The sequence below is a fragment of the Alnus glutinosa genome, chromosome 3, assembly GCF_958979055.1.
Source record: "Alnus glutinosa chromosome 3, dhAlnGlut1.1, whole genome shotgun sequence".
Taxonomy (NCBI): Eukaryota; Viridiplantae; Streptophyta; class Magnoliopsida; order Fagales; family Betulaceae; genus Alnus; species Alnus glutinosa.
This window is the reverse complement of record NC_084888.1, coordinates 34,944,464-35,012,698: the sequence shown is the minus strand read 5'-3', so window position 1 is coordinate 35,012,698 and position 68,235 is coordinate 34,944,464. Positions and strand designations below refer to the sequence as shown.

Here is a 68,235-nt window from a genome sequence, read left to right as displayed (position 1 = left end):
CCAAAGCAATCCTAGCCATCTAAATTGCTATAAAACGAAGGCCTCCCTCTCGGTTCGTTCGTGCCTCGCATGTAAACTTGTCTTTCTCTTTCTTCCTCTCTCTCTCGCCCTGGCCTGTCCCTCAACTGCAGCAGCAAAGCTGCAGAAGACACATTCTCTTCCTCCTTTTTGCGTCTTAATTTATAGCAGAAAAACCAGGAACTCAGTTCCCCAAAACACAAACACTCCCCTCCTCATTTCTTGGCTTGTAACAGAATCAGCAAAGAAAATTCTGTCACTCTCTTTCTGTCTTTCTCATTCGGCCAGTAGCTTAGAAAGGTAGAAATCTCTCTCTAAACTCTCCTTCTCTCTCTCGGTCTATGAACAAAGAAGCACAAAAATCTTTCCCTCCATCACTCGGTCTAAATCCAGAAACAGAACAAAACTTCCATGTCCTTGCACTTCCTGGCCAAGCAATAGAAAAAGAAAAGAACACTCTGTGTTCACAATCGGTAAGCATCTCTTCTTCAAGGTTTCGTTTCTTTTAGTAAGCTTCATCTTCTCTTTTTTAGTTTATATCTAGAAGGATCGGGAATCTCCTTAAGAGAAAAGACAAGCTTTATCTCTTTTTGTTTCTTTTGTTTTCTTTTGGACAGCAGGTCCCTTTTTGTCTCCTTGAATCGGTGGTGGAAAGCTAGAATCTAGAATTTTCCGTAATCATTGTTTTATGTTTTTATATTTTTAAGACATTTAAGTTTATAATATATATATATATATTTATACATCCGGCCGTTCTGGCCAGGTCGGCCGGGATCTAGCCGTTTTGACCAAGGCAAGGATGGTCAGCTTTTCAAATCTTGAGATGCAGTTGCCGACTATCCAAATCCCGTCGTTCCGAGAGAAGAAGAAGAAGAAGAGAGAGAGAGAGAGTTGGTTGAAAACAAAAAAAAAAAAAAAAAAAGAACAAAGAAAAATCTGAGGTAGAAATGCTAGGTTAGGGTGTAAAAAATAAGTGTGAGACTTTGGGTATAGGTATCGAATTTTCCTCTATATATATATTTGTTTGACAACTATAAAATTTTCGAATCGCTGTTATGTTGTTCAAATATTTGTGTTATTAATATTAATGTCATTATTTTACTTGAATTTTATAAAAATAAAGTATGGTTATTATTATATTTATTTATTTTGAAATATAAAGTCCATTATTTATATTTGTTAAGTTATTATGTTTATTTGATATATATATATATATATATTAAAGCTTTTATAATGCTCTTTTAATTAAAATGAATATTTTAATATATAAATGTTGTTATAATTAATACCCACGTAAAATTTTTATGTAGGATTGCAATTAAATCTATTTAGTTAATACTGACATTAAGTACTCACTCCATCCACAAGACATTACCCCCAAAATGGGCTCCCGATCCGGGTTAGGTGCCATAAAAAAATATATAATAGCATATTTCTTGTAAAAACAACTAATGTAACAAAGAGTTACTCGGTCAGTTGAATTCAGCCGCTGATTTACATTATCAAATTTGAAATTTTACTCACTCTCCCTCTGAATAGGATAGCAGTCAGCAAACCAGAAGCCAGCATGGTTGATTGACTTGATTCGAGTTCCCGGCCCTTTCCACGAACGTACAATATAAAACAAGCAAAAATCGATTATCGGTTAATTAATTCGTGAGAAACATCAACATGCATGACAACGACGTACGTGTGGAATTTTCAAACACGCGTCTATAAGTCAATATTCAATAGTACTGTAAGTGCCATGAAAGTACACTCCAACTTGGAGGATTTTTTTTTTTTTTTGGTACAAATTGTGAAGCTTTTTACCGATTCCTATTGTCTAAGAATCTCACGTGGCTTTGGAATCAGCTTAAATATTGGCGATTTAATCTCTGCTTATACATGTCTAATAATTTTACATACTTTTCTTTTTCTTTTTCTTGGATGTATATAGAAATTTTAATTTATTAATTTATACACTCATTTCGCGTTGTTCTAATTAATTCTTATCTTCGATCTTATGCTGAATCCTTTTCTTCTTTCTTTCTTTCTTTCTTTTTTTTTTTTTTTTTTTTTTTAGAATCAAATATTTCCAAAAAGATCATTAACAATTATTCTCATTTATTAGAACAAACTTCAAATTTTATGTATATTTTCGGTTTAATTGTTCGATCAGGAATTCTGAGATTGATCGGCAAACAGTGCGACAAGGAGAGTGATAATTAAGTGAGTCAAGCTTCTCGATAGTAAGATATGTCGACAATTGCTGAGAAACAGCATCCTAGCCACCCACACCAGCTTACATTAATGAGTGTCCAGACACCTTATCGTTGTCATGGCTGTAAAAATGAAGGTTGTGAGCCATGTTACCAGTGTTGGGACTGTGGCTTTTATCTTCATGAGCAATGCGCTTTAGGCTCCCGAACCCACCACCCGTTCTTTAAGGAACGCTTCTTATTTTCTGATAAGCCGTCCATAGATCCGAGGCACGTAGGATTTTGTAATGCATGTGGGGAGAGTGTCCAAGGGTTCAGGTATACGGCTGACTGTAAAAATGAACCAGCTGTCTTCTTACATCCTTGTTGTTTGAAGCTCCCACTTGTGAGGACAGACGTAGACCTCGAAGGGGTGACTGTAAAGCTCAGTAAAAAGATCTCGTGGCCATCAAAGTGCCTAAAATGCCAGAGTAGGAAATTATCGCCAGAGGTTCGGGGCTGGGCTTATGTCTCCACTTGTGGCAATTATCATTACCATGTGGCATGTGTGAAGGGCTTGATTCTGGAGAAATGGAGAAAGGATTATTTCGACAGACAAAGTGACGGCGGAGAAACGACAAGTACTATGAGCTTGGTAGTAGAGCATGGGAACTTGACTGGAAGGAAAGCTAGAAGGCTAAGCTCGCGGAAGATACAAAGGGTTCTTCAGCTCGTTGTTGCTGCAATTTTTGGAGACGGAATTTCGACTTTTATTCAGCTTATTGTATCTGGCATATCCGCATAGAAAAATTTGGTAGAGTGACTCTTGGAAGTGTAAAAGTTCTTCCTTAAAATTAATTATTCTCTTTTCTAAATGTAGAAATAAAAATATAGATTCTTTTGATGTTTCTTAAATTAAAAAAACATGCACAAAGTGAACTAAAAGTTTTATCTTAAATATAGAGAAACAAGAGTAGTTTATTTTTTTTTTAACATTATTTTAATATAAAAAAATTGTGAACTTGTTTGGTAAATAATTGTGTTGTGGAATATTTGTTTGAATAGTAATTAGAAGTGATTGATGTGATATAAAATTTGAAAATGTTTTATAGAAAAGTAAAAAAGTTTTATTTTGTAGTGAGGTTTTTTTATTTGAATAGTAATAAAAAATTATTGATGTGATATAAAAAGTATAAAAAAGTTAAAATGTTTTTTATTTGATATTTTTAGAAGAAGTGAAAAGAAATAGAGGGAGAGGGAAAACGGTTTGCCAAACAACAACTTCGTATCTTTCCTCTATAACTTATTTGAAACAATTAATATTTAAATGATTTATTTTTCCTATTTTTTTGTCATACCATATAAGAAAATGATAAGAAAAGTTATTGTGGAGTTTATTTAAAGAGTAATGCTATTTGTATATCAACTAGCTGGCTGCACACCAAGTGTATGCCCAATGCATTTTTATGTGGGTTCCATGCATGTGATGTGGGACCTATACATGTACACACATACTTTGTGCACACTCACAACAATGGGTTTGAGACTTAACATAACTCTTTTTCAATAACTTACTATTCAAGTTCTTAAAATCATTTTATATTTTATCAGTGATAAAAAAAAAATGGTTAATTACCAAAAACTCAATCAATCAATTACATTAATTTTTTATTCAATTTTACGAAATATTTTTACACTAATTTGCCTTTCTTTGTGAAGGTTAAAAGTGTTGAATAATCCTATCATAAAAACCCGTGGGTGGCCGCACCTCATTTTATCTTCTTATATTGATTTTGTATAATGTTAAAAATTAATTTTGAAATGATAGGCTATTTACCTAATAGTTAATAAGATCGTTTTTTTATGACCTAATCCAACTAATTAAGCTTTACGCATAGATCAGGTGGCCGGAACTCCTTCTCAAAGAGCTAGGTGGTCTCGTCAAAGCTTAGTGCCTAAATTGCCATGGCAAAGAAATTAATTACTCAAGGAGTGATCAGAGGCTGAGGCAAGTTGCCATTACTTCATTAACACGTTTTTCTGGGTTCAAATTATTAGTATCAAGTTGATCGCGAGAGTATAAAACTATAGCTAGTTACGTCGCACATCAGATATCGCGATGTCATATCATAAATGAATTTTAATTTGAACAATCAAATCTTAATTTGTCTTTGTCATTATATTGCCTCACAAGGAATGCTAGGGTTAAAAAATATTTTACAAAAATAATAATAATAATAATAATAATCTTACAAAATGATGTGGCACATCATTTGTACAGTGCCACATCATTTTGTAAGAGTTATTATTTTTTTTTTTTTGTAAAATATTTTGTAAACCTAGCATTTCTCAATTTGAAATTCACCACGACCGAGTCTTTTCTTTTTAGCAAATATATTGGCATGGATGAACGATTGGATGTAAGTGGGTTAACTCCCAATTAAGCCTCTTGTTTAAGAGAAATGCTATTTGACTCACTCTGATCATTAAGAACAGAACAACACACGGTCAGACTGTTTTGTAACTTTTGTAAAAATAAGTAGTTTACAAGCTAGTAAAAAAAACGCCGGCCCGAAAATCTCAAAGAAACTTCCATGATTGACTTGTACTTAAGTAAACACGCAGTCATATGTTGGACTATGTTTTCATTTTGTATGTATATAATTAAAGATATGATTTGTGTAACGAAAAATTACGTTTAAGTTCCTTAAACTACCAGCCGTTTTGAAAGTAATCTTTCAAACTATCAACTTTTGGACTCTGACCCTCTAAATTACAAAAAAGTGTCAAAAAGATCCCATTTGTCGAAATATTCTCATACTCTCCTTGTCATGTGTCATTTTTTCAATTAAAATATAATAAAATTTAAAACAATTTATCCATCACATCACATCACATCATTTATCCACGCCAAATAGGTTAATAACTTAATTGTAACAAAATAATTTTTTTAATAAAAAAAAAAACTCGGTCTTCTGTGAAAGGAGTTTACAAGTAAACAACGCGCGCGGTGCATGAGCTAGTATACACCATTAATTACACCCCAATTTACAAGTAAACACGTACGCAGTCATATGTTGGACTATGTCTTCTTTTTGTATGTATATAACTAAAGACATGAATGATTTGTGTAATAGAATATTGAACTGTGAATTCAACTTTTAATCAATTCTTATTGCCTTCTTCATCGTGCTCGATCTTCACACAAGGGAAGAATCTCGAGTGGCTTAATTTGGAATCACCCTGGTGAGTTAATAAGCTTATATTTCTCGAATAGTTTGTATATACTTCAGTTTTTTTCTTTAAGATTAATAAAGATCATGTTCAACCCCTTGCAAACAGAGCTGTCTCTTTGTAGTACTGATTGCCTTCCTTAACAGAGACGTTACTTCAGGCTATATCCATATAAAAAAAATATCATTATTTACAACACTCTTCTTTATTTTTCGGCCGCCCGGAGAAAGACCAAAGCCCGTTATTTTTAGGACAAACAGTTCGCATGTCTTTGCAAGCATAATAAGATCAAGGAAGAAGAGGAAGAACCTCGTATGGCTTCGGAACCATCCTGGCGATTTTTTTTTTTTGTTTGAGGCAAACCATCCTGGTGAATTAATCTGCTTATATTTGTCCAATATTTTTTACTGATCTTTTCCTTTTTTGTGTGCAGAAATTTTGTTGCTGTAATTACAACCGCTGCATCACCATTTTGCTCTTCACATGGCGATTTCCTGTTTTGGGTATCAAATATTTTCAAGGACTTATTGATCAACTATCATAAGTATGATCAATAAGTCCAAATCTTTTGGATTAAATGGAATACCAACATATTATAGAATGATCAAAGTCTAAAGTGTTAATCTCCTTAAAGAGTTCTTATTCATTAGATCAAACTCCGAATTTATCTTTCTTTTTGCTTACTGTCCAGGATCTGTTGCAAGTCAACCGTCTCAGAAGATACCCACGAACACCCGCTTCAATTGATAAGGAATAGCAAAGCACCTTATAAGTGGGATGGGTGTAAAGAATTAGGGTTTGGGTCATCTTACCGGTGTGTTGAATTTGAAAGGAACTGTCATCCCGGCTATCAACTTCACGAGGAATGCACTTCAGCTTCGGCCAACAGCGCTACCACGCACTCTAGGGCTGGCAAAACGGGTACTCGACACGACCCGTTAAGACCCGCGACCCGTTTAAGCTAGACCCAAACACGACCCGTTTATGTTAACGGGTCGGAGCTCCAGACACGACACGACACGACCCGCAAAACCCGTTTAACATAATGGGTTGTATCGGGTCGGCACGACCCGTTTGAACATTCAAAGCTAAGGCAAGCAATTATCTCAAAACCAAATCAAAAAATCCACAATCAGAACCTCAAATTTCAATTAAATGTTTCACTTTCAGCAACCAAAACAAAATCAAATGATTCAAATCAACAATCAAATATTCAGATCGCAAAATCCATCAAAAATTACAACTTTGCCTACTTGTAAATATTGAAGTAGATATTAGAATCAGTAGATATTGAAGAGGACCTAAAGGTACCCGTACTAGAGCCCAAACAGTGCCCTGAGTTCCAGCCTCCAAGCTCTTCAATTTCATGGCGCAATCGGACTTAGGCGTGGGGAGTCAGGGACTGTAGACCAAGGCCCGAGCTTGAACGAGACCACGAGTCCACGACCGGCGACTCGGCGAAGGGAGTTAGCAAAGGGCACTGGGGCTTCGAGGACGGACACACTGGAGAGACCGTAGGGCACTGGGGCTTCGAGGACGAAGAACCAGACAAGGACGACGGCGCAGCAGAGAGACTGGGAGAAGAAGAAGAAAATGGAAGAAGAAGAAGAAGAAGAAGAAGAAGAAGGGGGGGGGGGGGGGGACGGCGTGAATGAAAAAGAAAAGAAGAAGTTAGGGTTTTTTTTGTTTTTGTTTTCTTATTTTAGCTAATAATAATAAATTAATAAATAATAAAATAATAATTTAAATATATATTAAAAAAAAAAAAAAAAAAAAAACATAATCGTGTCTGGCGGGTCACCCGCGGGTGACCAGCGACACGACCCGTCAAGCCAAGATAAACGGGTCGACCCGTTTAAGGTAAACCCAAACCCACTAATTTCGTGTCGTGTTCGTGTCGGATTATCGGGTCGTGTCAAAATTGCTAGCCCTAACGCACTCATTATTCTTCAAGAATGTCCACTTCAAATTTCATAAGCAACCTCCAGAACACGTTGGATCTTGTGTTGCATGTGGGAAGGATGTACAAGCTAGGGTTCAAGTACCACTATTTTCCGCCTAAGAAGAATGCATTCCTAGGGCTTTTTCTTCCGAGCAAACAACTTGTCCTGCATCCTTGTTGTTTCAGGCTCCCAAGTAACAGAACTAGTCAGGGGTTGAATGCAAGTAATGAAGGGGTGGTAAATCTAGAGCTAAAGGAAAAGGCCGCATCGAAGTGCCTAATTTGCCATAGAAAGAAAATCTCAAAAAAGATTGAGGGCTGGGCCTATGTCTCCACTTGTGGCAAACACTGTTACCATGTGAGATGTGTGAAAGACTTGGCAGACAAGAAGTTGGAGCAACAAAGTGATGGAACAAATACAATTAGTACCTTACGATTGGAAGTAAGGCAAAAGGCCTTACAGGTTGGTACGGAAGTCATAGAAGTGGTTCTAAAGCTCATTATTGAAGCAATTTTCGGGTATCCACTATCTGCGTTTGTTACTTTTGTTCTGAATTTTTTTACAGACGGAATATGCCAGGTTAATTAGGAGAAGAAAAAAATGTGCTAGCTGGAAACCTCAATCTGGCTCTTTTGATCAGACCATCATTATGTTCTCTTATGTAAGAGGATATATTATAATCCATGGAGAATTAAGTATGAATATCTGTTATAATTTGTATGCACCAATCTGATCATCATTGCATAGACAAACTCGATTAAGTACTTTGGCAATATATTGGGTACTCTTCGGTTGTTGACCTTTGTCTTGTCCCCTAGAAGTTGCTGTCAATCTTAACGCGCGTACAAAACCCGCATGTCGAGGATTATACCAATACCTGATGGCATCAAAGACGAAGTTCATGCCGATGACATATATATATATATACTTTTTCCAGTCCATAGCTTAACTACATTAGACAAAAACAAGCATATTAATTGCTCAGTTTGAAAAATGTACACTAATCTTTTTCACTAGATATACTAAGACGACATTACTTTTATAACTAAAGTCAATATGCAACATATTAAAATGTTCTAATTATCAAACAATACTACAATTATGTAAAGAAATCATGCTATGGAAACAATATGCATAGCAGCATATGCCAAAATACATAATGCTATTATGTTAAAATTAAATCATATGATTTTTAACGTGTCTATGAAATGATATAGAATTAGCACAATGGTAAAAGACATAAACAAGTATTGTTTATGAAGTCAAATACAATTAATTAGAGTTATATCTGTAACATTTTCGCAAGCTCTCCCAGGCCTGCTTAATGGAGAAAGCACAATTATGAACCCACAGCCAAGACACATTATCCCGAATAACGCCTTTAAGGAATAAGGTCTAAAATCTTTCTCCAAAACCAAGAGCAATCCACATGAATCTTCACATCTTGTAAACACCTGTTCTTTAGAATGTTATAGTTAACCAACTTAACCGGATGGAGTTGTCATTATTGAAACATAGCCATGCATGTTTCGACATATGCTACATATATAGCCGCTTTATTTTACGTCTCAAAGTTTTTAAGACCTAGCCCACCTTCTTACTTGGGAAGACGAATAGAATTTTAAGCCACTTTAACCCCTGGACTGTTAAGGTTACCACCCTTCCATAAGAAATGCTTGAGAATTTGTTCCAATTGGATGATGACACTTTTAGGAGAAATAAAAAGAGAAGACCATTACATGACTTTGCACGGCAAAAATAATTGCATTAACTATAGCAACTACCATAATTCTCACAACAATGGGGGGAAAATATTTGCCTCTAAATTGTGAGGCCATCTATTGAATAAACTTCTCCTAATTCTCAAGTGGCCGGGACTCAAGTCTCCTCCCACAGGAGTTGCCCATATTACATCTATACCAAAGATTAAACAAAATACTTTATGGGAAATTGCAGCAAACAAAGAGATGGTCGATATTCTCCTCATCCAACCCACAGAAAATGCATTTCATTTCCTGAAGTAAGCCAATTAATTACAACCAATCTGTCTTGGGTATATAATCGATCTCCTAATTAATTGCAAGTAAAATAAAGAAAAAAGAAAAAAGAGTGGTGATATATAATCTTACCATGCCATACTATCTTACGCTTTAACATATTAATTAAGGAAGCAGCTTCGCAAGCTCTCCAAGAACCGCTTAATGGAAAAAGCACATTTAGGAACTATGCCATGCCATTGGCCTTGTTTCACAAGCTTGCCATGCCGGCCTTGTTTGGCAGCCCCTTCCCCTCATATTTGAGGGGATTTTTTTTTTTTTTTTTTGAGTGGCAGTAAGAAATGATTGATATGATATAAAGTGGGAAAAAATTTATATAAAAAAATGAAGAAAAAAAATTGTATTGTAGTGGGTTTTTTTTATTTATTTAAATAGTAATAAAAAACTGTTGATGTGATATAAAAAGTTAACAAAGTTATAATGTTTTGAAGTTAATGGTTTTTTGGGAGAATTGAAAAAAAAAAAAGAAAAAAAAAAAAAAGAAAAGGGAAGGGGAGGGGAATGGAATTCCAAGCCACTTTAACCCTGGACTATTAAGCTTACCACCCTTCCATGAGAAAGACTTGAGAATTTGTTCCACTTGAATGATGACACTTTTAGGAAGAATAAAAAGAGAAGACCATTACATGACTTGCACAGCAAAAATAATTGAGGGTCCGTATGGGTTTGCGATTTTAAAAAGTGCGATTTAAAATCACGATTTTAAAATGTGCGATTTGAAAAAAATGATTTTTAAAAACATAGTTAAGCGTTTGGCAAAATCGCAGTTCAGCATTTAAAATCGTAAATTAGTCTTTAAATTCTGCGTTTTCAAAAAAAGCACCATCTTACCTGCGATTTGAAAAAACAGATTTTCTGCATTTTCAAATCGCAATTTTTAAAAACGCAGTTCTCAAACGATTTATGTTCTGCGATTTGGTTTAAAATCGCATTTATTGTCTATGAAATCGCAATCCTAAACGCACCCTGAATTAATCTATTGAAGCCTCCCTGTATAAGAGAGGGTTCTGCCTGCCCACCTCTTAGCCTTAGAAGCAGACCTCTTAGCTAACACCACACAGTCAACCTTCTTTAATCTAGAAGAAATTAAGGGAAACTCCCAAATACCTTATAAGGAGCTTACCTTCTTGAAACCACAAATTAAAATACCCAACAACTGATTCTTAACAGCCTTTGCAATTGTAACTCCACAAGTAAATAAACAGATCTTATCATGGTTAGCAGAAAATGCTCACATACCCCTACTGATTCAAACACTCCTTGACCACAGAAACAGAGTATAACTCATGACCCTTGTATAAGATAAGAACATCATCATGATATAATATTTTCACCTTATGGCATGCATCTCCAATGGAAACAAAACTGGGTCCTCTTCGTCATACTCTCCATAAGCCCTGAAAAAGCCTCCATCACTAAAACAAACGATAAGGCAACAAAGGCTCACCTTGCCGAAGACCTCTATTCCTATATTAAAAGTCCTTGAGCTCACCATTAATGTGAGAATGTAAGAGTGATGATGCATATCACTATCAGAGAAGTTATGGAATCAGAATCTTGAAGCAAGATGATTGTTGAGTTGCAAAATGACCCAGATATTCAAAGCAACATGATTTGATGATTCAAGATTACTATTGTAAAACTCTTGGCAATTTGGAGGTTTCCCTAATTATTTTTAAACTAATTAGTGATTGGGAATTTGATAACTTCGAAAAATGGGAGAAGCACCATGATTTAATTATACTACACAGGTGACCGAGTCATAAGTCAAAGTCTCGTTTTTTTTCTTTTTTTAAAAAAAGTCTTCTTCCTTTACCTTATAATATGGTTAAGACTCGATCAGTCCTGAAATTAATGGTTAAAAGACATCATAACTAGTTTTTTTTTGGGATAATTGCACCGTTGGTCCCATCCCATGAAATAGTAAATTCATTTATAATTGACATATCATTTAAAAATCTAACTTAAAAAAAATTAATTAATTAATTGATAAGCGTAATACTTCTCATTTACATGTAGTCCACAATATTGTCATTATCGGACACTCACATTACAATGTACAACGGTTCCCCACAGTAACCCATGGCTCAATATTTAATACTAGCTAGTATAAGTTGTATAACTTACATCACATCATTTATCCATGCCAAATAGGTTAATAACTTAATTGTAACAAAATAAAAATAAAATAACTCAAGTCTTAATTGGCGAATTTATAAGAACCTGATTTAGTCTTTCTCCTTCATAAAAGGATTATATATAACACGCGGTCAGACTATTTCAGTATTTTGTGAAAGGAGTTTACAAGTAAACAACGCGGTGCATGAGTATACACCATTAATTACACCCCAGTTTACAAGTAAACACGTACGCGCGCAGTCATATGTTGGACTATGTCTTCATTTTGTATGTATATAAATAAAGATATGCATGATTTGTGTAATAGAATATTGAACTGTGAATTGGCTTTTAATCAATTCTTATTGCCTTCTTCATCCTGCTCGATCTTCACACAAAGGAAGAATCTCGCGTGGCTTAATTTGGAATCACTCTGGTGAGTTAATAAGCTTATATTTCTCGAATAATTTGTATATACTTCAGTTTTTTTCTTTAAGAATAAAGATCATCTTCAACCCCTTGCAAACAGAGCTGTCTTTTTGTACTGATTGCCTTCCTTAACAGACACGTTACTTCAGGCTATATCCATATAAAAAATATCATTATTTACAACACTCTTCTTTTTTCTTCAGCCGCCCGGAGAAAGACCAAAGCCCGTTATTTAAGGACAAACAGTTCGCATGTCTTTGCAAGCATAATAAGATCAAGGAAGAGAAGGAAGAATCTCGTATGGCTTCGGAACCATCCTGGTGAATTAATCTGCTTATATTTGTCCGATACTTTTTTCTGATCTTTTCCTTTTTTTTGTGCAGAAATTTTGTTGCTTTTAATTACCAAGCTAACAACCGCTGCATCGATCCCCATTTTGCTCTTCACATGGCGATTTCCTGTTTTGGGTATTTTCAAGGATACATATATCATTAGCAATTAGTTTTGTTGGAATATAAAAATATCATAAGTGTGAATAAGTCCAAATCTTTTGGATTAACATATTATAGAATGATCAAAGTCTAAAGTGTTATCTCCTTAAAGAGTTCTTATTCATTAGATCAAACTCCGAATTTATATTTCTTTTTGCTTACTGTCCAGGATCGGCTGCAATTCAACCGTCTTAGAAGATACCCACGAACACCCGCTTCAATCCGTAAGGGATAGCAGAACACTTTATAAGTGTGATGGGTGTAAAGAAATAGGGTTTGGGTCATCTTACCAGTGTCGCGAAAGCAACTGTCCCGGCTATCAACTTCACGAGGAATGCTGTACTAATTTAGTTTCGGCAAGAAGCCCCACCACGCACCCATTATTCTCCGTGAATGTCAACTTCATATTTCATAAGCAATCTCCAAAGCACGTTGGATCTTGTGTTGCATGTGGGAAGGATGTCCAAGGGTTCATGTGGAAAGGATCTCCGCCTAATAGAAATGCATTCCTACGGCTAGGGCGCCATCTTCTTCCTAGCAAAGCACTTGTCATGCACCCTCGTTGTTTCAACCTCCCAATTAACAGAACTAATCAGGGGTTGAATGCAAGTGAGGAAGGGTTGAATCTAGAGCTAAAGGAAAAGGCCCCATCGAAATGCTTAATTTGCGACAGAAAGAAAATCTCAAAAAAGATTTCAGGTTGGGCTTATGTCTCCACTAGTGGCGAATACTGTTACCATGTGAAATGTGTGAAAGACTTGGTTGACAAGAAATTCGAGCAACAAAGTAACTTACAATTGAAAGTAATGCAAAAGGCCTTCAAGGTTAGTAAGGAGATGACACGAATGGTTCTAACGCTCATTCTTTCGGCAATTTTCAGGGAGGGAGTATCTGATGTTGTTAATCTTGTTTTCTAAGAAAATGTAATGATGGTCTTCTTTTGGATGCAGCTTCGTTTTTGGTGTTTTCTTGTTTGTTGTTGTTTTAATCTGAGCTTAGCTCAGTGTTGGATTTACACCTTGATGGTGTTGTTTCTGTATTCACCGGTGGCCGGATGGTGATTTGTAATTGTTGTTGAATGTTTTATGAAAGTTGAACTTTCCTTCAAAAAAAAAAAAAAAAAAAGAGCTAGATCTGAGGCTGCAGCCAGCTAGCACCTATTTCTATTCCGAAAAATTGTGGGAGAAAAATGTTATACGAACTCTCATTAGCTTTTACATTCTCAAATGCTTACTCTCTAATTGTAATGCATGCATTCGTACGTAGAGTAGAAAGGAATTGAAGCAAGCAAATGAGATTAATGCTCCGTTTGTTTCGGCGTAAAATGATTTCTGAAAAATGATTTCGACATTTTACGGTGTTTGGTAGGGGCGAAAATAATGGTCAACAAAAATCATTTTCAGTTTGACCGTAAAAGCTTCTTTAATTTTTGAAAAACGATTTACGGTTTTAAAAACCGTAAATCATTTTCCAAAATTATACTCTTCGTCCTTGCACTCACGTTTGATATTCGATTGCCGGAATCCGGCCATGGTCGGTAGTCGGAATCCAAGCGGCTTCGAAATCTGGTAGCATTCGGCCACGGGAATATTGCCGGCACCGAAATTCGGCGACATCTGGCCACCGTAGCCGGATGCCAGCAGACCAAATTCTGGCCGGAATTCGACCATGGTCAGAATCCGGCCTGATCTGGCCAAAATGGACAGGATTCGGCAGGATCTAACAGGATCCGGCCATTGATCCGGCCAAAATGGCCGGGATACGGTCGGATCTGGACGGATCCAGCCACTGATCCGGCCTGATCTGGCCAAAATGGCCTGGATCCGGCCGGATTTGGATGGATCCGGTCATTGATCCGGCCGAATTTGGCCAGGATCCAGTAGGGTCTGACTGGATCCGGAGGAGTCGGCAGGAATCCGGCAACGACGACCGAACATTGCCGGATTTCGGCGACAGTTACATTTTCGCTTTTCGTAATTTTTTTGTGCGAGTCAAACACTAGAAAATATTTTCGAAAAAATCATTTTACGTTGAAACAAACGGAGCATAAGAAATAAGTTGTATTGAAAATTAAGCTAACGTGCATGACAATTGACACATTAGGAAGTAATTAAAAGTACTTGGAAGCGTAAAAGTTTGAGTTCGCTAGCATTTCTCATTATCTTATGTAAAAGGATATATAATACGTGGAGGTAACTGTTATAATTTGTATGTCAAATCTGATCATCTTTTACATACATAAACTTGATTAAGTATATCACAACAAGAAATTTGGTCATTAGCAATGACTCAAAAGTCGTCACTGATAAGTGCCTATAAAAAACGATCTAGTCATTGCTAATTAATGGGTATCAATAATGACATTTTGGTTGTTGCTACTGTTAGAACCAAAAAAAAAAAATCTTATTAGCGACGATTCGGCTGACAATTTTTTACACGATCTGTAAATTTAACATGAACCCAACACGAATTTAGTAGGTTAGAGTTTGGTATAATCGGGTTCGAATCATTTGATCTTTTAACATGTAGATTAATTACTTGGTAAGTGAAATAAATGGCTTTTTTGTTTGTAAAAATTTTTTTAAAAAAAAAATCAAAAAATAATTAAAATTATTTTTATTTTTATCTACCGGCTCGCTCATGTAGACGTTTCCCCTGATAAATTATTTTTATTTTGAAAATAATTGAATTGCATATTTTTAAAAAATAATAAATTTGAGACATAATATTTTATCTACGTTTGACTATCCTAGCTCTATGAATATATACTGTAGTTTAAATCATGTATCCTGCTAATAAAAAGGAAATTAATATATCAAAGCAGTCATGTATCCTGGTAAATAAAAGGGAAATAATATATCAAAGCTGCATATACTATATCTTCGTCCTTAGGACTCCTTACTATCTTGTTATATATTCTTGGGGATCTAGAATGTGTGTCCAACAGAGTGGGACTATGGAATCAAATCTATTAGCTCGTGAACCTCTCTCTTAACCAACAATGTGCGAAAAAACACTCCATAAAAGATAAAGAGATTTCGATCGAATCATGCATGCATGTTGTTTGAAGCCAAATACTACATGCATATTGGATTTTGTGTTGCATGTGGGAAGAGTGTCCAAGGGTTCAAGTATATATACGGCTAGTTGTCTGTAATAATGGACGTGTCTTCTTACATCCTTGTTGTTTGAAGCTCAAACGTGATATGATCACAGATGATCGAGGGGTGAGTCTAAAGCTCTTCAAAAAGATCTCAGGCTCATCAAAGTGCCTAATATGCCAGATCGAGTACGTAGGAGATTATCACAAGAGGTTGAGGGCTGGGCTTATGTCTCCACTTGTGGCAATTATTGTTACCATGTGGGATGTGTGACGCACTTGATTCTGGAGAAATGGAGAGAGGCCAGGCTTATTTCCTACAACAAAGTGGTGGAGCAACGACAAGTACCTTGAGTTTGGAAGTAGAGCATGGGGGACTCACTGGAAGGAAGGCTAGAAAGCTAAGCTCATCCAAGATAATATGGGCTCTTCAGCTCATTATTACTGCAATTTTTGGAGACGCAATTTCCTTTATTATTAAGCTTGCATCAGGCTAAAGAGTTTCATATTAGGATTGTTGAATATTTGTACTTCCCACAATCAATGATAGCAGTTAAAGGGTGGAAATGCGGGTGGCTAATAATGCATGTCCGCGAAAAATAAAAAATGTATATTTATATTTAATTTATGTTTTGAATTTCGGAATATTTTTTTTAATATTTATTGGATTTGTAATGTTGTTGGATTTTACTGCTAGGAAACTCTTTTGATTTTTTCTGATTTAATTGCCTTACATGTTCTTTCTTTTTTATTACGTGACAATATATATATATATATATATATATACACACACACACAGGATGAAATAGATGATATTTATTTCACCCCACTTTTGTTGACCAATTACTTGGTGGACATTAAATGTACAATATTTTAAACGTCTCCAAGGAATTTCGAGGCAATTAAAGGAATTTTTTAGCAAACAATCTTGAAGATTTCAATTTGAAATTTCACTACTATGTAACTGATGCAATGCATAGGTCATTTTCTGTTGCCCTTATTTTCAAATTTTGGTCGGTTATTTATATAAGATGTGATTGCTCATGCCAATACTCAATAGCTAAAAGATACAAAAATGGAAGGAACATTAAGAAGATTATTAAGCATGAATGTAGCATGAGCATAGTTTAAAGAAGAAGTGCCCAAGATGTTGAATGTCCAAACCTTGTCTATTACCCATACTTAGTTGATCAGCCCAAATGCTAAAATTTCGAGCTCAAATGTGACATGATTGGTTGAATTAGTGGTAGACTGAGGGGCAGCAGTGAATGCCCGCATTAGTGGTGTTGAATCTTTATGAAAAGAGTAGTCAAATCTATGGTAACAACTTAATGCAGAATGGCTAACCTTATTAAAAACTTGACAAACGTGCTTATTGTCGTGGTTGTGAGGAGCGGAGTGGCCATCTCATCCACGAACACACTCCCGATAACACACTTACTTCTTACAATTTTTGATTTTGTAGTAAATGCAAAATCGACCGCAACCCTAATTTCATCTTTTATATATATATATATATATATATATATAGCCAATTTTTACATGCCAACTTTAAGCTATAAATTTGTATATTTTGCATGACATTTCGGAGCAAGAGAGAGCTCATGAGAGCTTATTAGATATATATACACACTTTCTATATACGGGTAAGAAGAATGTCAAAGCAATAGCTTGCATGTGCCAAATGGATTCATTCTAGTCTTTTCATGAGTAGATAATGAATCACATCAACCCAATAAAATAGGAATATAATATATAGCAATTATTCTTTACGGGCTAAGACAAAAATATGAGTCTCAAACGCAAAGTCACTGAAAGCAAGTCTCTTTGTGCCTATACGTCCCAATCTTATTTGTACAAATAATAGCTCAAATGACACTTATTATGTCTCGTTAAAATATGAACGGTTACGTTGCATTCTACTTGACATTCCTCTTACGGTATGTGATTGTTACGTGAATTTATAAGGAATTAAAATATCCTAAACATTTTTCATTTTCTATTGGTCTTATAGTAGACGAACAAATATAGGAGTCCTCACCCCAGACCAGCCCAGCCCAGCCCAGTTCAACCTGGGCCTAATATTTTGATTCATCCACATGTCGGGCTGGCCTTGGTCCGGCTATATCCACCAATCCAGCAATAGAATATATGATAAGAGTCTGCAACAAGAGTCTGCTAGGCCCGCAGCCAAACAGACTCAATTTGCACGCCACATCCAGCAGTTCCAGCTACGCAGTTAGAAGAGAGAAAAGAAAACGAAATCTCACAAAGCTCGGAATCGGAAGCAAAATGTTCCCGCAATTCGGCGCCACGGCGGAGACTCTGAGCAAGGCGTCAACGATGGTGTTCCGGATCGGAACCGACGCCCACCTCTACGACGATCCGGAGGACGTCAACATCGCCCCGCTCCTCGACAGCAAGTTCGACTCCGAGAAATGCGAGGCCCTCAAGCGGTTGCTCGCTCTCATCGCCCAGGGCTTCGACGTCTCCAATTTCTTTCCCCAGGTCGCTCTCTTGGTTTTCGCTTTTTTCTCTGTTTGGCTCTTGAGAAATAAAAAGAAAAGAAGTTATGACTCTGAAAATTATAACTATTCTCTAGTGCTTAGTTAGTAATGTAATTGTCCGTGAATTGTAATGGAATTACAGGTTGTTAAAAACGTAGCGTCTCATTCATTGGACGTGAAGAAGCTTGTGTACTTGTACCTGCTGCATTACGCTGAAAAGTACGTTAACTGGTTAATTTCACGCTACAATTTCTTCAAGTTTGAAAGGTTTTATGCAATTGATTTTTTATTTATAGTAGTTTCTGGAGGTTTGCGAGGTTGACTGAATGCTGTCTATGCGCGCGCACGCGCGCACACACACACACTGTTAGGTGGTTAAAATTGATTATTAAATATAAGTTTTCATTATCTCGGGCTTAAAATCAATTTGATTTGGGGTTTGCACCAGTGAAGCTAGGGATTATATCTTTGTGGATTGACTCTGAACTTATGCTCTATTTGATTCTATCTAAGCGTGTATATGGTGTTTAGAGTTAACGCGCAGCGTGTTTGGGTACTTGCCATTACTTACTTCTACTTATTATTTGATCATTTAGGCGGCCAAATGAAGCGTTGCTATCTATTAACTATTTCCAGAAGGACTTGGGGGATCCAAATCCATTGGTGAGGGGGTGGGCGCTTCGTACCATGGCAGGAATCCGGCTACATGTAATTGCAGCTCTTGTTTTGGTGGCTGTGGGAAAGTGTGCTAGAGATCCTTCTGTTTATGTTAGAAAATCTGCAGCAAATGCACTTCCGAAACTGTATGATTTGCGCCTAGAGGAACATACCTCTGCAATTGAGGAGGTCCGGTAACTTATATTTTAAATGATAGTATATTTTCCCCATTTCTTATCTTTGAGAAGTAGATATTTTGGGGGGAAAAATAAATTGAAAGAGGTTTTGTCGCTGGCTTTATGCCCTATGCAGATTGTTGGGATATTGTTAAATGACCATTCCCCTGGAGTACTCGGAGCTGCAGCTGCTTCATTTGCTTCTATTTGTCCAAATAATTTTTCTCTGATCGGACGAAATTATCAAAGGTTATGTGAGATTCTTCCTGACGTGGAGGAGTGGGGGCAAATAGTCTTAATTGGGATCCTTTTGCGCTTTGTAATAGCAAGGCATGGGCTTGTTAAAGAGTCCCTAATGTTTTCTTTGCACTGTACGGAGAGTTCCAATTCTCAAAATGATGGTTCAGCTACCAAAGTTTCAGTAAATGAAGACACTGGATATGTGAGTGGTAATGACTTTGGATTAGATGATCACATGAGTGGGAATAATGACTCAGAATTTGCTAAAATGGTATCCAGGTGTTATATTGAAGGACCGGATGAATACTTATCTCGGTTAAGTTATGCAAATAGGGGTCCTTCTGAACTGAATGTTTCACAATTTACTTCCGGAAAAAGTAACAATGATGTGAAGATCCTGCTGCAGTGTACGTCCCCATTGTTATGGAGCAATAATAGTGCAGTGGTACTTGCAGCTGCTGGTGTACATTGGATAATGGCACCAAGGGAGGATGTCAAAAGAATTGTCAAACCACTCTTGTTTGTCCTGAGATCATCCAGTTCCTCGAAATATGTGGTACTTTACATTTCCTTGAACTAATTGATCTATGTATATTTCACATGTTCCTTCTATTTGTTTTGCTCGTTGATGTGCATGTGCATGTGATGTCTATGTATATGTTTAGCTTTTGGCTTTCTTGCAAGGAGTTTGTGTAATATTCTATTTTAATGAACAATAAATGTATTGATTTTCAAATATCTTATAGCCTTGTCTTTTTGGGTACATTATTTGAGAAGCTACTATGTTAAAATAAGCTGTCATATAAGGTAATGAAAGGTGGCCAGTTTGCTGAAGCCTCAAGTGCGAAGGTGTATCATTTTATATCTCCTAACTCCATGTTGGAAAAGGGAGGGAAATAAGATTGTGAAGGGATGGAAATGCAGTGTGAGAAAAAGAAATTCATTTGTAAATTTGGACTTTAACTTATTTTTTTTGATAAGTAAATTTGGACTTTAACTTATTCGGGAAATAATTCTTTTTTGGTTGTTTGATTTAAGATTAAAATGCATGAAATCCTTTCACATCTCTATTTGTTACATAGAATATACTGAAAACTGTGGGTTAAGTTCCTTCATCTATTTACCTATATCAACCTTGGCATGTTATGACATACCTTCATTTAAGGACATATGTGAGTACATGGAAATATGTCTCAAAGCTTGGTTGTATTACTTCATTGCTTTAAAATCTCTATGAGCTTATGGTGTTTTGAATGGTTTTGACTTTTGAGTGCTTACTGTTGGCTGGTGCAATTCCATGGCGTGTATTAGATGATGTGGATGATACCTATGCATAACTTTTCAAGGTTCTTTAGAATTTTGTAAGCCTTAGTATTGGAGTTTCTTCGAAGCTTATGCATCATGGCAGTAGATAGTGCTTTTATCCAATTCAGATATTGGATTTTGTTTATTCTACATTTTCAGCATGGTATCTAAGATGGTAAGGATGGTTATATCAATTGACTTTTGCAGGTACTCTGCAACATTCAAGTCTTTGCCAAAGCAATGCCTTCTCTCTTTGCTCCGTACTTTGAAGACTTCTTCATATGTTCTTCAGATTCATATCAAATAAAAGCTCTGAAGCTTGAGATACTGTCCTCCATTGCTACAGATTCGTCCATTTCATTTATTTTTAAAGAGTTTCAGGTATAGTCCCCTTTTTTTATGGTTTCTTTGCAAATCAACCTCTAATAGATAGGTGGCTGCCTTTTGGAGGAAGTTTTGTCAATGTTGGGGCTTTTGTCCCTTTATATCAGATGGACTGATGATCATATTTGAAAGTTTTTGTTGGCTTTGCTGTAATTTGGGGCTTTACTGTGAGTAAATTACTTACCACATTAAAATGTTGTCCTGAGTAATTTTACGGTTAGTTTTGGGAGAAAGAAGGCTTATTAAAGTAGGGTAATCCACAAATCACTGAAGTCAGTGACATGTTAGACAAAGATATGCTCGTTTTTAATGGGAATTTTAATCAAGCAATACAGTTTTTGAATAAAATTAAGGTTGATTGTAGCTTTTGAATAAAATTAAGGTTGTGACAATCAAGGGGTGCAGGGTTCATGAGTTAGATGTCATTTGCAAACGGCTACCTTTTCGTGCATGTTGATGCTAACTGCTACTTAACCTTGATACTGTCAATCTGCATTGAACTTTGTTGACTACTTTGCTTTTAATTTTCTCCTTTTTAAAACACAATAATCTAACCATACCATTGATTGGACAGACACTGGAACACTTTCCTCTGTTAAAGTCAAAAAGTTTTCAGATCTGCTTCCTAGGGACTGTAAACAAAAATAAAATTTTGGCTAAATTTGGTAAAAGATAGAGTAGGTGGGAGCAGTATCTGAAGTAACTGTTTCAATGCTTTCCTTTTTGTGACACTAAGGCACGTCTAAGACAACCCGTGAACAATCTTGAAGTTGGTTGATTAACTGTTAAAGTCATCATATATGTACAACTTATAACTTACCACTCTCAGCACACTCTTCATATGCAATTGTTTTGCTGTTGTTTGGATTGCCTGAAAAAGTATTTTGTAATTTGTATTTTTGTTCGATCCAATCGTTACATCTCTTTGATCTTCATGGGTTTTAGTGCATGAATTGATGCTTATCTTTTAGTGTGTTGCTAGGATTATATTAGAGATCCAGACAGGAGATTTGCTGCTGATACTGTTGCTGCAATTGGTTTATGTGCACAACGACTTCCAAAAAGGGCAAACACATGCTTGGAAGGGCTGTTGGCTCTGACTAGACAGGGTCTGTTTGCCTGCCCCTTGTTTTCTAGTGTCCTTTGAAAAAGTGTTTTTTCTTGTTTGTTAAAAGCAACACACAACAATGCAGAATTTGTGTCTGGTGACTCTGGATCTGTGGAGGGAGAAGCAGATATTTTGATTCAAGTAATAATGTCCATTAAGTCAATCATAAAGCAAGATCCATGCAGTCATGAGAAGGTACACTTTACTTTCTGTTGTCAAGATGCTTCCATGTGTTTATGCCGTTCGCTTTCTATTTATTCCATCTGAATCTTTAGATGTTTTATAAGAATCTGTAGAGGCAAGGAACACATTAAATATGAATAAGGACAGCATTGTGACACCATTAATTTCATTTTGGAGGTGACTTTCTACATCACGTGTGTGGGTTCAGGAAAGTTGCATGTATATATATATTTTTTTTGCCCTGTTTGTGTCTATGTTTGCCTTTTGTTGTTCTTTTGGATCCAATGTTGCTTGGAGATGCTCCATGATAATCTTTTCTGTTATTCATTATAGTTTTCTAGCATTTTGAAATTCCCCTCATGTTGCAAGTTACCAATTTATCTCATCATTCCATAACTCTTTATAACATTAATTGCATCTTTAAATTGAAATGTTGAAGAATTAGCCTCGGTATGTCATTGCATTAGTATTGGCATATTGATGGCTGGCTTTTAATGTCTTCTTGGAATGTTACTGGCTAATAGTTTCTGCATCTATCTTATAGTTGGGTTCATACACTGAGGTACAGCCCTGGCCCGAACATCAACTTGTCTGTTGACACTATATATGCACCTCTTTGGCACTTCTACTTTCTATGCTATATGTTATTATTTTTGTCAATTAGTTGAGATTAAGGTTTATTTGAGATGAGTTAAACTATGTCCTCCAACAACTAATTCAAAAGATTCTTCTCATTTCAACTTGGTTTGGTTGCTACAGCACATATGCTAGTTACGTGTATATAGATAGCATTGACATATATGTTCTTCAAAATAATCTTACATGTGATCATTTAGTACTTTGTTGTTCAATTATAAGTAAACTCCTCCTATTTTCTACAGGTTATAATCCAGTTGATTCGTCATTTGGATTCATTCAAGGTACCTGCAGCCCGTGCAATGATTATTTGGATGGTAGGGGAGTATTGCTCTTTAGGGGATACAATACCAAGGATGTTAACCACAGTACTTAAGTATCTTGCTTCGCACTTTACTGCAGAAGCATTGGAAACAAAGCTTCAGATACTAAATTCTATTGTGAAGGTATTAGAACTCTTCTACACTTTAAATCTCATTGATTACCTCTATATCTATATGATAGCGGAGAAGATTTTTTGGACTTCTGTGTCCCCTGCCTCCACCTGACTTCATTGATTTAATCTACTAAGGCTATAATCCCTTATTTGGATCACGGATTTTGAAGTAAGGTTTTACTTCAAGTTGTAATTTGAAAATTCCATTATTTCCCTTGGTTGGATTAACAAGAGAGTTGTCTCAAAATTTCTGTGGAATTTAAATTTGGGATATTCAAGCATTTAAATCACCATTGTTGCTACCATTACTTTTGCCATCGGTATACCACCATTGCCTTTATGTTGCCACTGCCACCTTCACCACCACCACCACAACCACCATTATTATCACCATCTCTATACCACAGTATTACTTCATGCCACCACCATTTTAACCATCACAACATACTGCTGCTTTTTTTGCCATCATTATCATTTGCCGCGGCTGTCACCTCTGTCACTATTTCTAACATCATCACCATTGCTAATTCATTGCCACTATCATTACTATCATCGATATAGCTACTATAGTACCGCATTTTTTTTATTTTTTAAATTTGCTTCATCCAAATAATGAAATTTAGAATTGATTGAATTGAAATCCATCCATTTAAATTTCTTCATTTTGAAAAATCTAAGAAATTTTCAACTTTTTAATCCAAACACAACTGATAATCTTTGTTCCTATAAATGTGTTAAGATTGTGAATTTAGGTAAGTACTCTTCCAAGACTATCCTTGAATCCTTTCATTGTTGCTCTTTATAGAGAGATAAATTACATGAATTTTATTTTCGTATTTTGTATGGGTAAATGAGTGTTTTTTTTTTTTTATATAGAAATTAAACAATTAAAAGGAATGCTTCTTCTCTTTTTCCCTCTCTCTCTCTCTCTCTCTCTCTCTCTCTCTCTCTCTCTCTCTCTCTCTCTCTCTCTCTCTAAATGTGTGAATCGTGAATGCTTCCCTAGTGCTTCTTCTAGGGTTCTTGAAATTAAATCGATTTTGACTTGCTTGATTTTGTTGCTTTGGAGAGAACCATGCTTTATGTTTCAACTGGCCTTTTTCTACAGGTCTTATTATGTGCAGAAGGGGAAGATATGTGGAGCTTCAAAAGAGTTCTAAGTTATGTGCTTGAACTGGCTGAGTGTGACTTGAACTACGATGTTCGTGACCGTGCACGTTTTATAAAGAAAATTTTGTCATGCAATTTAGGTTCTCAAGGACCGGAGAAAGAAATAAATAGTCTACCTCAAAATAAGGAGCCATCACATGTACTTGCAGAACACATATTTGTAGGACAGATGAAACCAGTGTCACCTGAACCCATGAACTATCGATTTTATCTTCCTGGTTCTCTTTCACAGATAGTTCTCCATGCAGCTCCAGGGTATGAACCCCTTCCAAAGCCGCGTAGTTTGTTACTTGATGACTTTGACCTCTCAAATGTGGATAAAGGATCAAATACCTTAGAGAGAGCCATAAATAGTGAATCCTATGACACAGATGATCCTGACGCAGTATCTGGGTCTTTGGATCAGGAAAGTGCTTCTGATTATAATTCTGAACATTCTATTACTGGCTCGAGTGTTAGTGGTGGCAGTGATGAGACTGGTTCTGTAAATGAAGGTGATGGCAATGATGATCCACTTATTCAGATTTCAGATGTTGGCAATGCTTGTGAAAATCAGGATGGAGTTTCTCAGTCCGGGTCTGCTGATTTTGGGGAATTGATATCAAAGAGAGGTCTTGAATCCTGGTTGAATGACCAGCCTGGTTTATCCAATATGAGTACATCTGGACAAAGTCAAGTTTGCAGATCTACAGCAAGAATCTCCATCAGGGATATTGGGCAGCGAGTTAAAACGAAGAGCTACACACTCTTAGATCCTGCAAATGGAAACGGCTTGAAGGTGGATTTTTCGTTTTCATCTGAAGTTTCAACCGTATCCCTTCATCTTGTATGTGTAGAAGTTTTCTTCAAAAATTGTTCTTCGGATCTCATGTCAGATATATTTTTAGAAGATGAGGATTCTTGCAAAGGCTCCAATTCTGCAGATCAAACATTGGTTGCTACTGACAGGTGATTGCTATCCATACTTGTGATGAATGTTGCCAGTTCTTTTTTGTGCTTTCAAGGTTAAATATCTAAGTATTTAGATGTAAGGAAAGTCTTGTAATATGATTATCCTAGAGATGTTTCTCATGTCATTGGTTGAATGCCTTTGAAATCAACATGGGAACCTCTGCTTGGTCCATGCCTGAAGTTTGGATTAATTGGTGATCATGAAGGGGTATGGTTACAACCTGTATCACAAAATATGGTTATGGTTTTTAGTCTGGAAAAGTTTGCTCCACTACCCGTATCCAATAACTTAGTGTTTGATACAAGTTTAGATGGTTTTACTATTATTATTTTATAACTTGACCGGATTCTTTATTTTAGATGTTAAAAGAGGTTAGATGTGATTTCTATAAGTGCTAACATATCTGTCTCTAATTTGGTTATCATCCCAGGTAGAAATTATAATTTCTATTAATATTTGATTATTTATATAAGGTCAAAGAGTACATTTTTATCACTTTGGGTAAAAGTTTGAGGTTGGTAGATTTTCAAAGATTTTAAACTGTTGTCTTAACCATTAAGTGTCACCAGATCCATCTGAGTTCAGCCACCAGGAATGTAGTTTCACATAAACCGTTTATGATTGGCATATACTCAAAAGTATCTCTGTGACCTTAATTTTTTCCTCCCCTGCGCCCAACCTCTAATTGTATCTTACACATGCAGACCTTTAAAGCACTAAATCATGTTGAACCTTCTTATCTTGATGCTGCAGCTTTTTGACATCCCACAATGATGGACCAATTATGGTTTCTATGGAAGAGATCGCTTCTCTGGAACCTGGTCAGACAGCAAAGAGGATTATCCAGGTTCGCTTCCATCATCATCTACTGCCTCTGAAGCTGGCCTTATTTTGTAATGGCAAGAAGCTTCCTGTTAAGTTGCGGCCAGACATTGGATACTTTGTAAGACCACTTACAATGGATATTCAAGCCTTCACTAATAAGGAATCTCGTCTCCGAGGAATGTTTGAATACATGAGGAGGTCAGTCACCCTATTGAATCCTCTTATAATTTTTATTTTCTTCTTCGCTATTGCCTTCTCTTCCTTGTACTGTCTCGGAGTTGAGTGATAGGATTCAGAAATCCTGATGCTCATGTTAATGCAGTATTCATAGTGCTATACAAGGCCCATTGTACCATTGGACATAGTTGTTTGGAAATGCTACTCCAGCCCTAGCTTTCCTGTTATCAAACTGGGCAATTATGCCTATGGATAGATAAACAAAACCAGAAAAAGGAAAGAAAGAAAAAAAGGTAATGAGATGAGTAATGAAAGTGATATATAAAATTGCAATATATGACTGCCGTGGCAGGTGGATGAATGGTAAATGCACTTTTTCTCCTTAATTCTTGGGTTATAATCCCGTTAATTTCATGTTAGGGTGGGTGTCTAGCTCTATGGGGCCAGTGAAGTCTACCCTTCTCAGGGTTGCCTTGGCCATGTATAGGAAGTTCTGCGACCCCCCATTCCTATCCTTTTCTTTCTGCAGTGCAAAATAATAAAAAAAAAAATTAAAAAAAAAAAAGAAAATGAATTGTAATATACGATTTGCCACTCTGTCACACATCAAGATGACATATATACAGATATCTGGTGATATATGGAGTTATGGAGACGATTCTCTTTCTCCTGACTGCTTTGTTAATTGTATAATAATTGGGTCGTCTTTCATATTCTAAATTGGATTCTCTTGCATTATGCACAACAGTTGCATGTTCACTGACCACATTGAGGAGCTAAACAAGGGCAAGGGTGAGAACCTAGCAACAAAAGACAACTTTCTTGTAATCTGTGAGTGCCTAGCATTGAAGATGCTTGGCAATGCAAATCTTTTCCTTGTATCAGTGGATTTACCGGTTGCTGCCAACCTTGACGATGCATCAGGTATACACCTACGGTTCAGCAGTGAGATCTTGAGAAACTCAATTCCCTGCTTGATTACCATTACTGTTGAAGGCAAATGCTATGATCCATTGGAAGTGTCCGTAAAAGTCAACTGTGAGGAAACGGTATTTGGCTTAAATCTGTTGAACAGAGTTGTGAATTTCTTGGCTGAGTCCTCTAGTGTCCTCTCGTAACTGGTCGTAGTGGAAAAGAAAATGTGGAACTGTTAACCATCCAGTTTGGGAAGAAAATAGGTGAAAACTGAAAGAAATGGACTCATTGCCTTAAAATATGTGGTAGAATTCGTTAATTTATTGCAGTTTTCCAAACATTCTTGATCTTTTCTCCTTCTTCTTTTCTTCGTAGTTTCTGTATATAGGCATAAGCAACTTTGAATTTGTGTTGTCATATGAAAAGGCCTCTTGTTTTGTTCTTGTTAAGAGGCGTTTCTACTTGATGCTCTTATGGTATTATCCTATTTTGAACTTTCTAATTTTCTTAATTTTCTGACATGTGGCATAAAGGGTGCCTCATGTCCCAATTTAATGCCAATTGTAGTAATAGCTAACTGCCATGTTAATTAATCTATTGAGCAAAATTTAATTTGTATATCCAAATTTGTTTTAGCAATATTGGCTTTTGCCCATACAGCATATACCGTTCTGTAGCTTGCTCGACGTGTGCATTCATAACTAGAAGAGAATGCTACGTATATTCTCAAGTGCTCACTTTTTGACGTGTCAATAAAAATTACTATTAGATAAAATTACATGTAGCATCAAATGGTGATCTATACTGCCACGTCAAAGAGTAAGCACTTGAAAGTGAACAACGAGAGTGTGTGTATATTTTTCTTCGTAACTCCTACTTTTCAGTTAAAGTCCTCATCTATATCCGAACGAGTTTCAACAACGTTGAGTTTTTCCCTTTCCACCTATTTCCAACTGTTGCTCTCTCAGTTATTTCCGTTTGGTATCTCTTTGCCCATAATCATGGATTTCCAACGCCGGAGTGCTTCTTGGGTCACGTGGCGCCGTCTCTAGAGTGGTGGTTTGTTTTCCACCCAATTGTCACAGTCGCAGAAAAACAAGAGTTGATTGAAGTTAATAAAATCCCCTATAACGGTTGTATTCCATTCTAGTGGAATATAATCTTTTCCATTTCTTTTAAATGGAAAGAAATGAAATGGAGAAGAGCCAACTTATAATTAAGATTTTATTTTATTACGTCTAATAATTTATATAATATCATGCGCGGAATATGTTGCAACATCATTTAAATGACGTCTCTCTTATTTTCCTTTTTATTTGTGGGGTTTTTCTTTCCCTTAATATGCACTACTGTAATATTCAATTCATTCATGATTCCTACTACAATTAGAATGATTGGACACTTGAAACATGAGTTTTCATACATTATGAAACAGTAGCAGAGAATAATAAGATGGTTTGTGTATTGAGACAAGAGTTACAAGCACTCAAGAGACAAGAGTTACAAGATTAATTGTGTAAATTAAATTTATTATTATTAATGTAAAAGTATAGAAGACATGACATATAACGTTCAAACTTTTTCTCTATAAATAGAGTTTTATATACAATCAAATAATCAAGGAAAGATGTAACCTTTAACATGTGAATGTAGATTATATGGTCGAACCATGTTAATTCTGTCTCTCTTTCTTATTCTCAACTCTTTCGAGAATAATTTGGAATTTAGCATTTAACGTTATGGACTAAAAATCTCTGTAGAGTTGTACTAAAAACAATTACAATCGTAATATACTGAGCTGCTTCTTCTTCTTCTTTTTAGAAAGGCAGTAGGTAGCGGAACTCAGATTCATAAGGTTGGATTTCTACCATTTTTGTTATACGAGATCTTGTTTCCCCATTTAGACATTCCATCATCAATCTTTTCAATGACCCAGAGCGCGGCAATTGGCTGTAAATCCATTCTAGTAGAGATTCCATGCCATCTGCGAAATCTCTCATGTGCCATTGCAGAAGCTTGGGCACTACAATCTTTCTCTTGCTGGTGACTCCCACTGAAGCTTCCAGATACTCCACTTTTGCCCTGCCCAGTTCATTCACTACTTCATTTGGAGTGTACACCCTTAACTGCATTCACATTGGATCTTTCTTTCATCAACCTTATTGAACCTTATAATAATATTTAATCAGAAATAGATGAGAAAAATTGTTTCCTTACTGCTGGGGAGGACCAACTGCCCCGGCAAAGAGCAAATGTGACATTGGGTTCTGGATACCCCAGACCATAGGCATGCCTTAGCAGTGTTTCCTTCTCATCCAATGGGCCCTTGCAATATAATTGAGTAGACATGAATTCGTTAGCTAAGAAAAGAAAACGACCCAGAAGATCGAGCTCCATCTTTAGTTTGGTCAGTGCATAGATTGGATCAAGTACTGGGTAGATGTTAATCTCACATACTTGCTGTGGTTCATATGGATGTCGGAGAATAAAATGCTCGATAGCCAAAGCATTCAGTACTATTCCTCCCACATTCACTGCTGCCTGATTCAAAAATGGATCCATCTTTATGTCAGCACAAGACTTGGAACAACGCTATTTATGCTCTGATCCTAGCTAGTTACTTCCCCAAATGCTCCAATGCTTGCCAAAGTTTAGGATATAGTCTCGTAAGTGCTGCTAGAAGTACTACAGCTTTAACTACAATTCTCTTACAACTTAACGTATCAGTCCATAACTCTTAGTAAAACGATTAAGCCAAAAACGCCAGTTTATAAGAAAATTTGTAGTAAAAGCTGTAGTACTCCGACAACACTCTTAAATTTGCCAACCAAGTTTTGTTTCTATCTATATTGTGCCTTGTGACACTCAAATGGCCCCAAAGAGACGTACCTTGTTCATAAGCACAAGTAGTTTCGCCTGTGTAGAGGGTAGCCCATGTTCTAGAAAAGCCTGAAATTTGATAAAATCATAAGTAGTACTGAACTTAAAATTCCCATACACAAAACGCATTTACTTTAATTTATCTCGTTGTAGGTTTAAGACTCTTAAGTGTCTTACGGTACATGCATTATACAGGCATTGTAGACGTTGATCCAGAATGCTAGCTTCTGCTTGTAGGTCAAAAATGTCAAGTTGACATTGCATAGCTTGTGCATCAAAACCCTGCCAAACAGTCGGTTAGGACTACTGCTTTGTAAGTAATTAATTGTCAGTGTGTTTAAAATAGCCAGAAGCAAATTAACCTCAGTTTCCTCATCGCCGGTAAGCACTCCGAGAACCGGCCGATGTCTATTGAGCTTCTTGTGATTTGGATGAAGTTCTTGTATGGACCAACATCCCTGACAGCGCCATCTAAATCTGCCAACATGCCATTATAAGGATCGAGATTGGAGGTGCTGTCATTGAATAGGAATGTGGGTACTGTTCTGCACGAGTTGAATGTGGTCTTTGCTATGAAGCCTTTTGATTTCATGCAGGGGAGAGTAAGCTTGGGAACTACAGCGGATCCTTCTCTGTCCAGGGATGCCCTGTTTAGCTCAAGAAATATGCCGATTAGGCACTTTATTAGTTTCTCTGAGAGTTCATTTGGTTTCTCGAAGGCAGCTTCTTTATTAATATGGTGTTGATATCGGTTCATTCTCCTGGCATGCCTCCTCAACATTTGATATTCTTCTGTTCATCACATCCAAAATCGAATACAGGAAAGACAAATAGTGAAAAGAAAGAAGGTAGCAAACTAGAAATATATGTATTTGCAAATAAATAAACATGACTTTTTTTGGGAGTTTTTATTTTGTGGTGGGGGTACTTCAATACATATACATGTTTCAGCATGTTGACATGTAACAGGAACATCCGATCTATGGGCTCACTGTAGTCAAATCTTGCAGATGGTCTTTTTTTTTTTTTTTTTTGGATTCTCAAACCTTAGTGTAAGCAGGAGGCTTATGAACACTCTTCTTGGTAAAAATCTTTAGTTTACCATTGGCTCTTGTAGAAGGCATGCTTAGAATTTCTGAAACAGAACCCAACGAAAGTCTTCTTTGCCTTGTGATCCTCTCTTTCCTAAAATCATCATAATTTTGTGATCTGGAACGCTGGTCATCAAGCAATGACCAGTTATCAGGGACACATAGCAAGTCATGACTATTTTCTGGCAGCCTTCTTAACTGCTGGATTTCCCTTTCTTTGTTCTCTTCCCTTTCTTGGTGCAACCTTAATTTCAGTTCCTCAACTTTTCTCTCCAGCCATGTTATCTCTTCCTGTACCATTGCTAGCTCTTCCAGAAGCACCTGAACCTGCATTATTATACATTCCTCTCTGAGCACAGGGCCTACTGGCTACTTCCATTGAACTATATATATAATTATCGCCATGAATTTTCTCCTATATACCTGAGGTGGAACCAATGAGGAAAGACTTAAATGGGAGGAAACTGGGCCTTGTAGTGCAAAGCGCAAAACCCTGTTGAGTGCCTCTTCCCCGTCTAGTTCTGCTTGTAACTCCTTGACCTGTGCAAATTATACTCTGTGAGAAAGTTATACACCATTTCTTGTATTTGCATTGGAATTGCAAACGTCTCCAAATTCAAATAACCAGATAGGAAATCAAATGCGCACAATTAGTACGTTCTCACCTCTTCCTCGAGGTCGAGTCTTCTCTGCCGCTCGTCGCTTCGTTGCATTAGTAGGTCTTCAAATTTCATGGCGAACTCAAAGAGAAAGAAACTCTCATAATATATAACAATCAGACGGCAAAAGTCATGAAAGATATAGGGCTCAGAGATTAGAATAGGTGTGGTTGTCGTGGGTGCCACTAGCTATAGCTGTATAGGTAGGTGAAGTGCAAGCGGGGCGGGGCTGAGAAGAAAAGGAAGCAGAAAAGCATGAGAATGTGCGGTGGAAGAATACATTAGGCTGTGAATGTGATTGGACGGTTGGTATATTTGTGCAGTGCATGGTCATCCCATGAACTCAGATGACACATTTATTTCAACGGTGGGTTGGAGACGTGAAGCCCATGAACAGGAGCTCCTTTCTTTTTGTTCATTTGGGTGGCAGTTGTCAACGAAGTTACGAAGGGGAGAAGTCAACGAGCTGTTCATCCAAAATTAGTAAAAATTAAGATTGTTTTTGTTTTCATTTTCCTACCCATCCTTTATCCCACACATTCTCAATGGTATATTTAAAAACAAATAACAAGAAATATGTAATATGTAATAGAATAACATCAAACACGTATGTTTTTTTTAAAAAAAAAAAAAATCATTTTCCTATACATTATCTTTTTTTTTAAAAAAAGTTTAAAAGGGGTAAAAAAAGACTCAGAATATACCATCACGCCGTCTGTGGGAATCGAACCCACGACCACGTGGTTAAAAGCCACGCGCTCTACCAGCTGAGCTAAGACGGCTAAGTTAACTGTTCCCTTCATAAAATTGATTAAATAGTTTTTATTATTATTTTTTAAAAGCCAAAAAAACCCAAAAAGGATTCAAGGGTCAGAAACAATTCATTTCCCGCCGTCTGTGGGAATCGAACCCACGACCACGTGGTTAAAAGCCACGCGCTCTACCAGCTGAGCTAAGACGGCTCAGTTACTATCTCTTTAGCTAATCAACTATTTTGTTAAACCAATGATATTCGTTGAGAATAATGCATAGGAATGATAGGATGAATTGATGGAAAGCAGGTTACAAAAGCGCCGTCTGTGGGAATCGAACCCACGACCACGTGGTTAAAAGCCACGCGCTCTACCAGCTGAGCTAAGACGGCTTCAAGTAAACGTGTTTAAACATATTAATTATTCACTAAAGCTGTTTATTTCATTCCGTAAGATGAAATTTTGTTGCACTTGTGGTACAACCTTAAATATACGTACTAGGATTACATTTATTTTTTAATATCCTCTTATCAACAAAATTGAGCATAAAAGAATTTTGTCGCAATATTAATTAGCTGCAGAGCCATGTCACGATTGGAATTTGGAAGCAAAAGGTAACAAATTAATAGACATTTTTGACTTATAGGTAGCTGTTTGAGGTGATTGGGCCATAAAATTGCTTCGTTTTCTTTGAGGTGGTTTCTTTTTATATTTCTTGTAACTTTTTGAGATTTGTTTGTAAAATAAAATGATTTAGTGGCTTGCTTATTCTTTCAAAAAAGTTGAGGGTGTTTTCTTTATTTTATTCAAACTATATTATCTTGTCTTTTGCCACGTATCAAACAAGAGCTTAATTATGGTTCAATATAAGAATGTTTTCACTCCACATTAATGAGAAAATTACAACATTCATATTTTTTTCAAACCTATTATATTTTGATAAACATAATTACAACTTGCTTTTGTTTATATTCTAATGTAACGTTATTTCATGTTCAACTTATCATGTCTAACAAGTTTTATTTTTGTTAAAAGAACAGGGAAAAAAATCAGCAATAATCTCCTATATAATTTTGTATATATTGGGACATAGTGTCTCCCCCCAGAAAGAAGAAACAAAATCTAGCTCCATCACTTCTCCCTCCTATCTATCCTCTCTACGTCTCTTTATCGTCTCTCAACTGATCACCACGTCCATGGAGATGCTAGTGAAGAGGTCGTTGAGTGATTCGGCGAGCTCAGTTTGGATTGTTTGGCCAATATACCCATAATATTAGGGTGGTGAGGAAGTCAGAATGATGAGTGGTGAGGGTTTAATGATGCAGGTAGAACCAAGATGATCGAAGAAAAAGATAAGAGAGAGGTTTCCTCCAAACAAAATTATAAATCCATAAGCCAAAAAGGCTCTCTCATCTTACAAGTCTCCCAGTCCCACATCGAAAACACACTCAAATATCCCAGGAGAGAAGTTTATAAAAGTGGAAGCCATTCAATTTTTGCAAGAGGGAGAAGCGTGACCGATTAATTTTTGTTACGGTGCGTTTGACATTGAGATTTCGTAAACAAAAAATACTACTTTAAACCAAATCGTAGAAAATGAATCGTTTGAGATTAAGACTAGCTCCTTTGTGAGCTGAGTTTGAACATATATGTTTTAAGCTGAACCGAGTTTGAAAATTCAATACCGAGCTATTGGCGGCTCGATTACAACCTGTTATAATGTTGACTTGCTTTTAGTAAGTATTGTAGTGGGCCTCTCTTGTTTGATTAGTAGAGATGATTCAACTCTACTTTTGTTAGTTCGTTGGCTCTCTTCTTAGCTAGGTTTTTTTGCTGGAACTTTACTTCATTGAGAAGTACTTTTTTTTTTTTTTTTTTTCTTATAAAAGAGTAGCACTCCAACGTGAATAATGATTAGAGAAAGGAGAAGAAAGTGAATCTCATCTCACTTAGCATAGAGTGAATTTATGGGTGTATACCGTGTATTAGGGCTTTTGAGCTTTGAGTGATTTTCTCCCTGTAATCATTTTGATAGTAAATTTTCTCATGCATCTCCTACAGTGGATGTACTTCACATTAATGGAACTACTTAAATCTTGGTATCATGTGTGATTGATTTAATTTTTTGTTTTCTTATTTTTTACATCTCACGGGTCTTAGAAAATATGACATATTTCTTAACACAACCCTAAATGGATGAGGTCCTCCATTAGAAACAAATCAAATATGGAAATTAAAATAGAAAAATCAATAATTTAGATATAAAAATAGAAATAGTCCAAAACGCGAGATGTTGGATGCAATTTCTCTTACTTCAAAGAATGGTAGTTTTCTAATTTCATGTTTGCATCTTCACGACTTTGTAATTACATACAAAAACAATAATTGATTTTAAAAGCCACCTATTTTTTGATGAGCATTTAATGTACATGTAAAATTACTCTTGAAGAACTGAAATCCTTTGACAATGACAATATCTCTGCTGTAAATATATTCCATATATGCAGACCAAACGGACATTAATGGAACTAGTAGTTGTGGCTTTGCTTCCATCCCCCAAACTCTTCTCCATCATACTTCTCTTCTACCTGCAAAATCCAACAAACGAGAAGGTTGCCGTGTTATAAACAAATTAAAGCAACCAGCTGCTATATATATATATATATGTCACAGCTCAGAAGATTTAGAAGTACCTTTCTGGTGAAAGTGACGCCAACTTGAATCTCTCCGCAATAAGTTTGGTCACTTTTCACCACGCTATACTTGCGAGGATGTAGTTCAGAAGTTCCATTCTCCACTCCCTCTGCCAGTAAATCCTCCACGTAGATGCTTCACATGGAAAATTCATGTACACGAAAATCAGATAACAATCTACTACTGTTTTGGTTGCGAGTCACAAGTATTAGTGTGCGGCTGGGTGGGTGAAATTCAGGCAACTTAAAAGAAGGAGGTTTAGGGTGCAAGGTCCACCCGTTAGGAGCAGGTGGAACCTGCAACCTCCTATTTAAAATTCGAACAACCAAATTTCAAAAAATTCCCGTTCATATAAGTTATACCCATCCACGCACTATTTCTTAAGGACACTAATACATGATATTATTTCTTAAATTCAAGCAATAATATTATTGCTAGATCAAAATTATACGTTCTCCCACAACAAATTAAAGTACCAAATTGGAAGGAAGAAGTACTTGTGGAAGTCTTGAAAACATAAACTGTCATAATATAATGTCATGGTGTCTTACGTGGCTTGTCCAATGTAGTCATCGGCAGAGAATGTGTCCTTATCGAAGATTTTGAGAATGAATTTGTACTGGTTACCTTCCCCTGGATACTCTACCCTAAATGTAAATTTCTCGTTCCACGCCGGACTCCCACCTTCACCTGCACCAATTCATACACTTCTGTAAATAATGTTTCTTTAGGGGTAATTTAGTTTTTATTATAAGTCCTTAAAATAAAGCGGTCCACGAAGTACTTACCACGTTATCCACCAAAATATACATCATGTGGCAATACACGTGACGCTCATTTTTATAAAATATAAACAGCTAAGTAAGTTTGTGTAATAAAAACGGTAGTTTTTCAAGTATTTTTGTTCTGTAAAAAGGGCTGAAACTAGAAAATTAAGCAGTATATCTGAAAGTTTTGCCTTAGTTCTTGGGGAGTACTCTTTATTATGACTAAACTAATAGATGGGAGCAGTTCAAATTCAATTAGGTTAACAAAATCCTGTTTGGTTAAGTGACTTTAGTCTATTTTCTAAGTGCAATACAGCAACCAAACAGGGCGTATACTTTTTTATTTGAAAGATAATGTATTAAATCATATTCTGAATCTTTTAATGATTAATTGATTATCTAAGATCAGTTGGTTGCATCAATACCAGAATTTAGCCAGACTTTTGTTGTTCACGCATAATAGTAAGAATCGAGTGCTCTAAGCACACTTGCTTTATATTAATCCTATTTAAAATACATATGAAAATTGCATACTCTAAGGATAGATATAAATTTAATAGAATAAATTATAAAAATTTCCTATAACGAAATTTGAAAGAAAATTAACTTTGTCCTATTTTGTTTTCAATGCGAGTGGGAAGCTAGAAAGAACTAACCTCGGGCCACGCTGCTCTTGCGCTCTTGGCTTTTGTATTGTATTAGAACATAAGGATCCATACGACCTACCATATATATTACACAAAAAATTATGGAAAAAAAAAAAAAAAAAAAAAAAAAAAAAAAAAAGGGAAGAAAAAGAAGATAAGAAGGTTAATCATATATACCCAAATCGAAAATTACAGTGCAAAAGATAAGAATAACTAGTAGAAAATGAGTCAAAAAATTATTCGGTCATCTCTAAAAAACCTGCATAAAACGGTTGATGAAGCAAATGAGACAGAACGGTACAATTCTTTTACTTTTTATCTCTGATAAGTTTATAAATGTTCACGATGATAATATTTGACATATAAAGAATGGATGGCTCGTTTGGATGTGCGATTTTTTTGTATTATATTATACTATTTTTTACTATATTCGAAATTGCGAATACTGAGAAAATTTGTTTTTTGAAATTATGTTTTGATTATTTAGAAAACTTGAGACAAAATTAAAAAAAAAAAAAAAAAAATTTAAATAAAACTTGAGTAGAATTTTTGAATTTGAAAAACCTACCCAAACATGTTTTTAAAACATATTAGAAAATAATCAAAAACAAAATGCAACCCAAACATGCCTGAAATGATGGCTTATTGACTTATTGTCATTGATGGCCTGGTAGGGGACCCGGCCAGCTCATATGATAAAATTTTTGTTGGCTTGAAGGAAGTTGAAACATACTTTGCATTTTAATCAATAAAACAGCAAACGAGAAGAAGAACGAAAGAAATTCAGAAAATTTACCCCCTAAAAAAAACAAAAAGAAAACCAAGATGATGAATCAAGAGTCAAAGAGACAACAATTCGAGGAAACCCATGAATCTGCCTGGTGAATCATGAATGCTATCATGCTAAAAACTATGTATAATTTTCCATTCCAGAGTGCTGCATGGTCTTTTGTATCAAGCTTCGAAATACCAGCAAAAAGGGGGAAAAAGGAAAAAAAGAAAGAAAATATATATGTGAAAATTATACCTAGGAAATCATTGTCTCCAAGGCCTTTTGCATTCACCAGCAGCAGCTCCAATGTCCCGATTGCCATCTCTCTCTCTCTCTCTCTCTCTCTCTCTCTCTCTCTGAAATTTCAGTTTTTACAAGATTCTAAGAGACAAGACTTAATTTGTATATCATGGTTCATATATAAGACTTGTGATTGGTTGTTGAGTGACGGGCGGTCAAGATCTAAGAATGAACAAATTAAGACCGGCGATTTGGCTGACTTATGGGTTTCCTCCAATTGATGATCGACTAAAATACTATGAAATACCAAGTCGCCGGCACGTTTGATTGGGATAAATGGGGCGCAGCCATTGTGTGAATGTCACTTGTGGACCGTGGACGCAACGTTTGATTTACTTTTCTTTTCTTTTTTTTTAACCGTAAATATGATAGTAAGCTCTACTTTCTTACGAGCCCGAAAGGTTTAGAGTGCGTTTGGGATTGCGATTTCGTAGAAAATAAACCGTTTACAAATTGCGTTTTTTAAAAATTGAGATTTGAAAACGCAGAAAAGTGCTTATTTAAGTCGCAGGCAATTGGGTGTTTTTTTAAAAACGCAGTATTTTATAAAGCTAACCTGGGATTCTAAAGGCCAAACTGCGATTTTTCCAAACGCTTAACTGCGTTTTTAAAAATCACTTTTTTAAATCACACTTTTTGAAATTACAAACTCAAACGAGACCTTAGAATTTCAAGCACCCATTTATAAAAGAGTGCAAAGCTAAACACACAAAAGAAAACCCATTTAAATAACCCTAACCTAGTCTTTTTTACTAATATTTATAGCTTGTATGACTTTTAAGCTAAAGAACAAGGCTGAGGCTTTATAGCCTATTAACTTCTAGTTTTAGTCTTTTTAACCAAACGGTACTTCTTTGTTAGCTGATAGGTTCTTTTGCTTTTTAACAAATGGCACTGATCTTGAACCTAATTGAATTTGTGACTCGGACTAATTTAGTAATGTGTTCATCTTACATCTTTTATCACTAAAATTTGGTAATACAAATTAGTTATTATGAGACTGAGTTTTAACATATGTTAATGTTTATTCAACTACGTGCTTCACACGACAATGGTTTTTGAATTTAAACTTCTGATAACATTTTTGAAATTATAATAACACTTTTCACATTTTCTTTTAAATTGGGTTGGAAGAATTTTCCTGACTCACTTTATTAAATTGACTTATGTTCTTAGAACACGTGATTTTTACATACATTAATGATTCTCGCATGCTTTTTCAATCATATTAAAAGTATATATATATGAAAATCACATGTTCTTTGACGTCAATTTAATAGATTAAGTTGGAAAAAAAAATTCCTCAATCCAATTTGAACTAAAAATTTATTCCTTTTCAATTAAGTGATATTAGGTGTACCACACATTTTAAAACCATTTCATTATAATCTGACATTAGTTTTAGCAAGTGTAAAACGTAACACATGCTACACACTTTTTCTAATATTTTGTGCTCAGGACATGTAATTCATAAACAAATTCACATTATACGCATGATTTGACCATTTAACAATTAAATCAAGCAATACTCTTTTCGTAAAAACATTTATAAATACCTACAAATATTTTCGTATTTTAATTTGCCACCACTAAACATAGTCATTCGATATCCTAAATCTCCATGGGGAATAACTTCAATCAAGTAGTGGCAAAAACCTCTTAATTTTTGCCCTCCAATGAGAGATTGACATGTCATCATTAAACAACAAAAATAAATATTAACAAAAAATTAAATCTAAACACTCATTTTCACTTTTTTAGTTTTTTTTTTTAAAAAAAAAGAACCAAAACAAAAAACCATCCCAGCCAACCGCCGCCACTGCCCCACACCAAAATTGGGAATGACTGCCACCGAGCTGCGCAGCCGCCCCTGAGGTCTAGGGGTGACCTTCAGGCCAACCCAAGATCCATCTAGGGGTGGCCCGATGACCACCCCAGGCCTTGGGGTGGCCGCGTGGCCACCCCTGACCACTAAGAAATGGCCTTGCAACGGTGTCTGTCGTAGAGCAATGACGGCAACAGCGCCTAATGATTGAGAGTTTTTTTTTTTTTTTTTTTTTTTATACTTAAAATGTTCGAAACAAAATATAGATTCAGTGTTTTGCAAACAATTATTTTTCTTGTTATAGACTGATGTGTCGATCTCTTATTGGTGAACATAAAACCAATGTGTTCTGCCTGACTGAACAGAAGGGGCTCTCTCATCACCTTATTACCCGAATGTCAAACATGGGACCAAACAAGCTTCTCTAGCTCAAGAGAGCTTCTCTAGCTTCTTTTCTTCTTTTTTTCTCTTCTATATTTTGGAAGACAATTGCTTTCCTTGGAACCTCGAAAGGAAACCTAATAGTGAAGCTGATCGTCTTCAACCCCGTCCCAACTCCGACAATTCCAACTGCCTTCAACTCCGACTTTTTGGAGGCAAAGGCAGCTTGAAATTCACCTCCCTAAAAGGTTTTTTATTGTTCGGACTCTGACAAAGGCAAAAGCTGAAATGGGCATTTCCTAGGCCCTACATGAGAATAAAAACTTGGAAAGCCGATATCCCTAATATCGAATTCTTAAAGTTGAAGTTTAACATAGATGAAGCCAAACCATAAAAGTAATATGCATCCTAACACGCAACACAAATTCTTCAAATTAGTTCCTCCGGTATCACACGAGCCTACAACTGTTTGCAATATGCATACCACTGGAACCAATGTTACAACAAGAAAGCTCATCCTGCCTTTCCCTCATCTGCTGCGCCTAGGTGACATGTCAGCAGACCTGGACCTAGATCCAGAGGGTGATCTTGATACTCTTCCAGGCGATGACCTCCAGTGACCACGCGCTTCCTCAGTCTCGTATGTAGGTTTCCTGCAATGACATGTTTGACATAAGCACAAGCAATCAACAGAGAAAAAGAATTAAACAAGGAGTGCAAACAACCACATTTTAAATAATAACAAATTTAAACTCTATACTCTTAAGCACAAATGGTTCCTCTTGGGCAGAGGACTCCAGAAAATGCATGCCTTGGATGCACTAAAAGCCACTGGTACAAACTGATGCCTGCCCTAGTGCCCTGTACTCCATGCTGCATGTCCTCTGTTCTTTTCTCCGTTCTTTCTTTTTCTTTCCTTTTCTTTTTTTTGTTTGGGGGGGGAAGGGACAAGGGCCGTAACAGAGTGGCAACAATCACTAAAAATCATAGTTTTTGTTTTTTTAACAAGTCACTAAAAATCATAATTCCCGAAATCGATTCTGAGAATTCTGTCTTTCGCTTGTGCTAAAGAAGCAATCACGTCATCATCACAAAGCAATTCAAGGAACAAGACTCCTATGTAATGTACAACATGGTATAGCTAACAAGTTCAATTAGTTAGAAATTACAAAAACTTACTCGCGATATCCATTGCCATTTTCATTTTGATCAGCAGCATTGTCATAACCTGGAGAATAAGACTTGCCATTATCAGCATCTCGCTCCCTTCGAGGACCTCTTGGTGATCGAGGGTGCTCTGCGTGCCTTCTACTCGGGGAAACAGAATAGTCAGCCCTTCGTCTTGGCACAGGTGAGGAGGACCTGACAGTTGAAATAAAATTCACCACCGTTTGAACCTGCCCAAGTGACCACTAGAAAAGATATTATGGCAGTTTGTAAACTTGCAAGTTTACCTTGAGCGGTATCGATTCCTAGAACCTGAAGGATAGCGGGGGGAGCGTGAACGAGATACTGAACGAGATCGAGAACGTCCTGAGAGATATCAGATTCAAAAAAAGAGTATTTTAAACAGGAGTCACATAATGGATATGAAAAAAAAGAATGCAAAGCCATGCTAATTTATAGAGACCAAAACAGGACTCTAAATTATATAACTTTCAGCTTCCAAACTTCAATCTAATCGAATGATTAGAATGCCACCAAACAATTCATTTGGTATCCTTTCCAAAGGTAACTGTTGAGTTAGAAGTACAAGTGGCTTGCAGACCAGGTGCGTTTAGGTCTATGAAAATGCTACCCTCAGCAAATTATAGCAGCTGAGCTAGCAGGCATCTTGAAGAAATGACACCCCAATTTCAGGCCCACATCCCTACCATCTCTCTAAACGCAACAAAAAGATTCACATCATAACAACCATTTGAAAAGACTGACTTATCAACAAGAAAATGGTTCTCAGCGTCAAAGATTTCAATTGCTACGTTAAAAACTAACTTCAAAACATACAAAACAAATGAAAGATAGCTATCAGACTTAAAAAAGTAGCCTTATGACATAAAGGTTTTAAAGAGAGATCGTGTCAATGTTGCTTCAGTTCATTACAGGGCGTTCAAACTTCAAGACCACAAAGATGTAATAGGCAAACAGGTGTTTGGTTGGAGCAATATACATCAAGTCCTTTCCCTGAACTGTTTAGATACAGGATTTGAGGGCCCAGCCTCAAACTTTCGAACATGAGCTTGAACTTGAGAGAGGACCTAAATTTATCAATCTTCCTGAAGTTCAGGAATGATTACACTCGTACCTGATCAAACAGATAAATAGCCCTATAATGTGATTCCACAAACAGTCAGACTAGTATCAAAAGACAAAAGCTCCCAATTGATAGCAGGTAGTTCACATGTAAAAAGATAGGAGAGGCACTATTTTTTTAAGGTAGAACTAATTAATAGATTCACACCACGCTTCTTAACTTGCAATCTAAATAACCCAAGTTACCCAAGTTCTTCCAAATGTTAATAAAATACATGCAATAGATGCCACTATCCTTAACAACAATAATCTCATAAAAGCCTTTCAACAGTAGAATAATAGGTTAAGGGACAAAAAATCAGTAAGGCAATACCTCCAATGATATTTTGAGAAATTTCTCATACAGCAATAGCAACCATTGGGATTACAGAACTATTGAGAAGTAAGAACTAAAATTGTCAGAAACAGCATACCATAATGAGATGACCGCCGTCCCCCATAGCCCGAGCCCGAAGGTCCTCTGCATAAGTACAATAACCGACAGGAATCACCATGCATATAAGGCGTGGAACATAACTAGTGTAGGTGGCAAGAGGAAGGAGGGAGTGGAAGAATTTACCTCACCCTAGTCCTTTGACGCATTTCCTCTGGCCTTTTCCTTGTTTCAGCAGCAAGAACCACAGATATCTCTCTCCCAGCAAAAATCTGGCCATTCATATGATATTGAGCCTCTGAGGCATCATAACCATCCACAAACTGCACAAATGCAAATCCCCGAGGTTCCCTAGAAAGAAGACATGGGAAAGCTTCATTGAATGCAAGATTTAATCTGAGCAAACACAGAGTGTATGAGGGCACTGACTTGACAAAAATAGCACCGTAAGATACCACCACAATGTGGTTATTTGGTATACCTTTCTTTACACATCTAAAAATCAGCTCTGAAGCACTTCCAGATAAGTGCATGCTGAATTTACTTAAAGCAGATAAAATCCAAGCTTAGTGGCTGCCCTTTACTTTACAGTCAAGCATGAAAGCCAACTTCAAAAGAGGCAAGTGACTTGAAAATTCTTCACATTCTTGTAGTTACACGATGCACTTGAAATCAACGTTCCCACAAACTTAAAAATCCCTTCAGGTAGTCTTCAATTGGTCAAGACTATAAATCTTCTTCCTCATCAAACTTCTATTGATTGTGTAATTATATAATTTCTCTTCATAAAGGAATATCCTTCATTTGAGGATTACTCTAACACTCTTGGGGGACCAACAAGTTAGGCAATGATAAACAGTAGGTCTTCATCAAAAGTGGGGCTTGGGCTTGTTTTAACTTCAAAGTTCAAACCAACATACCCCCTGACAAACCAGTTCAAATTTTAATTCACTATGAAAAGGAACAATAAATACCTTCATAAATAGTTTAGAATGCAACTCAATAGACAACTTTTGCATCCCCTATTTGTATACCTTAACTAAAGATGCCAAAAAATAAGTGGAGAGTCTCAAATAATCAGCAATTCAAATCCATACTTATCCATCCTATGAATTTTGCTTGCAAAGACTAGCAACACAAAATACAAACACCTAATTTCTATCGATCTCAAAAGAACCCAACTTCAGCAAATTGATGCTTCTTTTCAAGCAAATTATACAACATCAACCTTGAGCCACATGCCTTGGCTTGGTTCAATTCGGCAATTCAACAGTTAATGTTTTGCAGTTTCAATAGCCCCTTTAGAATTATAAAATTTTAAGTTGATCGGTGATGTAACGCTGGAGTAGGGAAAAGCAAAGAAGAACTTCAGCAACATGTTATAGTTATAAATGACTTGCATTGTAAAGTTAGGGTGTTGGATCGTCATACAGAATCTAATATCACACTAGTTTGAAACAACAAGCTCAATCAAGCAAGCAAACTTGGCTGCATATAGATGAACTATGCTTCGAAATCACTAATTATGCTCTATTGAAGCTAAAGCTTGTTACAAGTCCAAGTGGGCAGTGCGCAGAACCCAGCTTACTTCCACCATTACATCTCTGTCATATCTAACAAGCTAGTTGGCAGGAATGTTACACATAATACATCTGCAAATCTCTACTGGTAAAAACTCACCCTGTGTAATAGTCCTTGGGAATATACACATCCCTTACTACTCCGAATCTCTCGAATGGAACTCGAAGTTCTTCTGGTCTGCAAACAGACAAAGAGATCTAAATAACCAACTTGTTTTGACAAATCAACAACATCAAAGGAAAGGGGATCTTCTACCTCCAAAACAACGATAAACAAGAACCCACCTATGGCTACACTGAAACACAAACCAATTGACAACAATGGTACAAGAAAACACTACCTGCAATCCAGCGGAATGTTCCGAACCAAAAGGCTTCCGTGATTCTGGTCCTTGCGTCTACCATACCCCCCACCACCACCACCACCACCGCCGCCACCACCACCACCGTATCCCCTTCTAGGAGGGCTTCTCCCTCGACCGCCATATCCTCTCCTAGGAGGACTATAGTATGGTGGACTATACCTCCTCATGATGCTGCCTAACATCACAATCACAACCCATGTGAGACTATACATAAAATACGCATTTTTCACTTGCTAAATGAAACTTCTAAACCCATTACGAATAAGGTAACTTAAAAAAAGGTAATTAATAGAAAAAATTAAAATTTATGCTATAATGTAATAGTAGTCAATACGAATTCTTCAAATCGCAGAACCTGATCTCAAATCACAAGCCAAGAAAAAAGACACCTAGATTACCTGCTTGGTTGCTAAGAAAAAAGTTCAATTCTTCGAATTTTCATTATTTTTTGGGGGCAAAGAAAACAAAACCTCTAGTCAACCCAGCATGATAAAACTATTATACTAAGCTTGACTAAAACATTTTCATATTTTGAAAATAAAAACCTAAAGATCGAAACTTTCGTTTTCTTTTCCTGCGATTTCTACCCACCCAAACGAAACCTTAAGGTTTCAAACAAGAGAGAGAGAGTCACAGAGGAATCTTAAAGCAGTTTTCACCGAGAAGAAACCCTTAAGATTCCCTAGATTTCTCGGAAACCAAACCAAGCCTTAGGGTTTCTCTTTTCATTCTTTTCCTGATCAATCGTAACGAACAAAGTAGACAGATTTACCTGTAACAACAAGAGTTTAGGAGAACAGACTACAGAGAGAACCCAAAACCTTTTACTTAGATCTGAAGTATGCGTGTCGAACAATGTCGCCTATTTTGCTTTTAAAAAGCCTCACTTCGACTTAAAAAAAAAAAAAAAAAAAAAAAAAAAAAAACTCGCTCTGGAATTTTCCACGATATTTTCAGACTTTAAACCCTAGGCAGATAATAAGGGCCAGTTTGGGTAGCATTTGGAAATAATAACTTTTATAGTTAAAAAAATAGCTTTTGAAAAAATATTTAAATTTTTAAACTTTTTTCTAAAAGTGCATTTAACCTATTTTAGAAAAAAAAAATATCAAAAAAATATTTTTTAAAATTTATACAAAACAACTAATTTTTATTTGAGATGTGATTTTTACACAACAACCATACACAATAATGACACAACTCTACTCATATGGAGTGGGATCCACGTGGTAGGTCCCACCACATATGAAGAGAGTTGTGTAATTGTTGTACATAGTTGTTGTGCAATAAGCATTTTCCTTATCCTCAAGAGGTAGCTCAATCGGTTAGGGGACCACTCCTTATAAAGCGAAGGTTACTAGTTCGAATTCCCCCTCCCCCTCTTGTGTTGACGTGTCAAAAAAAAAAAAGCATTTTCCTTTTTATTTTGCCCAGCTTTCTATGTATTAAAATTACTTTTTAAGATTGTTAATGCAATCCTAAACAAGCCCTAATGATAAAGAGTAGAGACCTTTTTTTTATCGTCTTTTATCTTCTCAAAGTTGATGTGACTTTTAAAGTTATCATTTGATCAAAATTTAATAGTGATCAATTACAAATTAAATGTTAATTTTAAAAGACACATCAATCTTGAGAGGACCTTACATAACCTTTCAGAGAAGTGCTACACATACCAATTTTTTTTTTTTTTCAAAATTTGATTCACCAATGATGTGTCACAATCTCATGTGATTTATCATTTTGAGAATTGTGTCATCATCTCATGGGATGATGACACATCATTTGAAAGAGTAATGATTCACTACCACCTAAATATACAACTTTTCACCACATTATCTATGTGGCAAGGTGGTCTCTCACCTTAATTTATTTTTAAAAAATAATAAAAAAAAAAACTCAAAAAGTAATGGGGGACCACCTTGCCACATAGGCAAAGTGGTGAAAAATTGTATATTTAGGTGGTAGTGAATCATTACTCCATTTGAAAACCATTTTTAGAGATAAAAATTTAGAAAGTTTTTTCCAACCTTCCAATAGCATATAGACAAGTCAGATTTGAACACTAAAATAGTAAAATGCATTAAGATGAAAACAACGTATCAATATCTAGGGTGCGTTTGGGATTGCGATTTCGTAGACAATAAGTGCGAGTTTAAACCAAATCACAGAACATAGATCGTTTGGGAATTGCGTTTTTAAAAATTACGATTTGAAAACGCAAAAAATCTGCTTTTTCAAATTGCAGATAAGATTGTGCTTTTTTGAAAACGCTGAATTTTAAAGGTAAATTCGCGATTTTAAAAGCTAAACTGCGATTTTGCCAAATGCTTAACTGCGTTTTTATAAATCACTTTTTCCAAAATCGCACATTTTAAAATCGTTATTTTAAATCGCACTTTTTAAAATCGCAAACCCAAACGGACCCCTATTCTCTTGAAACAAAATAAAGTGATTGACATGCCCCGTTCCTCCGCTGAACACCAAGTTTCCAAATCTCAACCATTAATAAGAATAAAATCATACATTTATTTGGACAATTTGGACAAATGTTTTCCATATTAGGTTGATAGAATTTCCTTACTCAATCTTACCATTTATATTTGATTGCAATCAAATCCTACCTTATTTGTATTATCTTCACCTAAGCTATTTCCTCTATAAATATGGTTTATTTTAATTATGAGGGTACGTTTGGTATGTAGTATATATTCATAAAATAGAATGGCTATTCCTATAGACTTGCCACAATCATTCATTTGTTTGGTTACACACCATTCCTTTGAATAGCTATTCTTTGAGGATCAAAATGTGTTTTTCAAAAAACCCACATTATATTTTTTTTTTTTTCAAACCCAACTTTTTTTTTTTAAAAAAAAAAAAAAATCTGAATATTCTATGAGTTACTAACCATCCCAAGGGCGCACAACTCCTGATGTTCTATTAAGGTGGCTGGCAACCCCCACCTAAAGGATTTTCAGATTTTTTTTTTTTTGGTACCAAAAATGTATTTTATAAATTTTGGTTTAATTACGGTTAGAACATGTATAGTGTTGCCAAACAAAAACAAAAGAATAGAAATGGTCATTCCATTCAAAATTCTTATATTTTCAATAATACACATTCCTATTCATAAAGGAAAATGATAATTACGTGTATTAAAAATGCTCCGAATAAACAAAGTGAATAAGAACATAATATAACCATTTGAACCCTTTCCTAGTGGTGGGCGTAGGCGTCTACGCCAAACCATCCCAAAATTTATTGTCTCTTTTCTCTCTCTTTGCTTCCACTCTTTTTTCCTACTTTGATACGTTACATAAATTTCTACAACTATATGTATTTATATAAAACGCATTGCAGCAAGAGTTGTTGCAAAGAATTCTTCACTTTTAGGCTGATACTGTGTAGGAACAAGCTCTGATCTGAAGATAAAAATTAGCTACAAGCCAATTTAATAAAATAACGTGTCCCTTAGAATGTGAAAAACACATGTTTTTTAATAGCACGTGCTTATCACAGAATTTTTTTAATAGAATTAATAAGAAAACATGTGATTCTCATATGCTTTAAGAACATATATCACTTTATTAGATCGGTTTGTAAGAATTAACTACAAACCCGTTTGAAGCTAATTTATGTCGATGTGAGACCAAGTTTGTTTTTGTGAGCGGAGAGTTTGAGAGTGAAGCACGGAGCTATAAAATGGGAATTTGGTTTGGTTGGTTCGGGGAGTTTGAGTTTGGTTTGGTTGGTTCACTTTCATCCAAGTTATACAAATTTCACATTGCTCACAAGGGAAGTTCATTGAACCGAGAAAAATGCTGTATAATGGAAAAGAAGCCAGCACCTATAAAATAAAATGCCTGTTTTGCAGTGTCTTTTTGAAATGTCATATGGCCCTGCCTCCAGTGCGGAATAAAGTCGAGCATCACTGCCAACTATGAATGCAAGTTACACCTTATTAAGGAACCAACCGAACGGTTAAAAATACATAAATAGTGATTCTATGAGGAAAGTAGTCAGTTCACTTGTGACTTTGCAGGCCATCCACAATCCAGCGGGTCTAGCAGTTCTTCATAGGGCACCGTCCACATACAGTTCTTTGCCAACATCTCATCAATATGCAAAAGAAAAACTTCACTTCTGCAGTCGACTCAGCGTTATCCAAAGTTTATATTCGTCCCGCTCACAATCAAGCACGATGCGCCTCTTTCATGAAGCTTCATACAGATCGAGGAATAAAAATGCATCAACATGCAACTGCAACATCTAATTCAGATTGCACGTTGTCAGAGTCCGTGAGCAAAGGACTCTTCTGGAACTTGTTTCTTAGCTGACCACAAGCCGCACTAGCATCCAGGCCCCTTGTTTGCCGTGTGCTAACTGTTATTTTACGCGATTCCAGAGCAGCCGCAAATGCCATCACCTGCCAAATGGAATAAAAACCATATGTCTATAGATAAATCATAAAATGAATCAAGTGATGAGGTATTGAGGCATGTTCTTGTTGAAAATGATGGCGTAATAGCACGTATTCAACATACAGCTTTTTTGTGTGGCCGCTTATACTCTGAGCCTTCTATTGGATTGAAAGGTATCAGGTTTACATGATAACCGCGTCCCCACTCATGGAGAAGATCTGCAAGTTCCACTGCATGCCCTGTTGTATCATTGACTCCAGCTGCCCATAAGCAATAATAACATTGAGAAGACTGTCATTTACATCAATATACATGTTAACCTTCTAGAAAGTGCGGAGGGAAAGGAGTGGGGTACAAAAGTGCTAAAAAGTGAAACGTCAGTACCTAAGAGTGCATACTCAAAGGAAACCCGCCGACTGGTTTCAAGGAAGTAGTCCTTGCAATCTTTCATGATTGCATCCAGAGGATAGGATTTTGCACTTGGCACAATTGCTTCCCTAAGTTTCTGGTTTGGAGCATGTAGGCTGATGCACAAGACAATGAGAAAATTGACAAGAAAATAAAGTTACATCTGCATAATCTGAGAAAGAGATACTGACATTAGACAAGTATTACCAAAAAGAAGTTAGAATACCTACGGGACAGACCAAAAGTAGACCCTAGAAATTGCAAAAATGGGGGGAGCAGTGAATTGAGAAGGGATGATACCACACAACCCAGAATATCTGATTTTGCAGTCAATACCCCGAACATTATTTTATTGGAGAAAAAAGAAGAAGAAGAAGGTAAAAAAAAGACGTGAATTCATTTAGAAATTTGGATCAATGACTTATATTACATTATACAGCTTAATGGCAGGAAGAATTCACTACTCTTCAGTATCTGGTGGGTTTATCTATTCTACTGCCAAATATTTCTGGTTGAAGGACAAAAGGCTTAAAAGATAAACCACAAATTTGACATATTGATTTATATTAATTTGAATCATAGGCTTAATGCTGTTTAAATTCCTGATTTTAGAAAATTTGCAGGCAGAATTGCTTTTAGCCTACTGCGAAAAAAGTTAAGGGGTTGGATTTTTTTCCGAGACAGGATAAAAGGCAGTCCAGAATGGCTCTTTCACTCTCAATTAGCATGACTAATAATCTGAACCCTTGAACAAAACATGTGAGGTGCATAGTGGAACGCAATTTTTATTTATTTATTTATTTTTTAAGTGGTGCAGAGTGGAACACATATACTGTCAAACAGTAAACACGGACCCCAAGCTATTGCATAATGCGACTGTAAGATGCAAATCCTAGGTAAATTTTATCGGTTTAACATGTTTACTTCAACAAAAATGGACAATTACTCACAAGCAAACAACATCATCAAATGGTTGACAGAATTATCAACCAAAAAAAATCAATTTCCGATTGTAAATGACACACCTGACAGCCAATGTTGACTGAAGTTTGAGAGAAGCCAGCTTTCTAATTGTGTTTGGAACCCCCACAGTAGATATCGTGATCATTCTTTGCCCAATTTGCACATCCTTAAATAGAAGAAAGGCCCATCAAAATTGAGCTTCTACTCAAAACCAATTAAAAAAAAAAATGGATTTCTAATAAGTTACAAAGAATTTATAACATGTAAATGGAAAATTCTAGAAGTAAATTACAATCAAGTTCAATTGAAAAGTAATAAAACTTACTAAAAAGTTATCATGGACATAAACAATGTAGTGAAGCAACTAGACTATGTGCATGCAATAGTTCTAAAACGCACCTTATTCAAGCACTGGTGTGCTTCAAGTACTGACTTCAGATTCAACATTGGCTCACCCATTCCCATGAACACCACATTTGTTACCCTCTGCTTGAAGACGTCCTCAATAGCTAATACCTATGTAGAAAAATGTATTTACAATCACTTCATGATGCTAAACAAACTCTAGCCTGCTTCAATACATTTATGTTTTCAGTATATGATTTTTTATTTTATTTTTATAAGTAAGAAGCCAATCTCAATAAAAAAGCGTAAGATGCCCTTTAGTACATTGGGAGTATACAAGGAAACACCTAATTATAAAGAGAAAAGCGAGCGAAAAAATTAGCACAAGTAAAAGACAAAGGGTAGATATAAGCCGTAATCCAAAAGTACAAAGGTAGAACGAGGATAGAATTTCTTCCAAAGTACTTTCCAAATCCTCAAAGCTCCTATTGTTTCTTTTCCTCCAAAAGCACCAAAAGAAGCAAATAGGCGTCATTTTCCAAACCGCAGCGCTCCTTGGCCTTCCAGAGAACCACCAACGAGCAAGCAAGTCGATAACTCGTCTGGGCATAACCCAAGACATCCTGAAACGACTAAAGAGAGAACTCCACAAAGCAGAAGCCATATCGCAGTAAAGAAGGAGATGATCCACGGACTCCCCAGTCTTCTTACACATATAGCATATGTTTATCACGATAACATGCCGTTTCCTAAGATTGTCCAGGGTAAGAATCTTGTCAAGACCCGCGGAACATACAAAGAAGGCAGCCCTTGAGGGAGCCTGAGTGCGTCAAATGCTTTTTCAGGGAAAGCGACTACTTCCAGAGCAAGCTAAAGAGTAAAAGAAGGACTTGACCTTGAACATACCTTTTTTAGAGAAGACACACCACAACTTGTCTTCATTGCCTCTACTCACTTTGACTGAGTGCAACACCTGGAAGAAAAAAAAAAAAAAAAACATCTACCTCCCAATCGTGAGCCTCCCTAGTGAAACTCACGTTCCACTAGTTGGAGTTGCCCAAAAACTCCAAATTATTAGCAACAACAGTGTCCTTTACACGGGCAATACCAAATAAAGCTAGAATAGCTACTTTAAGAGCCATGTCCCCACACCATAAATCATGCCAAAAACTGATATTGGAACCATCTCCCACAACAAATCTAGTGAATCTAGAGAAAGAATCCCAACCTTTTCTGATGTTCTTTCACACCCCCACCCCAAAGGCACCTGTCGACTAGAGAGAGCACCACCCGCCCCATAGGCTGTTGTATTTAGAATCCACGACAACTCTCCACCACGCATTTCTCTCAGACCCAAAACGCCATAACCATTTGCCTAGTAGGGCGCGATTGAACGTCCTCAAATTTCTGAGCCCCAGCCCCCCCTCAGAGATCAGAGAGTAGACCTTATCCTAGCTAACCAAGTAATATTTAATTTCATCGACTATCCCACCCCATAGAAAGTCTCTTTGGAGCTTCTCAATGTGATTGGTCACACAAGCAGGAATGGGAAGAGAGACAAGAATTATGTAGAAAGGTTAGAGAGAGTACTCTTAATAATGGTAACCCTGCCACCCTTGGACAAATACAACATTTTTCCAACTATCCAAGCGACACTCCATCTTAATCAGGATACCATCCCAGATAGACTTAGCCTTGTAGCACGCCTCAAGCAGCATACCAAGGTACTTTAAGAATCCACCATAACAATTACGGGTTTTATTATTATTATTATTTTCCTTTTCCAAAGTAATTGAAGTACTCAATTCCATCTTAGCATCTTCGTTTCCAGAATTGTGTATACCATAAAATATTCAAAGACAACTACCACAGAGTGGGACTATGAAGAGTAAATATAAGAAGACATTAATTAAGAGTACCTGTTCAATAATTTCATGCCTCTTAAGATTCCTTGAGAATCCCCCTTTTCCAGTGGCACAAAATGAGCAACGCAGAGGGCAGCCTACCTGAATATCCAAAACAACAAGGAGCATAAAAAACAAACCAAGTATAAAAATCAAATAACAAGAAACATATTGCTGATGTACAAAAAAAAAAAAAAAAAAAAAAATTCAAAATAATAATAATAATAAATAAATAAATAAAACACAGGAATCAATGAAAGAATAATCCCAAAAAAGGGGCAAAAAATGGCATTGGCTGGTACTGTAACGACTCAGGGAAACATTAGCCACATCTGCATTATCACTAAAGAAAGACTAATTAAGTTGCAATTAAAGTTCCATAGAATCTTATAAAGCTCGGTCTCACCTACTAAGGAACTCATGTGATACTTAACACTCATAAGCATCTTTATAATCCACCCACTCAATGTAGGTAATACATCTTCCTAATGTGGGACAAACTTTAAGGGGTGTCATAGGTCCACTCATAAAATCACCTGTGATGATACGCATGCTGTAAGGCGCACTGAACCTTTGCCATCTTCAACTGGTATGCCAACGGTTTCAATCAGTCTGTTGTCTTCCAACTTAATTAACAACTGCACGGTCAATGGAAAGTATAATAAAAAAAGATAATCAATTTAAATATAAACTAGAGAGAGATAACTTCCAAGAATCACAAAATTATCGAATCAAAATGCGAAGCAAAGACATTTGCTGATAAGATATCCATACACACACTTGACACCCAAAACTTATGATCATGTCCTAAATATGAACAGTAGAACTCTAGCATCATATTACCAATGAGCTTTAGCTCAAATGGTACTTATTTCCCTATGTAGGGAGGCAAAGGGTGAGGTTGTGGGTTCAAGTCCACCGGATGCTTGTGTAACTTACTAATAATAAAAAATAAAAAAGACTCCAGAATCATATGAATTGGCCCAACCAATACATTTCATCAAAACTGCACACTTACACAACTGCCCAAGAAATAAATGTATTATTAAAACCAAATTACAGCAAGAAACGATTCAATTAAGTTGCTTTTCACCTTAATAGTCCCATCAGCAGCAGTGACAGTGCCATAAATGGGCGACCGCCCAACCCTCCATCCAGCTTCTTGAAGACCATTCCTGAATGCCTGAGGCACTGTAACAAACCATGACAATAACACCAATAAAGAAGAAGAAGAAGAAAAAAAGGCCTCATATTTCACACAATCATTTATTGGGAAAAGGTAAATGTCAAAAAAAAAAATGTGACCCATGAGAGGGGGAAGGAGAGGATTTTCTCACTTTGACTGAAATCTTGAATTTCCTTCACCTTTCTCTTGTAAATAAGATGATGGAGTTGCTTCCCTCTATACCTTTCCTAAAACATAATATTCCCCATAATCAAAAGTATCAGTACAAAATACGAAATTGCGTGAACCCTTTCGTTTTAAGTCCTTCAGATATTTCGGGGAAAAAAAATCTGAACTTGAAAAAGTATTACCACCACATATGTTAGTCAATTTCTTCCATTTTCTCGGGAAACAAACAGGGGGTTAAGTTTTTTTGTGTCTTTACCTGTTCGAAGTCGACGGCGAGCTGTTGGAGCTCCTGCTCGGACATGCCGAGGAGGACGTGCTGCGAATCAGCGAGGGAGGCACGCGTGGGGGAGGCAGTAGAGAAGTTGCAGGAGCGAAAAACCGCAAGGGTACGAGGGCGCACTGCACGTGCGAGAGGCGCGAAGCACACGTGCTGGACAAGCGCCATTGAAGTGCCAATCCTCATATCATCACAAACGCTAAGGAAGCAGAGCACTCGGCAGGCTAAACATCGCTTAAACCTCCGATTTCGGCCGAAAAGACGATAATAGCATTAGATATTTGCTACGTTCTCTTCAACGACATGCGTTTACGGGTATGCAAAACGACCTTAATACATGTCCATTCATAATCAATGGAAAACACAATTACCATATCCCAAACTTTAGGACATTATAATTATCCAAAGAATTTAGCATTTTGTCACAACTTATTTTTAGTGGCAGTAGTATTTATGTGCTCCCAGGGAAAATATACTGATGGATTTGGCTTGGTTTTAATTCTAGTTCAAATTAGACCTTTTAAAATTGGGACACATCAATTGTGTCATGTTATGGGACATGGTCAAAATCTCACTGGTTTTAGTTTCAACTTAAATTGGACCCAAGCCAGGACCAAAATTGACCCTCTCAAGAAAATTAGATGGTCATTCCAAACTGGATTTCTATTTGGTAGGCCTAGGAATTTGTGGAGGTGGGAAAATAAAATGTGTTACTATTATGATGATCAATATAATAATAAGTAATGTTAGAAGTTTTTCTTGTGTTTTTTTTGTGTCTTTCTAAAAATAAAATGGCTTTTAAATTACCATTGGACTTGTGAATGATCAGTATTAAATTTTGATCAAATTGTGATTTTAAAAATCGCCTCATTTTTGGAAAGACACATGAAAAACATCTAAAATTACTCTTATATTGTCACCATCTGGATTCATAGACAAGCAAGCTAAACGCATTAATCAATTGTTGTACTAAGCCATGTGATAATTCGAAAGGTGATGTAGACTACAAAGTTGAAACCCCAATATACCAAGACCAAAAACTTAACAGTATGGGGCTTGTATGCCAAAATCACATCAGCTGCTATAAATGCATGAAAGTGTACAAAACTGCTCTAAAGGATCAAGAGCCTGGATTTGTCTGTAACAATGAAAAGGGCAGAACATCATATTTGTCAATTTTACTAAAAAGTTCCGACGAACAATGACAGGAGTCAGAAATCATAGTTGTCATGGTCATTGCTCATAACCAGAACCCTAAACCACTACAAGAGATTTGAGCTGTGATTTCAACTTTGTTCACTAGTATGTATTGGAAGGGGAGATGTCCGCAAGCACAGAGACCGAAAGTCTGGCTTTTGCAAAATGCAGTTGATGTACTTTACTTCATCACAAATGTGAGACTAAAGCCCAGGTGGCCTGAAAAGAAGGTAAAATGAAGGATAAATTAGGAAGATATGAGAGAGAGAGAGAGAGAATAGTATAGATAATCTATATATCAAGATGTAAATGAATTCAATTGACAAAATGTAAAAACGAAAACAAGTACCCAGATGAGATGAAAGACATAAAGAGAAACATATTCCATAAGTTTTCTCTTAGGAATAACTATTCCTTTAAAATGAAAAATAAAGCCTCGTTTGATTCGTGGAATAGGTTTCTAGAATGGAATGATCATTCCATAGGATTAACTATTCTTTAGTTTGGTAGGAGTATTTTTTTTTTTTTTTTTTTTTGATGAATAGTTTGGTAGGAGTATATTCCATGGAATAGGTATTCCCTTACCTCTAAAAAATGAGAGGAATAGCTATTCCATAAGGTAAAGACGACATTTTCTAAGAAAAAAAACTCATTTTTTTATTTTATTTCAAATCTTTTTTTATAAAAAAAAGAAAAAAAAAAAGAAAAAGAAAAAGAAAAAAAGAAATAGTAAATCTAAACTCCAAAGTGGTTGGCCAGGGGTGGTGCACTCGGGGGGAACCACTGAGGCGTTACGGGGGTGGTGTGACCACCCCCGGAGTAAGTGGGGATGGCATAGGCCACCCTCGATGGGCTTCGGGGATGGCCGTGGCCACCCCTGGAGGCCACCTCAGGTTCAATGGTGGGTGGCCGGCACCCACCAGTTTATTTCAATTTTTTTTGTTTCTTTTTTTAATGTGATTTTTTTTTTAAAAAAAATAATAATAATACAATGTAGGGTTTTTTTAGTAATTTTCTTTTGAACTCTGATTAAAATGTGTGAGTTATTACCAAACAAAAGAATAGGAATAGCCATTCCATTCCACCACCTTTTATTTTCAGGAATAGCTATTCCTTTTCCTAATGGAATGACCATTCCGCGAACCAAACGAGGCCTAATTATTCATCTAAAAAAGGGGAATAGTAGGCAATAGCTACGAATGCCTTTTTTTGTGTACCCCCCAAAAAAATATATTATTTTTAGGGATAGGTTATTTTAGAAAATTTAGTTAAAAGCTGATTCCCTTCCCGTTAGGAAATTTGGTCATTATTGTGTTGTCACCAAACAAATGAATAAGAATAATCATTTCATTCCGGCTTCTTGTATTTCTCGTAATACTCATTCTCATTTCTAGGCAATCATCATTCTAGGGGGCCAAATATATCCTAAATGAATTTAATTGACAATATGTAAAAATGAAAACAAGTATCCAAATGAGATGACATGCACAAAACCACCCAAAACATAAAGAGAAACATATTCCATAAGTTTTCTTTTTGGGGTGAATAAATCAATAATTTCATCAGTTATAGAAACTCCAGTACTTCTCAATAGGGCTAGGCGTAGTGGCAGAAAAAATCAATTTCTAACAATGTTAGGTCGATAGGCGGAACAAATATAAAAAAATTGGGGTTCCGACCCGAATTGACCCGACATTTTCGTAGCTATTTTTTTGGTACTTAATTAAAACATCATTTTTATAAGCAAAAAACGACGCCGTTTTAGATGCATATATATATGCATCGCTTTCTCAAACCCTATCATTTTCACACCCCCTTCGACCTTCGTTTCTCACTCTCTTTGTCTCTCTCATTCTCAGCTTTGGCCCTGGCCCTTCACACCGTCGTCCCCCTCTCAGCGCCGCTGCCACCCTACCTCGCTCTCAACCTCTCACTCTCTCTTGAAATCTCAATCCGACGTCATCAAGTATAAGTCTAGGGCTAGGCATAGTGGTTGACTGCCGCCTACCAGCCGAGGTGACAGGTTTTTCATTAGGTTGACTACTTTTTTCATTTCTCGCTTACCATCTGCCACTGTCACTGTCACCGAATTGGCAGTGAAGGTTAATTATGGAAATGCCCTCCGTCAGGAAAAGTCGGTGAATTTACCGACTTTCCAACGTCGGGCGGGGTGGTAGGCAAAAGTGGTATTCCCAACCCCGAGTTATCCGACACCCACCCCTACTTCTCAAAGCATTTAGTTCACACTGTTTTCCTATCTTTATTTGTAGAGAAATGTTATATGTACTTAAAATTTTACAAAGTGAGCCTTACTAACTGATGTGGAGCTTATTCATTGAAGATGATCAAAACAATTAATAAAAAAAAATGTTACAAGTATCAATGAATAAGCTCCACATCATCTTAGTAAGGTTCCTGTTGTAAAAATTTAAGTACATGTAGCATTTCTCTTATTTGTATCCTATGCTTCAGCTGTCATTTCACTTTTCCTACTGAACAGTCATGCATTTGCTTTCTGTCTTTTACCATAACCAGCATGATGGAGAAACCTCAGCTGCAATTTCCACCTTCCATATTCATCATTACAGTCCAACCTCGGCTGTCATTTGTCTTGATGTACACAAATAAATGCATTTACCCAAACCTTCAACCTACATATGCCTTCCCAAAAACATCTGCCAGTTTAACACTGGCAATTTAGCCCAGCAATCCATCTAACACTGGCCGGCACAGAAGTATCAGCTGCCTCTCCATTCAGAAAAATTAAGAGATTGAGCCCTCTAATCCCCGTTAGCAGATATTTGTGGCAAGGTAAAAGACCACTTTATTGGATAGGTATGTTTTTAAATTGTACTGCCTAACCTACAGACGATGAGAGTAAGAATAATACTGCAAAATGAAATAACAGTCAGTCTATAAATTGAAAACTTGAGGAATCAGGCCATAAGGACTACATACTGGCTTCGTCTACTAGAAGAGCCTCGGCACTGATCTCCTTGGTACTTTGCCTTCGAGCTTTAGTCTTCTATATGCTTCTCTGATGTGACAAGGTCGAATAGGACCTGAATCCTTCCTCTCGGTCATAACTATTCTAGCTGCAAACTGAAATGTATCAATTGAAGATACCTAGAACACCAAGCTAATTTCCAAGTATCTGAAAATACAGCTATGGAAGACTAAGATATGCACTATATTTACATGTGGTTCTGCATAATGTGATAGATAATGCATCAAACTGCTACAATCACATTTATGTCTGACAGTTTGGTCATTCTGTTTCATATTCACCTAGTAACAAAGGTATCCCTTTGCTTCCCCTTCTGTTCTAAAATTGGCAGAGCTACCTAAGTATCTTGTAAAATGTCACCCCGCAGGGGGAATAAGGTGTACAATATTATTCTCATGGGGCTTATGTGGAAGACATCTAAACTAGAGAGAAAAATATTGAAAATAGCATCCTTGTAAATAGGTAGACTTTAAATGAAAATTTGCAAAACTTTTGGGAAGCAGTGCCCCTCAAAGTCCGTTGCTAGGTCCACCCCCACCACTGCACTGCCAAAGGGGATCACCTGTTATTTGGAAGTTACATGTCAACATCATTTTTGAGTTGGATAAAATATGCGTACCGGTCTCAACAATATCACCAACAAACATTTTTGCTGTCGCTGAAACTGCAACTATCATTGGCTCAGAAATTGTCCTCATCCCTGTGATGCTCAGTAACAACTGCACTCTCACCGTGTAAGAGAAACAAAAATTAGGGCAGACTCCAATTGCATAAATGAATCACCAACAGGTTCTATTGCCGCACTTTAAGAAATACATGCCTACTAAGAGGTCAACAAGCCTAGAAAGATCTTTTGCCAACTTATTCTCCTGATGAGGAGAGATTAAACCCAAAACACCTCCATGTAACTGAAATGTAAGCCTATCTTGTTCTAGATTTTCTCTCTCTACACAGGCATCAAACATGTCCTTTGGTAATTTTCAGTACAATGATCATGTTTCATTTTCGGCAGCTGGATCCTCAATATAACCACCGCTTAGATCACAAAAATGGGGGGAACCAACAAATTATGAAGCAAAAGAAAAAGGGTTTCTAAGGTGGTCAATAACTCAACTTGATAAAGCCTTAAAAAAGACACCCAACTAAACAAGGGAAAAGAGTGGGAAAATGCACAGAAAAGATATAGAACAAACATACCTTTCTCATGTCAGATTTTTTAAATCGAGATCTCCGAAAGGACTCATACCTTTCCGTTTGTTCCTCTGTGAACTGTGATAGGACAGCCCTGCATAGAAAAGAGGGTAATAGTGTGAAGCAACATGTAGTTGCAATTATCCATAATATATATGCAAAGCAATATCATGTCTCTCAGTTTTTCCATAAAGCTAAATTATTTATTGTGTTTTAATTGGCATTGAATTGGTTCTACATCAGTTATCAAAATATTTGAAGAATAATAAAGATAAAAAATAAAAAACCATTTCATACAATGTTTTAACTAGCAATTACGATAGGGTGATTTTGATTTCTTCTATTTCTGTGATTCATTCACAGAACTATCTACAAGGCATTAGAAACAGTTATGAAGCCACATGTAGACCAGAGGGCCATAGCCCCCTTCAGTAAGTGTCATCATCTTATGGGGATTCTAACATCCATATCTTGCGGCTCTCCTGAATCAAAATTAAAAAATTTCATATATGAAAAACTATTAAAAAGGCAAAATTTTCTTCTGAAATTTTTTGAGAAGTTCTTAGGATACTTGACTTTCAATTAAGTATAAGAAAACTCTCGTAACAAATCTCTGTAAGTTTATTTACCAATATACTCATCAAATAATGGTTTCTCATTCATATAATATCCAGAACAAACATGTCGTGTTAACCCATTACAAAGAAGAAGTGGAAAAGAACAAAAGGCTTCTTCTTTCCCTCTCGTTTCTCAGATTCTCTTCCTTTTCCATGAGAAATAAGCATACCCCACCATACCAATGATAAAGCAAGAAAGACTAGTTCTCTTTCATTGGTAATTTACTTCAATATTTAAAGATTAGCTTATGGTCTTTTAATATATGTGGTGTATGCTTTATAGTTTTTCCATTGCTTTAAGTTTTGTGTACTAATAACGATAGAAATTGATGATCCTGTTGTCTATTTATTGACCTTAAATCTTGAGTGTTTTGATTTTATTTTATTTTTTTGAAAAAGATCTCTTTCTAACGTTCCTATTTCTTCATTAACCAAATTGCTAGTATGACAATTAGTAGCCAAATTAGAAAATTCAACTTGGAACTTATTCATTTAGAATTTCTCTTTGATTGTCCACCAAATCAAATACTAATCTACTTACCGTGTCTTGGCTAATTTATTGGGGTCCCCCCTGAATGCAATGTTTCTACTGTTGATGTCCACATTATCCTCCTCCTCCTCTTCCTCTTCATCCTCATCTTCATCATTGCCCATGGATGCATTAGTCCGAGTTGACGCTGCCAATGCTGGGGATGTTAATGGGTTAGTGGGTGTAACAAATTGATTCTCAACGTGAATAGGATCAGCAGTGGGTGAATCAGGTGACAAATCTTCTACATCCTCAAATGCAACTTCAAACGGGTCCATCGATTTCTTGAGTCCTGTCCTCTGCTTTTACAATGATAATAACTTTATCAATGAATGAGATAACAAAATCTAACTATCAACAAATTAACAAGCTTTTCGTTTTTCCTTAAATTCATTTGAGCATTTCAACAAACATGTAAAATACAAAAACCCAGTTCTTGATTACGATCAGACTCTATGTACATTTTAGTGAACCAACGAGATAACAAGCTAACCATTTTTAGTTTTCTTTTTTTGACAAAGACCAATCTACGAATTCCAAATTTCTAGCCAGCATATAAAGATACAGACTATAACCAACCCAACAGTTTCCTTACACAGATACATCGTGTTTGGCAGCATGGAGTTGAGGTTTGGATTTGGAATAAGAATTGAGTGGTATTACAGACTTCTGTTCATCATGTATTGAGCTGTGTAACTCCAGAGATCAAACTCCTTGCTATCAATTAAATGATATGATCAAACCTCTAGTCCCTTTGAAAGTGTAAGCTTAAAGGCACAAGCTAAACATTTTATCGAACGCATAAAGTGCAAAGCATCTGGTCTTTAAGATTCAAAAAACATTACCAGCAAACAATCAGAATGAGAGAGAGATTGCTTTCGGTTGGGCCTCGGACGTTAACGCAGCTACAGTGAACAACTTGTGCGATCATATCTCAAAATAGGACTTAAGAATCGAATTTCTAGATGTAACGGAGTAGTCTCAACCATTAGTTTCGATTTCAACGTATAAAAGTAGTTATCACTTCCACGGATAAATAGTAACTGTTGAGGTGATAATTATATTGAGTTGTTATAATTGATAATTAGTAAGAATTTAATTTTTGGGGTACACGTGGTTTAAAAAATTACTGCCTGTATATATTCTACCCAATAAACATTAACAGCGTGTCACGGTAAACCAATCATCAACGGCTTCATTGATAACATATGGTACATATTAGTTTTTTATTTTTATTTTTTATTTTTTATTTTAAATAATATTAATAAGGCATATGAAATCATTAACTTTTCTCATGTTTATCATAATTCAGAGGCAACAAGAAAACGATTCAAAGTAGGATTTTCTGAAACCATTAACAAGACAATAACTGTACAATAATCTACAATGGTAATGCATACTCTCAGCACAAGATACGACGTTCATCCAATCAAGCATCCCTTTATTCTTCTTTTTTTCTTTTTTCTTTTTTCTTTTTTTTTTTTACTTTTTTTCTTTTCGTAGAGTGCATAAATATGAATATAGCATGCGTGTAATTTTTTTTATTTTTTTTCCCCTTCATGTGTTGAAGTGAGAAGCAGATGGGCTGGGACAAGAAGCAGCTTTTTCAATGCGAGTTCCATTGCCTGAATTTAGAGAGCCCCCAATGTCGTCGGAGTCCTGAAGCTGCTCCAACATTCCGACCACCTCATTCATGTTTGGTCTCAACTTGGGTTCTACTGCTAAGCATCGGTTTGCAAGGTAGGCTGCTTTCAGAGCTGCACTCAGTGAGTACTGGCCTTCGATACGAGAATCAAAAACTTGGAGAACTTTTCGTTTGCTGGCAAGGGAAGGCTTAAGCCATTTAACTAAATTTTGCTCTCTAGCTGGCCTGTTCTCGTCCATGGCTCGTTTGCCAGATAACATCTCTAGGAGAACTACTCCAAAACTGTAGACGTCACTTCTGGCAGTTAAATGACCTTCACAAGAAGACAGATGAACTGAGTATCAGATCCCAATATAGAAAATTGTACAGCAAACTGCAGCATTCGCCAACGGCTCACTCTATAGTTCATATGAGTACCAGATAAAAATGTGGTGATTTAACATGATATTACATAAGCAAAGGTTTTGAGTTTGAACTTTGTTTCTAACGTTCACCTCTCATTTTAATTAAATATTCAATGTGAGGCTCTATGATTCTGACATTCCTCCTCACGTGTGGACTTAAACTCGTCCTCAACAAACGAGGCATAACATGTGAAATATTTATCTGAAATAAATAGTAAATTCTGGAGTCAAGACATCTGCTTTGATATCGTGTTAAATACGACTTATCTGATAGGAACGAGTAAATTTTATCATTTAATTAATACTTTAACATTCTCCTTCAAGAGTGGGACCATACAACACATAAACTATTTTAATTGAAATTAGGGGTAAATTATAGAGTCAAGATTCAAACTTCTCGGCTCTGATACCATGTTAAATCACCATTTATCTCAAAGCTTAAGCTAGCTTCAAATAGATTTATAGTGAGAAAGTTGGGACTTGATATGCCCAAATTGAACTTGAGATCCCCATACATAATGGAGAATAGTTGTCACTACAACTTCCTCAAATGCCATAGGCATACTAACCAAGCCTGGTTAAGTTCCTTGAAAAGCAAGAAAATTGATGAAAAAGTAATTGTTATTCACACTCTTGTTTCGAGAAACAAGTGATGAAATATTTGTGTCTGGCAAGACATTGCAGCAGTGAACCTCATGGCAAAAGTTCAGATTTTTAAATATGAGAAATGAGCAAAGCTTAAAAATTTTAAGGTACCTGTAGCCATATACTCAGGAGCTGCATACCCATAGGTACCCATGACCCTTGTAGAGACATGGCTTTTGTCACCTGTAGGCCCATCCTTGGCCAACCCAAAATCTGAGAGCTTTACATTATAGTTCTGCAATTTATTATGAGAAGTGGGTGAGAGCATGTTCAACTAAAAACAGTCTTAAACTCCTCCAGAATCCCCAAAATTAGAACAATTGAAAAACGTACGCTATCGAGCAGGATATTAGACGTTTTGATGTCTCGATATATCACTTTTGCTTTGTCACTGTGAAGAAATGCTATACCCTTAGCAGCACCAAGTGCAATCTTCATTCGGCGGTTCCAAGAAAGCGGTTGAACATAGGAAGCCCCTGTTCCAAGATGATTAAGATTCTTGATTAGAATGTCCACAGAGATGTTTAAGTAAATACTTCAGAAGGACATCAAGAACTCACTCCTAAATAGATGATTGTCCAAGCTGCCTTTGGGCATAAATTCATATGCTAGAAGCCGTTGGTCATCCTCTAAGCAGTAACCAATCAATTTCACCAGATTAGGATGCTCCAGCTGCCCCAGGTAGTTGATTTCTGCCTGTAGTTCAAGAGGCTCCGCAAAATTAATCAATCATAACTCCTGAAGATATAATGTGCAATACCATCTGTTTGCAAAAATGACCTCAAGCAAGTTGAGGATTTTCTAATGAATTTATTGGTAATGTTGAAAAGAGTATAAACTATTATATGCAACTCATTCGGAGAACGTTAAGGTTCAACAAAAAGGCTAAGAATTTCAGGGAGATATGAAGAAATACAAAGAAGCCAAAGAATGGTAGAAATAAAACTCACCAACCATTCCTTGTGACCCTGAAAACCTTCTTGATTAAGCCTCTTCACGGCAATAACCATGCCGGTTCCGGGCTTGACAGGCGCAAATGAATGCTCATCAATCCATCCTTTAAAGACACAACCGAAACCGCCTTCACCCACCACACTATCAGGACGGAAGTTCCTGGTGGCGGTTTTGAGTTCATTACAGGAGAAGATTTTTAAATTGGAGGACTGCAAGATCTCACCCTCTGTCCGAGGCGTTGAAGGCACTGGGACAGATGAGAACTTACTGCTTGAACTGCTCAAATTCCCGTCCTTTCTACCATATGTTGAATTCACACCTACACGCATCAATACCATATAACTAGTAAATTCATCTATAATTCCAACACAAAAATTAGCACTCTTCTTACAAACTTGACCACAAATTAACTCAGTTCAGAAGCAGGGAGCAATGTTGGTTGCCAATGTTAAAAGTATTTTCAAAATTAATATGTATATATATTTATTTTGTGCCTTCGGAATGATTTAAAAGGAAGGTGTTAAAGAGCATTAAATGAAGATAGTCCCACATGAAAAAAAGAGAAACTGAAATTGGCATTTATAAGGACCAACACACTTTAAGCATTTAAAGTAATGCTTGGGTGTATACTCTAATACGGTGCGAAGCACCGGACGCACGCGCACGTGGCAGTGGGCTGTAGGGCGCTTTGATGGCGCACTTGGCACGAAGCATCGGAGCTCAGAGCGATCTAATCATGACCTTTCGATTTTGGATGGTCCTGATCAATCGATCTAGTGGTTTAATCTAAACCATAGGATGCTTCTTAGGTAAATCCAGTGGTTGGATTTACTAGACAATCAAATAAATAAACTGTAAGGTCAAATCACATTTGATCTAATGGTTGAGATTAATTAATAACGATCTAATGGTTATTATTAATCAATCATAGACAGTTATTTGATCTGATGGTCAGATTTAAGTGTCTGTTAAAACAACAATTTATGACTGTTACTTAAGCAGATTAGCAGTTATTTCAATATTATACAGAAGTAACTGCTGTCCAGTTATCAGAAATATATACAGAAATAACTGTTGTACAGTGTTTAATAAAAGAAATAACAAAATTTCTTTTATCTTCTCCATTGTATCATAGAAAAATATTTGCTGTAACCTTTTTGCATACCTTTCTGGTGGGGGCAAATAATTTCTTAAAGAAAGCGATGTTGTAACACGCCTTAGGAGCATTTCGTTTTTCTCCTTTCGTTTATATTTTCTAACCGCCAATAGAACCACGGAGAAGAGCAAAGAAAGTTCACATCAATAACTCTATATAGAAATAAGTAGAGACTTCTACAGCTGATTTGGTTTCCTCAAACTCCCATCCAACGAAAATATTTCTATTCAAAAAGCAAATTTTCTTTTGTAATCCTAAACTTCTTTGGCAACCCAAAGGGAAAAAAAAAAAAAAAAAAAAAAACTGCAAAGCAAAATCAATGGGGTTTCGTAAAATCCTCAAATGAAAAGGCAATTGTTTTAATTTGAGAGAGAGAGAGAGAGAGAGAGCTCTGATCAAGCACACACCGCCAACCATTCATTTGGTTTCCAAGAAATTGTAACCTCGCCTAAATCAAGCCCAATACGTAGACCCAGATGCAGGACCCAAAATAGCATCCAAAAAGCAATCGAATAAAAAGAAAGAAAGCAGGCTAGAGATGATCCGTTGCATGTTTCACCAATCAGAAAGCATACAATTCCATCACAACAAATCCCAAAAAAAAAAAAAAAAACAACAACAACAATTTCTTGGCCAATAACGGCTACAAGACGCATCAAGAAAAGGGGAAAGAACAGGATAAGCGAAATACTGAAACTGCAATCATACCATTGTGAAGAGGACTCTCGGCTTTGATTCTAACACTGAAGCACGAACCCATGAATTCAAAAGCTTCACTCCTATCTCTCTCCTCTCCACTGCAACTACTTCAGAGTTGGACAATAGAAACCCAAGTGTAAACAACTTGAAGGAGCAGAAGTCAAGCCAGCCAAGCCCTGTAGTAGGAGAAAGGCTTAGAAAAAGAAAAAGAAATCCCTGAAATAAAGGCGGGTATTTCAAGTGTGAAAACAGAAGCCTTCTTAGCCACCTGAAGTTCAGTTCTCACTCGCAAAAATAATCGCCAATCCAACTGATTTGAAAGAAGAATAAAATATATTTAAGAAAGGGTTTTGGTCGACCTCATGTACATAGAGTTCAGAGCTAAAAAAAGGAAACCGAGTGCGACCAACCCGTTCATTCAGGAAAGTCAAACCAACTAAGCCCGTGAAAGAAAAAAAAAACAGGGATTCGAGTGTGAAAGCAAGGGCTTTTCCGTGAGGTTTAGCTGTCATTTGCATACATGCATCACCGCCAGATTTCACGGTTTCGCTGAAAAGCCCACGAAAGTTTCTCTTGGGAAGTTTTTTTTTGTTGTTGTCAGGAATTGACTTAGCCTACTGTTTGGAGTTCGAGAAAAATAGCATTAATTGTTGGAGGCTTATCTATGTTCTCGTTAATACGACAAGAATGTATGACTGTTGTCCTGAATTAAGCCATTTTTGACATTCCAGGATGAGCCCTTGTTGAATTAAGCCATTTTGCCTAAAAACAGCTCATAAGTAAGTATAGTCTCCTCAAACTATTATTTCATTTTTAATATTTTTTTTAAACTATTAATTGTGTTAATGTCCTCCTTTAAACTATTAAAAATTATCAATATTTCCTTGATGATAAAAATAACTTTCATAAAATTATTAAAATTTAAAAAAAAAACTAAAATATTATTAAAAAAAAATCTAAAATAAGAAAAATAAATAAAAATAAAAATAAAAATGGTTTTTCTTTTCTTAATTTTCCATTCTTTTCCTTTTTTTAATTTTCGTTTTTTTTTATTTTGATTTTTGATTTTTTTTTAGTTTTTTTTTTTAATTTTTTAGTTTTAGTTTTTTTTTTTTTGGAATTTGTAAGGACATTTTTGTCTTATTAATTATAAAGAAAAAAGTCTTAAAAAAATAACGACACTAATCTTTAAGCAGTCAGATGGGAATGCTGGAGTTATATGTTGGAAAAATACAAGAAATCCTCGTCACCTTGTAACTTTCTCTAAGACTCTAACCAAACTTAGGTTGATTTCAGTACAAAAACAGAAAAAATAATAATAATAATAATAATAAATAAAATGTCTTGGTGTTTGTGAATTGTGATAATAAAGATTCGTTCACGTGTCAGCGTAAGTCCATCTAGTTTGGCACTCTCTGACTCTAGTGCTCCTACAACATCCATGCATGATGCATATGCATATGCATATGCCAATGTCACCCATATTTTTTTTTTCCTTTTCCACCTAAATAGTAAATATATATTGATCGATCCGGAACAAATGGGACAAAGTTTTCCTGTGAATTGGATGTGAATAATTTTTTCTAATTTAGTCTTTTGGCATTTGTTTCTCACATATTATATCCCCATTTCATTAGACTGATTTGGCGATATTCATCGGTTATTGTCAAAAACAAAAAATTGAAGGATTGATGAGCACTAACACATCAATACAATGAGATGATAGTGTAGTATGTGTTGTTACCGTGCATAATAATGATGAATAATATAGAATCAAAAATAAAGAACAAGATAAATCAAGACACAGATTTACGTGGTTGGACAATGTGTCTAGGAAAAAAAAAAAACTCTAATTGTACGGACGTATTTTGGAAAACCCCAA

General features: G+C 36.2%; 9 protein-coding genes and 3 non-coding genes across 19 annotated transcripts; 3 read left to right on the top strand and 9 right to left on the bottom strand.

Moving 5' to 3' along the window:
- The first annotated feature begins 48 nt into the window (after positions 1–48).
- Positions 49–3,100, top strand: LOC133864703 (uncharacterized). 2 transcript variants are annotated; one of them, XM_062301110.1, is made up of 3 exons: positions 49–491; positions 1,558–1,756; positions 2,180–3,100. In XM_062301110.1, exon 3 carries the CDS (start codon positions 2,257–2,259, stop codon positions 3,001–3,003), a length of 747 nt encoding a protein of 248 aa, XP_062157094.1. In that variant the 5' UTR covers positions 49–491; positions 1,558–1,756; positions 2,180–2,256; the 3' UTR covers positions 3,004–3,100. The 2 variants fall into 2 exon arrangements, with proteins under 2 accessions (XP_062157094.1, XP_062157093.1); XM_062301109.1 differs by lacking the exon at positions 1,558–1,756 and having other exon boundaries at positions 51–491.
- Positions 3,101–11,884: 8,784 nt separating this feature from the next.
- On the top strand, positions 11,885–13,579 carry LOC133864865 (uncharacterized). The gene is made up of 4 exons (XM_062301293.1): positions 11,885–11,986; positions 12,183–12,277; positions 12,363–12,446; positions 12,640–13,579. The coding sequence occupies exons 3-4, from the start codon at positions 12,427–12,429 to the stop codon at positions 13,385–13,387; spliced, it is 768 nt and encodes a 255-aa protein (XP_062157277.1). The 5' UTR covers positions 11,885–11,986; positions 12,183–12,277; positions 12,363–12,426; the 3' UTR covers positions 13,388–13,579.
- A 4,165-nt stretch (positions 13,580–17,744) lies between these two features.
- LOC133863500 (AP3-complex subunit beta-A) lies at positions 17,745–27,738 on the top strand. The gene is made up of 11 exons (XM_062299457.1): positions 17,745–18,078; positions 18,220–18,296; positions 18,674–18,923; positions 19,047–19,706; positions 20,663–20,836; positions 21,822–21,948; positions 22,033–22,142; positions 23,012–23,212; positions 24,311–25,320; positions 26,078–26,347; positions 27,075–27,738. Exons 1-11 carry the CDS (start codon positions 17,863–17,865, stop codon positions 27,442–27,444), a joined length of 3,465 nt encoding a protein of 1,154 aa, XP_062155441.1. The 5' UTR covers positions 17,745–17,862; the 3' UTR covers positions 27,445–27,738.
- A 1,089-nt stretch (positions 27,739–28,827) lies between these two features.
- On the bottom strand, positions 28,828–32,163 carry LOC133864177 (uncharacterized). Of its 2 annotated transcripts, none has more exons than XM_062300430.1 (9): positions 31,878–32,163; positions 31,636–31,752; positions 31,224–31,539; positions 30,484–30,910; positions 30,304–30,403; positions 30,131–30,190; positions 29,699–29,782; positions 29,459–29,566; positions 28,828–29,367 (listed from the first exon to the last, which is right to left on the bottom strand). In XM_062300430.1, exons 1-9 carry the CDS (start codon positions 31,944–31,946, stop codon positions 29,059–29,061), a joined length of 1,590 nt encoding a protein of 529 aa, XP_062156414.1. In that variant the 5' UTR covers positions 31,947–32,163; the 3' UTR covers positions 28,828–29,058. The 2 variants fall into 2 exon arrangements, with proteins under 2 accessions (XP_062156414.1, XP_062156413.1); XM_062300429.1 differs by having other exon boundaries at positions 28,829–29,367; positions 30,484–30,913; positions 31,878–32,162.
- Positions 32,164–32,580: 417 nt separating this feature from the next.
- On the bottom strand, positions 32,581–32,653 carry TRNAK-UUU (transfer RNA lysine (anticodon UUU)). Its single transcript has one exon. It is a non-coding gene; the product is annotated as a tRNA-Lys (tRNA).
- Positions 32,654–32,760: 107 nt separating this feature from the next.
- Positions 32,761–32,833, bottom strand: TRNAK-UUU (transfer RNA lysine (anticodon UUU)). The gene has a single exon. It is a non-coding gene; the product is annotated as a tRNA-Lys (tRNA).
- A 109-nt stretch (positions 32,834–32,942) lies between these two features.
- TRNAK-UUU (transfer RNA lysine (anticodon UUU)) lies at positions 32,943–33,015 on the bottom strand. The gene has a single exon. It is a non-coding gene; the product is annotated as a tRNA-Lys (tRNA).
- Positions 33,016–35,012: 1,997 nt separating this feature from the next.
- On the bottom strand, positions 35,013–37,981 carry LOC133864336 (16 kDa phloem protein 1). The gene is made up of 5 exons (XM_062300634.1): positions 37,759–37,981; positions 36,741–36,806; positions 35,869–36,007; positions 35,317–35,452; positions 35,013–35,211 (listed from the first exon to the last, which is right to left on the bottom strand). The coding sequence occupies exons 1-5, from the start codon at positions 37,823–37,825 to the stop codon at positions 35,152–35,154; spliced, it is 468 nt and encodes a 155-aa protein (XP_062156618.1). The 5' UTR covers positions 37,826–37,981; the 3' UTR covers positions 35,013–35,151.
- Positions 37,982–40,333: 2,352 nt separating this feature from the next.
- LOC133864134 (serine/arginine-rich SC35-like splicing factor SCL30) lies at positions 40,334–45,549 on the bottom strand. 2 transcript variants are annotated; one of them, XM_062300367.1, is made up of 8 exons: positions 45,410–45,549; positions 44,614–44,812; positions 44,373–44,450; positions 42,879–43,043; positions 42,733–42,779; positions 41,464–41,542; positions 41,189–41,371; positions 40,334–40,662 (listed from the first exon to the last, which is right to left on the bottom strand). In XM_062300367.1, the coding sequence occupies exons 2-8, from the start codon at positions 44,802–44,804 to the stop codon at positions 40,539–40,541; spliced, it is 867 nt and encodes a 288-aa protein (XP_062156351.1). In that variant the 5' UTR covers positions 44,805–44,812; positions 45,410–45,549; the 3' UTR covers positions 40,334–40,538. The 2 variants fall into 2 exon arrangements, with proteins under 2 accessions (XP_062156351.1, XP_062156353.1); XM_062300369.1 differs by having other exon boundaries at positions 44,614–44,808; positions 45,410–45,546.
- A 2,916-nt stretch (positions 45,550–48,465) lies between these two features.
- Positions 48,466–54,563, bottom strand: LOC133862226 (uncharacterized). Its single transcript, XM_062297996.1, has 10 exons — positions 54,289–54,563; positions 54,016–54,091; positions 53,772–53,869; positions 53,215–53,316; positions 52,694–52,780; positions 50,829–50,945; positions 50,492–50,595; positions 49,443–49,582; positions 49,182–49,318; positions 48,466–49,063 (listed from the first exon to the last, which is right to left on the bottom strand). The coding sequence occupies exons 1-10, from the start codon at positions 54,493–54,495 to the stop codon at positions 48,887–48,889; spliced, it is 1,245 nt and encodes a 414-aa protein (XP_062153980.1). The 5' UTR covers positions 54,496–54,563; the 3' UTR covers positions 48,466–48,886.
- Positions 54,564–55,360: 797 nt separating this feature from the next.
- Positions 55,361–61,953, bottom strand: LOC133862866 (transcription initiation factor TFIID subunit 11-like). Of its 5 annotated transcripts, XM_062298766.1 has the most exons (7): positions 61,696–61,953; positions 61,446–61,567; positions 60,863–61,149; positions 59,711–59,798; positions 59,133–59,232; positions 58,465–58,601; positions 55,361–55,725 (listed from the first exon to the last, which is right to left on the bottom strand). In XM_062298766.1, exons 3-6 carry the CDS (start codon positions 61,126–61,128, stop codon positions 58,477–58,479), a joined length of 579 nt encoding a protein of 192 aa, XP_062154750.1. In that variant the 5' UTR covers positions 61,129–61,149; positions 61,446–61,567; positions 61,696–61,953; the 3' UTR covers positions 55,361–55,725; positions 58,465–58,476. The 5 variants fall into 5 exon arrangements, with proteins under 5 accessions (XP_062154750.1, XP_062154749.1, XP_062154753.1 ...); XM_062298765.1 differs by lacking the exon at positions 61,446–61,567 and having other exon boundaries at positions 55,363–55,725; XM_062298769.1 differs by lacking the exons at positions 55,361–55,725; positions 61,446–61,567 and having other exon boundaries at positions 58,487–58,608.
- Positions 61,954–62,072: 119 nt separating this feature from the next.
- Positions 62,073–66,605, bottom strand: LOC133862865 (receptor-like cytoplasmic kinase 176). The gene is made up of 6 exons (XM_062298764.1): positions 66,363–66,605; positions 64,495–64,817; positions 64,105–64,240; positions 63,878–64,020; positions 63,656–63,779; positions 62,073–62,808 (listed from the first exon to the last, which is right to left on the bottom strand). Exons 1-6 carry the CDS (start codon positions 66,412–66,414, stop codon positions 62,408–62,410), a joined length of 1,179 nt encoding a protein of 392 aa, XP_062154748.1. The 5' UTR covers positions 66,415–66,605; the 3' UTR covers positions 62,073–62,407.
- Positions 66,606–68,235: the final 1,630 nt, after the last annotated feature.

Excerpts from the sequence above, each read along its gene's own strand:
- LOC133864703 (XM_062301110.1), top strand. The coding sequence starts at position 2,257 with ATGTCGACAATTGCTGAGAAACAGCATCCTAGCCACCCACACCAGCTT.
- LOC133864865 (XM_062301293.1), top strand. The coding sequence starts at position 12,427 with ATGGCGATTTCCTGTTTTGG. Across the intron at positions 12,447-12,639 it reads ATGGCGATTTCCTGTTTTGG|GATCGGCTGCAATTCAACCG; the intron begins GTATTTTCAAGG and ends CTTACTGTCCAG.
- LOC133863500 (XM_062299457.1), top strand. The coding sequence starts at position 17,863 with ATGTTCCCGCAATTCGGCGCCACGGCGGAGACTCTGAGCAAGGCGTCA. Across the intron at positions 21,949-22,032 it reads GTTGGCTCTGACTAGACAGG|AATTTGTGTCTGGTGACTCT; the intron begins GTCTGTTTGCCT and ends ACAACAATGCAG. Across the intron at positions 23,213-24,310 it reads TACTAAATTCTATTGTGAAG|GTCTTATTATGTGCAGAAGG; the intron begins GTATTAGAACTC and ends CTTTTTCTACAG.
- LOC133864177 (XM_062300429.1), bottom strand. The coding sequence starts at position 31,946 with ATGAAATTTGAAGACCTACTAATGCAACGAAGCGACGAGCGGCAGAGA. Across the intron at positions 30,404-30,483 it reads CCGGCGATGAGGAAACTGAG|GGTTTTGATGCACAAGCTAT; the intron begins GTTAATTTGCTT and ends ACTGTTTGGCAG. Across the intron at positions 29,567-29,698 it reads ATCCATATGAACCACAGCAA|GGCCCATTGGATGAGAAGGA; the intron begins GTATGTGAGATT and ends TTATATTGCAAG.
- LOC133864336 (XM_062300634.1), bottom strand. The coding sequence starts at position 37,825 with ATGGCAATCGGGACATTGGAGCTGCTGCTGGTGAATGCAAAAGGCCTT. Across the intron at positions 36,008-36,740 it reads CAAGAGCAGCGTGGCCCGAG|GTGAAGGTGGGAGTCCGGCG; the intron begins GTTAGTTCTTTC and ends GAATTGGTGCAG. Across the intron at positions 35,453-35,868 it reads GACTACATTGGACAAGCCAC|CATCTACGTGGAGGATTTAC; the intron begins GTAAGACACCAT and ends TTCCATGTGAAG.
- LOC133864134 (XM_062300367.1), bottom strand. The coding sequence starts at position 44,804 with ATGAGGAGGTATAGTCCACCATACTATAGTCCTCCTAGGAGAGGATAT. Across the intron at positions 41,543-42,732 it reads ACGGCGGTCATCTCATTATG|GACGTTCTCGATCTCGTTCA; the intron begins GTATGCTGTTTC and ends GATATCTCTCAG. Across the intron at positions 40,663-41,188 it reads AATGGCAATGGATATCGCGA|GAAACCTACATACGAGACTG; the intron begins GTAAGTTTTTGT and ends ATGTCATTGCAG.
- LOC133862226 (XM_062297996.1), bottom strand. The coding sequence starts at position 54,495 with ATGAGGATTGGCACTTCAATGGCGCTTGTCCAGCACGTGTGCTTCGCG. Across the intron at positions 52,781-53,214 it reads CAGCATGCGTATCATCACAG|GTAGGCTGCCCTCTGCGTTG; the intron begins GTGATTTTATGA and ends TTGGATATTCAG. Across the intron at positions 50,946-52,693 it reads GGCATGAAATTATTGAACAG|GTATTAGCTATTGAGGACGT; the intron begins GTACTCTTAATT and ends TTTTCTACATAG.
- LOC133862866 (XM_062298766.1), bottom strand. The coding sequence starts at position 61,128 with ATGGACCCGTTTGAAGTTGCATTTGAGGATGTAGAAGATTTGTCACCT. Across the intron at positions 59,799-60,862 it reads AATAAATTAGCCAAGACACG|GGCTGTCCTATCACAGTTCA; the intron begins GTAAGTAGATTA and ends TTTTCTATGCAG. Across the intron at positions 59,233-59,710 it reads AAAAATCTGACATGAGAAAG|TTGTTACTGAGCATCACAGG; the intron begins GTATGTTTGTTC and ends GTGAGAGTGCAG.
- LOC133862865 (XM_062298764.1), bottom strand. The coding sequence starts at position 66,414 with ATGGGTTCGTGCTTCAGTGTTAGAATCAAAGCCGAGAGTCCTCTTCAC. Across the intron at positions 64,818-66,362 it reads CGAGAGTCCTCTTCACAATG|GTGTGAATTCAACATATGGT; the intron begins GTATGATTGCAG and ends TGATGCGTGTAG. Across the intron at positions 64,241-64,494 it reads AGGGTCACAAGGAATGGTTG|GCAGAAATCAACTACCTGGG; the intron begins GTGAGTTTTATT and ends CTTGAACTACAG.